The sequence below is a fragment of the Erithacus rubecula genome (assembly GCF_903797595.1).
Source record: "Erithacus rubecula genome assembly, chromosome: 8".
In the NCBI taxonomy this organism is placed as follows: Eukaryota; Metazoa; Chordata; class Aves; order Passeriformes; family Muscicapidae; genus Erithacus; species Erithacus rubecula.
The window spans coordinates 5,564,307-5,636,395 of record NC_136659.1 but is presented as its reverse complement, the minus strand read 5'-3'; the positions used below and the strand labels follow the sequence as shown (position 1 = coordinate 5,636,395).

Here is a 72,089-nt window from a genome sequence, read left to right as displayed (position 1 = left end):
GAGACAAATTCAGAGTTAAGGATGATGGGGAAACACAAAATTACAGCTCCACTGCATGCAAGTGCATCCCTAAGTGCCCAGGAGAGACCCAGGTACCAAACACTGCTGAGCTCACTGGAAAAAAATTCCTAATTTTCTCTCACACTTACTCTGGCTACTTGCCAAGAGTTTGGAAGCAATTTCTGCATGGATTTCCAGACTTTACAGACTTTTAATGTTCATATATATGCACATAAAATCCCAGAGCACTCAGTAAGGTGTTTGGAGTGTGATCAGCAGAGACTGGGAGGGAAGCCAGCTCCCAGAGGCCACCATACATGCAAAGCAGACCCATTTAAACACAGATTTCATTCTTCGTGTGCTTGAGATAGGGCTGCATTCATCTGTATTTCTCTATTGGACTTAAATATATACATAATATACACGAGTATGTATGATACATGTATTAAACAGATAAGGTTTGAAACACAGAACTGGTATTGTCAGCAGAAGAAAAAATACTGCTCTTCCACAGAATTCTTCCAAAGGAAAAGGAATTTTACTCAAAGGCATGCAAAGGCCATTGAAATAATGACAGAAATCTCAGTGGTGTCAGAAGGGGGTTGCTGGGTCCCTGTGAGTGAACACAGGTTTGGACCCTGTTTCCTCACCAGGGCATGTCTGCAGTACCACACTCTTGGCAGGCTGAGCTGCCTGGAGTGGCACAGATTAAATTCTCCAGTTTCACCTCCTCTGCTTTCCTATCATACTTCAGAGTATGTTACAGTGACACTAGAACGTTATACTATTCTCTTTAACACGGATAAAATTGTTTTTCACAAAGTTATTTTGATCCTCTTGTACCAAAGCAGAAAATGAACTGCTCTAAGAAGCTGCAGTGCTCTCCAACTTTTTCAAGCCTACAGTATCTAGAAGCTTAGGAACTCTCAACCAGTTCATGAATGTTATTGCCAGAAGGAAGAGGGACCCAAACTCCACCCTGAGGGAATAGTTCTGCAAGGACATCCCCGTCAAACACATTCCAAAACAGAACAGAAATATCTTGGACTGGGAGACAGAATCATGCATTTACTCATCTCAGAAGCTACTTCCCTCTCACACTCTGCCAAAGGTAGCAATATCTCAAACTGCTATGGCTGCTCACTGTGCCCTAAATTTAGGACTCATGTGAGCATGAAAATCTTTCTAAATATTTCCACTGGACCTCGAGGATTAGTCCAGCTTTACCACCACACTCTCCAAGGACAGGTTCATTCAACCATTTACATCTTTCCCCTCTACCCCCATCCCGTCTGTACCTCTCATGCATTCTGATAACTAAAAATTTAGAGTTTGATATATTCTTAGCCATTGTTCTATTACCCAACATGAATCATATCTACTGGTTGTACTTGCAGGGGGGAAATTTGGTCAAAGAATAATTACCTGTGTATGAATTGCTGTGCTCTTTGATGTGCAGCTGAGTCCCTGGGTGCAACACAGAAACAGCTAAAAGAGATAATCAACCACAAAGCCATTATTTCATGGAGTTCTGTACACCCAATTCCTATGCAGTTACAAAAAATTGTATTTTATTTTAAGTGGAAGGGCAATAAAATTCAGAGCAGCATCCTTAAAATACCACCATGGAGATTTGTTCTTGGAATCAGGAAGGAGAGGGGTACCAGAGTGAGCTCCTCCTTTTGATCCAGGCAACAGACTGTGCTTCTTTTTCCTTAAACACACAGAAAGAAAAATAAACTGCCCCACTGGCCAGTAATTTTCCTCTTTTCCAAGGAACTCAGAGACTAATAAGTCACTTTCAGACAAAACAGACTTTGGCTGCAGGCTTATTCAACACACACAAAAGTACTCTTAATTCTCAAGCATCTGAATTTGTGTTTGCATGCATGAAATGGGAAAATAACTTAGGAAAGAATGGCTGTGGAATTGCATCTACAACCACTCCACATGAATTCCAAGTTTGCAGCAGGTGGGATTTGTTTTCCACCAGATAAACTGGACAGAAACTGCACAGCCTGAATTGCATCTTGGTTATGAAAAACTTCTATACAGCTCTTGTTATCCCTTGATGTTCCCTGACAGAACACAGAGTAAACTGGCTATTTATACTAAAATTAAATGTTTATATTTATATGTACTTTATTCTCTGTTTGTTATTAATGACCAATAGAAAATTAAAAGGAACACTGAGCACCTCAGTATTGTGGCTCTCATATGGTAATAAAATGAGAATTTCACTCCATAAGCAATAGTCACACCAGTACAACTTTTTGCTCCTCTCTTTTTAGCACCTCATCACCATCACCACATTTCTGAAGTTCAAGTGTCCTGTCTTTGGCAAACACAGCAGCTAATCAGCAATCACAGTGCAGTGCAATAACCAGCAGCATCCATAAGAACCCAGCTAAATCTTTAATTCTTTCTCAAACAAAAGGAGGAAGGAACCTGATGGGCTTAGGATTCCTAACACAAGCTGCAGAGCTCTTTGAAAGCTGTCAAAAGGTGATACAGACAAACTCCATGCAGGGGTTGAGTTTTATCAGCACTTCTAATGTTGCTCTGGATTTTACAAAATCAGATCCTAACTCAAAAAAAAACTGGAAGCAAAAGTAAGAGACCTGTTCCCTCCTTTGGGCATAAATCCATTTATTCACTGGGCCCCTGCAGAGAGGCTGAAAGCAGCTGCCTTCAGTGGATATTTCTGGTTTTCACATTTCTCCCTTACAACTTTGCTTTTTCTGACAAGTTTGTCACATTTTCACTAAGTACCTCAAAAGGATATTTATTTAATATTACCATAATTTCATTCATACAGATCTGCCTCAAGTGGCACAGATTAAATCCTCCAGTTTCATCCACTCTGCTTTCCTATCATACTTTAGACTATGCCATATTAGGCTATACTATTATAATATTTATACTATAATAATAATATATCCTATAATATTTATAATATAATATTAATATAATACTATAATATATTATAATCTATCATATAAATGTTATATATTTATACTATAATACTATAATATAAATATTATATATATATAATACAACTCAGTGCAGCTGTTCTTACAGCTGCTGTATCACTCTCTAACCTGTGTGTTCTTAAATATTATTTTTCCCTTTATTTTTTCTTTCTATTATATATTTTCTATTTTGTTTGCAATCAAGCCACTTTGACCCAAGCTGGCAAAAGAAGTGGAATGGGAAATAAATTAGTTTTCAAAGCCATCAGGACACTCAAAAAATAGCAAGGAAAAAAGGTGGCAAAGTGAAACACTGTAAGGTTTTGCTTCACTAGAAAGAAAGAAAAACAGTGGCTGCTCATAAAAATGCCAAGTGAATTGATGTTTCATTAAAGAAAAAAATTCCAGTGGCACAAAAGACTAATTTAGGTCTTAACATGCCACACAGCCACTGTTTACTATTCCCATAGATAGAGGGTAAAATACATTCATGGTTTGGTTGGCTGTGCATGTATTTATTACACCTAAGGGATTTATTACACCTGGGATACTCAGTGCCCTTTAGACAGCAGCTACAGCAAAAACAATTACCTTCTTTTAAAACAAAGTTACTTGAACACCAAGAAGCATAATAAATACTGTCCTTACCTAAAGACAAGCAATACTGGAAATTAAAAACATTCATCCCCTGATTTTCCTAACTCAGAGACTTTGATCATGACTTACGGATTGTCAGTTTACCTGAAAATACATTTTTGTGTTGTTTGAAATACCCTGGGAAGGGATATTCTGTATCACAAAAATGAAAAAAAAAACCTAAGCAAGAACAAAAGGCATGGGATGGGATGAGAGTTTATTATTTATCTTATTCTGGGCTGCAGATGAGCACCAAAAGTGCTGAAGGGCAGTATTTTAATATGTTACAAGACAACAGAAATAGCATTCCTTGACCTGTTTCAAGGTCAGCACACTCCAGTCCTGATTTATCAAGTAGGTCACCCTTTCCTCCACTTTAATAAAGGTTTACAGTGCAATTTATGGATTATATATGAGAGCTTTATATCAGTAGTGGTTCCAGTTGTGTCTAGAAACTTCCAGGACAGCAACATAGAGGCATGGTAAGATCTTTTGAACTCATGAATTTATGGATTTAGTCTGCAAACTGTTAGAACTAAATTACTGTTAAAGCAGTCAGCAATTACATCACCAAGTTTTGGGAAATAAATAAATATAAAGAAAACCAAGTAAACCATTGTGGTACTAGGAAGCCATAGAGTATGAGAGGATGAACACACAGAACATTTCAAACCCTTTCTCTGCACAGGTCACACTTCCACTGGAATTTTCAGGCTTTTTCTCCAAAGAGGTCTGGGTCAGGACTAACTTTTCCACAGAAGCAGACTCATAAAATAGGAACAATGAATATGAAAAGGGAAAGCATGAAACTGAGATTTGCAGCCATCTCTCACATCAGTAGCTCACCTCTCAGTTTTCTCAGCCTTACTTCCCCATTAAAGGAAATTTTCCCCCTGTCTACACATAAATTGCACCTATATTATGCACATAATTATATACATGAATTATAATGATTTTAATTGCTCTATCTTCTTCAGAAAGACAGATACTCTATTTATGCATGCTCTCGCTCTCCATGTAAGCAAAGTATTTATCTGCTCTGGAATTCATCACAAACAATCTGAAGTTGTACTGAGGGAATGGCACATGTGAGAGAACTTGAATAGTTTTGGGGCTGACTTCACCTGCATTTAGCAAACAGGTTTACATTAAAGTAGATGGAAAAATCTTTGATCAAGGATCCTCTATGATGCTTCAATTTTTACCAAAGTTACCAAACTTTTTCAATTCACTTCCCCCCCCCCCCCCCCCACTGTTTCAGCCAATGCTTTGCAATCTCACATCCATCCTGGATTTCAAGTTATTCACAAAGCTATTTTGGCCAAAACATGGTGAATTTTCACTTTCAGAGTTTGCAGATCTGATTTCCCTACAGACCACAGCCAGCAGGTCAAACCCCACAGGAGTCAGTGTTTTACCCATTATTAGCTTCAGTGGAGGTCAAATTTCTTGCTCTATTTGAAAAACATTGTGTTTGAGAAAAGACAGTATTTCAGGAAATAAATATTGCTGGAGCTGTTGGAAATTAAACTCTTTTTTTTTTCTCCTCTGCTTCATTTTACATTTGATACATACTAAATAATTCTGTGCTCCAGAAGGTCAAGTTCTCCAGCATTTGGAAGGTTCAAGATCTTCAGATTTTGAATATTCCTACTGAAGACAAATCTCCAGCAAATAAGAGAGGAGATACCTGGATTTTAGAGATTCCTACAAGAGCAAGAGTGGAACTCTGAAAACACAGGTTTTAATGGGGACCTAAATCTCCTCAGCCTCTTACAACATTTGCTGTCCCCACACTTTTCCTCCCTGTATGACCTTTTTCCTGTCTAGAATCTTGGCAATTAAAAATGCATAAAAAGTATTCAATGCTTTATCAGCTGAATTCCCAGGTATTTGGATCTCTTCCTATGAAAGGAGGCTTTTACTCCTGTGCCAAGGGGTGCAGTGGTAGCAGATTTGAGCAGTGAATCTCTAAACTAAGTGTAAAAACTCAGCACTAAGTGTCCTTAAAAACAGGACAAAGACCTGCAGAGGTAGGCTCTGTTTCTCTCTGTAGAACATATATTTGTATTTCAAGAAATAAAAACTATTTCTTTGCTCCTGAACATGCAACAAATTGGGAAGAGAACTGTTGGATGAAAGCAACAGATGGGATTGAAAAGGGCAACCAAGAGGGAATCATGGTCAGCCATCCACAATGACAGCATGCAGGTGGATCACAGAACCTATTTCCAGGTAGCTAAGGAAAAAGACATTGCATGTGAAATTCTAGATCCTGTCAGGACAAGCAATCCAACCTCACATGCCAGATCAGGTTGAGCTTTCTTTAATCTCCTGCAGCAAGCCACAATAATTTCTAAGTTTTATATTCCCCTTGTATTACTGTACACAGATAAAGTCTACACCTGGGATGCTAAAAAAACAAAAAAATAACACCACCACCAAAAAATACAAATACCAACCCAAAAAAACCAACAAAACCCACACCCCCCAAAAAAATTTAATGTGAATATAAAGTTTGAGCTGCATAAAACTTCACCCTGCTCTTACTGAAATTTCTTTGATGTGATTAGTACATATATCCACTATTCATTTAACACACTGTCAAACCCACCAGCTATTTTAGTCCTGTCATTGCATAGCTGAAGATTTCAATTTCAAGATTTTCACTGACTTTAGGAGACAAAAGTTTGAGAAAATTAAACCCACAGAATATGAAATACAAGACTGTAAGGCTTCAGAAAAGAAGAATTAGACCTATGGTTGAAGTATAATGATTTCTTGGCTCTTAGTGACATCAAAGAACAAAACCAATCTATTTCTCATATGCAGTTCATATAAAATGATCTGGTCAATCATTGTCCCTACCCAAAATTTGAAGTTTATATAAGCAAAAAAATAAGTTTTGTGATCAAGGTTTGCCTATTTTTTTTAAGAATAACAGTTTCCTACTGGTTAAATTTTATGGTAGTGTTCCTTGGGATTTTAATAAAAATGTTTTAAGAGGAAACATGAAAAAGTCCATCCTACTGGGTCTCAAACCTCAGCAACTCCAGATGGTCAGAGCACAACAGCCACAAAAGCACTTCTAGGTGTTAAAAAGAACTCCTTCAAGCAGGAAATAAACACCTGGCTCAGAATGCCAAGCAGAACCAGGCTGGCTGGAGAAAACACAGGCATTTACAGCAGTGCCAGAAACAGAGAGGGCAATTTTTATCCTGCTATTTGAAAAAAAAAAAAAAAAAAAAAAAAAAAAAAAAAAGGCACTGGAAGAATACTGAGAAAATGTTCTTAAGCCATTTCTTCCTCTTTCATATACAGTGATAATGCTGAAAGTGAATAAATTTATCCAACCTCATTTTTTCCCTGTGAGGTGTCAAGGTTCAGAGAGAAGTGCCTTTTCTGTTGTTGTGTGTCAAAGCTAAATTTAAGTCAGAATTTTGAACTGTTGTGGGATAGGTCTCCCAATGAATTTCTTCATCTGAAAAGACATTGTGCTTAGAAGGTGGGACACTTCTGTAATTGTGTTGTTTGTTCAATAAAGAACTGTTATTCCTTTTCCTTCATTTTTGCCTGGAAGGCCCATAGTTTTCAGATTATAATAATTTAGAGGGACAGTCTTATTTTCCATTCTGGGGAGGTTCCTACCTTCCTCAGCAGACATTTTGTATTTTAAACCAAGGCACAAACTTCCCAAACACATCTCAGACAGCAGAAGATACATCAGAACAGCAGCTTCCAATATTTGTCTACATTTTACAGTAGTTTGGTGACATTTGTACACTAGAGGTTTCCCAATCACTTTTTCAGATTATTCCTGCTGCCTTACAGATTCTACCTTTCATTTTGGATTAATTGTACTTGACCTGGTCTCTGTCATATTGTGGATATCAACAATAACTCCCTGATTCTCTCATCCCATTCCTCAAGGTTCATTAAATGCACAGCCAGATGCCACAAAAGCCTTCTAGAAATAAAGCAGCTATGCAGCTGCTCCTGGCATCACAATTTGATATGTAACCACAGCTTTAACTCACCTGAATCAACTTGGTTTGATCTCCTAGGGGTCAGAATGGCAGCTGCCACCACTGCAGGACAACCAGGAGCAAGTAAAAACAGGTACCAGTGCCACAGCTGTAGTGACAGGATGCTGTGATCCTTGTGAGTCCCTTCCATCTTGGGATAATTTATAGATTCTCCACCTCTCAGATTTTTCCCAGACTTAGATCTGGGAAAAAAACCCAAATATCTCAAGGCTCAGCTAGGAAATTGTCCAGCAACATCTAAATTTGGCCATCTACAGCTGAAGGGACAGTGATAAGTGTCACCCACTGCACTAAAACACCCCTATTGCAGTTAATCACTGTGTGCCTATTAGGCTAGCTGTCTCCATAACAACATAATTAAAAGTACATTTTAAATTCTTCATTATGCTCGTGTGCATGGACAAGATTAATTTTTAGAACGATGCTCTTGCAAGAGCTGACTTCTATTACAGTCTGGATTGATGAGCATTTTTGAGCAGGAGACAAAAGTGACTCTAGCTGAATTAATCATATATGTTATTAATATATTAAAAGATCTAAACTGATTTTACAGTGCTTTTTTTGTCATCACAGACAACTTTGTAATTCTAATTCTTTCAAGCCAACTATATGTTTAATTGCCAGAAAAAAACGGGAGTTTTGGCAAAAGAACAATACCATTTGACTTACCAGCACCAAAAGTTAGGAGGCTGAGATGCACAATAGAAAAGAAAAAATATTGAAAAGTTCTCAGTTTTTCATAGTAGAAATTCATTTCATCCTTACAATGAATAATGTGTTCATAAACAGATTTCTGCAGTAAACTATACCAAAACCTGATGTAATAAACACAGGCTGCTCAGAACAATTTCTCACTTTCCTGCTGTTCCTAAGCAGAAGGGAGACTCCAGCTCCAGGCCAAGAACTGTAATGAACAAAACCAATAATTCATCTGCAGAGACCACAGGGATTTTTGGGTCACTTTAACTACATCTGAATACATCAGCAATAAATTTTTTATTGAAGCTGAAAATCCACTTACAAAGCTAACAAACTTAAAAAAACCAAGATATCTGTTGACTTAGAGGACACCAGTATTTACAGTTTCTCAGCCTGATTCCAACACGAGTTTTACTTGAGGAAAAGTGGAAAACATCACTTTGTTGGTAGAAGCACAGCTCATGCACATTGCTCAACAAGATACTTGAATCAGAGCATTCCTTGATAAAGGCAAAAAGCATTTTGCAAAGTTTTTATTTAAGATGTTTATCCTTCTCACCTGCAGTCTGAAATTCAATAAATCAGCTCCCAAATGCAAATTGCTTGTGGACCAGCTGATTTTGTTTTTCTTCATTTAATAGCTGAGCAGCCTAGTGCTGCTAAATACAGTTAAGCAGCACATTTTTGAGGGCTCAGCTGTGAATTAAAGGAAAATGATGCAAGTTTTTTATTTTTACATGTACACAGACTATAGAAAATAGATAATTATGTTTATACCAAAAAAATTATATTATGGTATATTCTGCTGAAATAACATTTGGTCAATGTACCCATCTCAAAATGGAGATGAGTGAACACTGGTGAGATTTTAAATGAAGTTTAAGAACTACCTCATTGAAGCAATATTAGAAATCTGAATTACTGCTGAATTAACCTATTTAATAGACTCATCTTGGTCCTTTTTTCCTACTACTATGCAAAAGCATTTCAAGTCAGTTCTAAACAACTGCCACAAGGTGGAGGTAAAAGCCTAAAAATTGAAATTAGAGGCACACACAGGTCACTGTTAATTCTGTCCCTGTTTTATGCTGGTGCAAGCAAATACCAAAATAAATATCACTCCCTTTGGAAGTTACTAGAAAGCTGAACTGAGGAAGTGTGGAAAGGGAAAAGAAGGAAAAAAGTAAATAAATACTAAGATTTGATCCCAAAAATAGCTTAAATAGTAGGAAAATTATAATTGAAAAATAGAACAAACCCTTTTTCAAATTAAAACCTGTGCAGATCTATATATTGAGAGAATTAGATCCCTGAGGAGCACACTTGTGAAACAGCAGAAAATAAATATTCATAAGTGTTATTTTAAACTGAAGCCATAACACTCCAAAAAGTGCAGTCTGCCTAGGTAAGTAAAATCAGAACTCCTTTTCATGAGTATGTTCCCATCACCAGCTGAAGTCCATTACTTTTGATTTTCATGTAAATCACACCCAGCTACAGGCAGAAGAGAATCCTTCCTCCCTGCAAAGCAGGAGCTGCAAATCTGGGTTTGTAAATGCAATTCTACCTGACACCAGTAGCTATCCTGGAAAAGGTGGCTCAGAGACCTTCCAGGCACTCCTGGATTTTTCACAGGTGTACTTGCCAACATCTGGACCCTGTACATTCATGTAATTAATAATCTGCAGGAAATTTAAAAAAGAAATTGTGGGGAATGAAGGGCCCAATCTGGTGACCAAACTCTGCTTTTTAGGAAATTTTTCTGGTCGATTCTGTTTTATCCTTCCAGCTGTAGAGGATGGCATCAAAAGAAACAGGTGGGAGCAGTTTATCCACATCTGGCTCTGAGAATGGTGTCACTGACAGGATTTTGTGGGGTTGGACCATGGCATGGTTTGTACCACACCAGGCCTGTTTGTGTCCAATAGGATTCACCTTCATCAATGAAAAATAGATATAAAATTAAACCATTCATATATATGAACCAATGGAAATAATTTCTTCCTCATAAGTTGACACGATCAGACAGTACCACTGTATTATTCCATAGGTTATTAAGGAAAATTTATATCTGGATCCTTACCTTTATAGATAACTTCAGACTCCCAGCTGTTAACTGGGACTATCATAAACAGACTCAGAACAGCTCCAGGAAATTCAGGTAACATCCAGCTGGCAGCCAGTCCCCAGCTCTGCTACCCAGGCTCAGTGTTAGGGGCCATTGGCCAATTATAATAAATTAGAGGGAACCATTAATTAATTAATGCCTCTTGGGGTAGAGAGACCATTACAGAGAGCTCTTGATGGATTAGTGCACTTGAGAAATCACCAACCAAATGAAATCTAACAATCCAATGTTGGATTCTGCTCTTAAAATGCTGCAATTCTGGATGTATGCCCAAATTGGGGAACAAGTCCCTCACCAAGAGCTGGAACATGCTTGGGTGTGCTAGAAGAATTGTCTTGGGTTTTTGTTTTTTTTTTCCAGTGCTGCTTTGCAGACTTGAGACCAAAACAGTGTTTTGAGAATAATGTTTTACTGTTGCTGAGCAGCACTTGCACAGGATCAAGGGCTTCTGTTCCTCATTCTACACCTGCAAATAAGGTGGAAGTGGGTGGCTTTGTTTAGATTTTGTTAGAAGGAACAGAGGCTGATAAGATCATGATTATCTTTTCATCAGGTGTCCTGTCTGCTGTAAGAGGAACTAGGGAAGATTCTTTTTTATCTTTCTCAGGTATAAATAAAGTTCAAATGCAGCAATACTATATGTGAGAACTGTTTATTGATAAATGTCTGTGCTGTAGAGGGGATAGAAGAGAGAAAGGGGAATTGTGGAAGATTTCTCTGCCCTGGCCAGCTGTCAGCCCTGGGACAGGGCTCCCCTCTATTTTCTGCCTCTTTAACACATGGCATGTGCTGGGGGGCTTTGTGCACAACCCCTATAATTTAATTTTTCACCCCATGTCAGAAAATGACTTCATAACATATGTTGAGGCATAAATAAAAACCAAATTGGTCTCTCTCATCAGGGCCCGGTTTGTAATACAGAAAACAATAGTCCTGGCCAAGTGATCCAAGCCCCCCCTCTCCCTGGGTGATGAAAGCCAGTTCCTACACCCACACAGGCTGAACCCCACCTTTTTGGATTGTGAATCTTTTGTTGTGCAGTACAGACATCCAGAAGTGACCCCCACCAGAAGATTCCCATTATTGCTATTGCAGTGTTTGATAGAGCCATGGAAAAAGCACATTTACCTTAAAAAGCTGACTGCACAGCCATCCAAGGAAGAGAAAATCTCTTGAAGTTCATCACTCTGTAGCTCATGGGAGATTTAACTATCTCCAGCCATTGAAGAGAGGGGGATGAATATCCTTTTTTTTTTCTGCAAAAAGGGGAGTACAACCCTGCTGGTTTCTAGGAAGGCTCAGTGGTGTGGGGCCATGTGAGTGGAGACCTCAGTGAATTAATTGAGAGGTGCCTGTGCAGCAACAGATCTTACCCTCTGCTCAAAGAGTGTCATGGGTCATCACTGCAGTTTGATTTCTGTAGGCATAGCCCCCCTCAAACTATTTACCTCTTATTGACATCCCTTGGATCCCTTTTAGAGTCAGCTCATAGGTTCCCATCTTCAAAAAAACTGCTCCAAATGCTGTTTGCCCCCATGGCAGGAGTCCCAGTGGCTGCAGCAGTGATGCTGCCAAATTGTCTTCTTCAAATGCTGGCACGCTCGCCAAGCTTGGGATGATGCCTCTCATGCCTGGGACCACATTGGTTTGTTTTCCAAAAGCATGCAACCATTGCTGTGTGGCATCTGAAACAGCTGCCTGCTCACTGCTCTTACAGAGCACTGTCTTTATTATCTTTTTTTTCAACAACTCTGTAAGCATGAGCTGGGCCATCATTTCAGGCAAAGTGCCATGTCCTCATAAATACTGGATTTGGCCTGACAATGCAAATTTCCTGGTTTATAGACCCCACTTCAGTGCAGGCTCTGGGAGGGAAATAATTGACATTTTCAGCAGCTGAAGTACTCATGTGTGGGCTGATTTCTCAGTGGGAAAGAGCCAAATCAGCAGCAGCACCAGCAGGTCACACATCTGTGTTATTGCTGTGGCAGGGGCAGTGATTCTGCAGTTTGCATTGAAATTCAGAGCCCAACTTTTCCAAGAAGTTGTGATGAACATGAAAGACTGGAAAAAAAAAAATCCATTTAAACTTACCAATGTACCCAAAGGTCACAGAATCACAAAATATTCCAAGTTGGAAGGGACCCACAAGGATCATTGGAGCTTACAAGAGCTTTTTCCAAACCAGGTGCATCACCCATGCCAGCATCTCCCCTCTCACTCCTGCTCCCAATCAGAAACTGATCTGCTGAGCCAGATGATGGGGACAATTACCAGCCTGAAGGCTGCTATCCACAATAGTCCCATAACAAGCAGGCTGTGGAGCAGAACTCTCTTGGATCTGACTCTTTTTTAAGAAGTATTTCTTCTATGCAAGGTAAGTTGATACTCCCAGGGGGCCAGGTGTGGGTGGTTCCCTGCCCTGCTGCTGCAGCCCTGGATCTGAGCTGGCTTTTCTGACTGATAACTGAGAACAGGATTGGCCAGAGGATCCTTTGAGTAAGGATGCAGGAGGAGCCCACTTGGACCAGACCCTCCTGCTTTGTCACAGACCTGTCACTTTCCCTCCCCTTTCCCAGGCTCTTACCAGCTCTTCAGGATGTAACCAAAGCCACCACCTTAAGGACATGCACAGCATTTTGTGACTTTTTGTTCTGCTGTCACTAGCAACACTGATGTGAAAAAAAATAATAATGAAACTTAGCAATTATATAGCTCTTTATATTTTGAAATCTCTGTACAAACATTACTTAAACAAAGCAAGGTAGTATGCAAAACAGTCATTGCTTAAAATAATTGACCAAAGGGTTGTGCTTCAGCAGTGACACTGGGAGAAGGACAAGGATGCTGGAAGGAAAGCAACAAACCAGAGGTATAATGAGGTCTCCTCTTCAAATTTGGGATTATGAATGGAGAAAGTGTCAAGGACAGTATCTGAAAGTGTTCTTTAATAACCCTACACCAGGCAGGTAAAACTGATGTATTTGCACTACCACACAGGAGACTGGGGAGGAATAACTGCTTAATGCAAATAATATACAGCAGTATTGTACATATGGATGTATAAATGCATATTCTCACACACACACATTGGATCTTAAACTTTTTGAGGACATCTCAGCCAAACTGCAACAAAAATTATATTGGTATGATAGTGATGAAGGTATTCAAAACATAAAAACACAGCAGTGACACCAACTGTGGATCTTTCCCTCCAGAGAACAGGTATTATTTAAACTGCTCTACCTGCTGAGGCTGGCTGCAAACATGGCTTTCAATTCCTCTCTCCTGGAATGACTGAAGAAAACAAAACACAGCTACCCACAAAACAGAGACACAAATTCTGTTGGTGCAATTAACTGCTCATCCTTAAATGGGCAGTGGAACAGGCCTTTGGCTGAAAGGTTCTGGAGAACATTGACATGATCAACAAATAAATGTGTGCCCTCCCAGGTCCAAGGATTCCAGCCCCAGCCCAGTTCCTGCAGCTCCTCTGATGATTGGTTTGCATCATTCCCAGCTAGACAGAAACAAAACCTCTGTGCCTCTTCTAGCACTAACCCCAGAATAAACATTACCTCCTCTCCCAACAGGAGCACACAAAGTGAAGGTGGAAACATTTAAGCTCAACTGAAAACACTTGGTATTAAAAAATAAATAAATTAATGGATACAGAAACCCAGCAAAAACCACACAGTGATTCTGAGACAGAACAGTTACATTTTATACATTTTATTTCTGTGGGGTTTTAGGTTTTAAATAACATGAGACATCTTTGTTCTGACTCTATACCTGAATTGCAACTCTCCTTCCTTTTCAGTAAACTTTGGGATAATTTTCACAGTGGACAGTTAATGATGATGAAATTAGAAAGAATTCAAAGTGCAGCTTCTCTGCAAGCATGAGCCTTCCAAACATTAATTTAAGGAATGGAAATTAAACTAATTTGAAAACTGCTGATATTTTAAAAACCTAAAATTTTCATTATGTGGTGACCATGACTAAGCAGTTCTTAGAACACATTCTCAATTCCTGGCTGGCAATTTTTTTAAAACCACAGCTTGCTTTCCAGAGGCAGCACTACTCCATGATACTGGCTCTGCCTCATGCTCCCAAACACTCTGAACCAACAGCTCCAACTTGAGCACATTTGCACTGAGAGCACAATGAGTTTTGGGGTTTCTCTTGGCTATATGCACTCTTGGACATCACAAAATCATGGAATGGTTTGGGTTGGAAGGACCTTAAAGCTCATCCAGCCCCATCCTTCTGCCATAGATAGGAACATCTTCCACTATCCCTGGTTGTTCCAAGCCCCATCCAATCTGGCCTGGAACACTTCCAGGGATGGAGCAGCCACACCTTACCTGGGCATCTTGTCCAGGGTCTCACCATCCCCACAGGGAAAAATTCTTCCCAACACCCAGACAAAATCTCACCTCCCTTAGTTTGTAGCCATGCCTCTTGTCCTGACTCTCCAGCTTTCTTGGAGCCTCTCTAGGCACTGGAGGGGCTCTAAGGTCTGCTCAGAGCTTTCTGTTTTGGTGAGCAGCACAGCTCTCCCAGCCTGTCTCCAGAACTGATGAAATTCAGCACCAGTTCCATGATTCTGAGCCCTTCAGCTGCCAGTTTTTAGATTTAGAAGAAGCACACACAAAAACCTTCTACTCCAGCTTCCTGTGCAGTAACCAGCCATGAAAAGATTTCTCCAAGACAAGGAGAAAATGAGAATTGCCAGCTGTATAGAGACTCCACTGAATCCCTAAGACAGCAGAATCACTGCTCTCATCACCAGTTATTGCAGGGGGAGAGCCAGCTGGACATCCCCACTGCCAACTAGCTCCTACACAATAACACTCACACAATCAGTAAGAATAATCTACACTTATTACCAGGTCCTGAGTACAGTCAAAAGCAAGATTTCAAGTGTTAATCTTTAGGCCCACATTTTCTTAAAATGATCCTGCAGAACATACAGATATATATATATATTTAAAACATCTATATTTAAAATTATCTATTTATCTAACCTATAAAACTTTACTACAAGCCAGACCACCAGCTGGAGAAAAAAAACACCTTAAATTCAATTTCAAGTATTCATCAACATTAAAGTTGTTACTCTAAGTCCTTTGAAGATCCTGAGACAATACTCAATTATAATTATGTAAATATTCAATCAGATTAATTATATAAATATGCAATCAAATATAAGGGAAAAAAAAAAAAAAAAGAATGGAAGCAGCTCCCAGAGCAGCAGTAGAACTTTGCTGTGTAGGCCAGCTCTTACCTAGCCAGGCCAGGCTTTCCAGAGCCCTCAGCCTCCAAAAGCTGGTCTCCAACAAAATTTGGCAGCTCCAGAGACTGAGATGTCTTATCTTTTGCAGTCAGTTGAGATTATATACATCACTATCCCTCCTTGCTCAGTGACAGTCATTTCCAGGGAACTCTCCCTACTTCCTTCCATGTGAGAGCTGCACAAAAAGGAACAAGGGATTGAAGTACTTTTTTGACTCCTGGAAGACAGATATGGATTGCACACAACCCTGGAAAACTTCTTTTTAAAATCCCAGAATTACTAACAGGAGAACTCTTCCTCATAAATAACCTGACACCACTCCTCCATCACAAGATTTTGGCATGGAACATATTTCTGCTGAAGCTTAAAGTTAATAGCTCATCCCAACAGCTAAAAAACTATGTCTATAATACTATTTATTTTTTTTAAATATTTTCAACTTCATAAAAAAAAAAAACAGTTTGAGCTACTACTTTCCTAGTCCTCAAAAAATAAGAAAACAATTTAGAGAGACACCAGCTTTTGAATCAGTCCCTTAAAAATGACTCCAAGGAAAGACACTTTTTCCTGAACCCTGCAAAAACATGTCCACACACTCAACTATAGCCCCAAACAGAACTTGTGCAATGTGGCCAAGACAAAGTCAGTCCCAAAGGCTGGTGTCCCAGTGCTTGCAAAGTCTGACCACATGCAAATGAATTCCTTTTTGTTTTGGAAGATGTCAGTCTCCACCTCGGTTGGATGATGACTCCAAGAGCCCTGCTTGGCCTGCAGAGGCCACAGGAGTGCTCTCAGCTTCACTGAGAAGCCACCACAAAGGTGAGTGAACCCAGCCCTTCTGCTGCAGCTCCTCCCCCAGCATCTGGAAAAGGCAGTAACCTCCAGAAGCATCAATTCCCTGAGGGGACCCCTGGCTCACAGACTCTCTTGCCTTCCCAGAGGAATGCTTGCTATTTTCCATAGTATCACCCAAATATACTCTTTGCACCTCAGTGTCTTGCTGCCCAAGACATGAACCCAGAGACTTCAACTCATGCACAAGTGATTTCCAGGTTTGATCAGGTTTTGAAGCTGAGAACAGGTTCCTACTGGAGCAGAAATGCCTTAGCCTTCATGACTTCAAAACTTCAACTCCCCAAGGACTTCCTGACCCCGAGGTGCTCCTACACAGCACTTAATCAAACCACAATATCTTTCTTCCATCTTACATTTTTACATAAAGCAGAAGTGTCCACACCTTCAGGATAAACACTTTTTAGAGGAACAGTCAAAATGGATGGACACACATTTGAGAGCAACTTACCTAATTAGTTTCATGATGCCCATCACACATGTAAAGCCCAAAGGCAAGGGAATCTCAGATACAACAATTTGGCTGAAAGCAGATATAACTCACAGGAAATAAGTTTTAAGAACTGGTTTCTCTGTTACAAGAGCTTCTAGAGGAGAGCAATTAATACTCAACAAATGACTGGTTTTGGCAACTCAGAATTGGTGCCCTTAAAATGAGCAGATTTTTTTAAAGCTGTTACATTGCTGTTACAGTTCAGATGGTGTTCAGATGAGTTCCTGGGATACACAAATCATCTACTTCTAAACAGGCTTCTGCATGTTATAGACTAAACTTCTTAACTTACAAATAATTATTTTGCTGTTTCCAGTTTACAATGGTAAAAAAACGAAGACTTCACAATGGGTATAAATGGGAGGTAAATGTATTTTTAAAAACAGAATAAAAAGCTGCACGTTAAAAACTGGCTCACAGACTAATAAATACATACATCAAAGACATGAAATTTTCAGCAGCTGGTTTTAAAGAGCAAGGAATTGGGAAAAAACTTGCTGTCCAGACTCCATTCTGGCTCTGTGGTCTATGTACTAAAAATATCTGCAGTTGAAAAACAAGTTAGCAGAAGAGTAGAATCAGCTTTGTCACCTATTTTCTTTTTTAAAAATTAAGCTACTTCCTAAAAGTGTGGTGAAAAACCTAGAGAAACTATTAATTTCTTCATGCACTTGATGACATTGAATTAAAAAAGAAATTATTTTAACCCAGAAAAAATGAGTCATTGTATACAGTAAGGACAGCCTTACTGCAAGTTTTCTACAGTAAAAGTATTTCTAGAAATACACCAGAAATTACTTTCCTATAACAAAATATACAATTATGTGTTGGATCATCATTGAGTTTCAATACTTAGGCAAAACAGAAACAGCTACTGTGAAGTTTCAAAACAAAAAACCCAAAGAAACCCAACTCCAAAGAGCAGAAGGATGTTGTGACAGCCGTGGAGATGCCAGAAAGCAATGCTGGACACCAGGAATCTCCAGAACAACTCCCTTTCCAAAGTGATGTGCAGTTTGTGAATTAGACTGTGAGAGAAAACTGATCCTGTTCTATGGGCTTCTCCACCCAGGCTCCAAGTCCTGCCTTGAGGAATGCTTTAAACAAACACTCTTTAGCAGTTTGATACTCCGTGGCTCCTTGCTTGGTGTCGTGGTACAGGTTGGGCTTGAGGATCTTGGAGCGCAAGCTGGAGGAAAGCTGGGGGGTTGAGAGACAAGAGAAAGAGAGAGAGGACCCTATTAAAACCAGCACCAGAGTGACTGAGTTATTTAAACAGCTAATACTAAAACATGGTAAGGATCTATCAAACAAAACACTGAGGCCAAAAAGCCACAGACATACTTCCTGGAAGCTTTCTGAGAGTAAAAAGTGAAACTTCAGCAGTGAAAATGGGATTATTCTTCCAAATAAATTAAAATGAAAAGGTAAGCTCAAAGGAGACAGCATCCTTTGCTTACTCAGCTCTACACCATGGAATATGCATTTTGGACCAGACATCATCACATTAAAGAATAAGTTAACAAACACATTGTTCTTCTCCATTACTGCATGGAGCAGCAGCCACTTGGCCTCAAGTTGCAGCAGGGGAGGTTTAGATCAGATATTAGTAAAAAAAAATGCAAACATTGACGGCTGGACCTGACAATCTTAAGGGTCTTTTCCAGCCTTAATGCCTCTGTGGCTCTACCATGAAGCTTGCAAGAGGCTGAGGAAGTGGCTCTGAGGCCAGCCAGCCCCTGCAGGTGTTTCAGAGAGGCTGAGGAAGGGCAGGCTGTGCAGGGGAGCTGTAGGGCAGCCCCTGCAGGTGTTTCAGAGAGGCTGAGGAAGGGCAGGCTGTGCAGGGGAGCTGTAAGACAGCCCCTGCAGGTGTTTCAGAGAGGCTGAGGAAGGGCAGGCTGTGCAGGGGAGCGGTACCTTGGCGTGGATGCGCATCCAGCGGCTGTAGAAGGCGTGCTTGCAGAGGCGGGAGGCGCGGCCCATCTCGTCCTTGCCAGTTGTGGCATTAATGACTTCCAGCCCGGAGTCTCCTACTGTCCAGTTCACACTGAAGTTTGGGGCTTTGCCTGGCTGACGGGCTTCTGCGTTGCTGATACCTGAAAGAAAGGTCATGTTTAATGATGATGATAAACACAAGTGCTTGGCTTTTGTTTTTTTGTTGGGGGGTAAACAGTCTTAGAAGCAGATCTTTTATTTGGGGGCATTCCCCTGCAGATTTCTCACCAGCTGGCAGAGGTAACACTGTGGACATGTCACTCTCATTCTGGCTAAGTGCTCTCTAGATCTGTCCTTCCCAGCAGGGCAAGAGTGCACTGCTGGAGACAGCAGCCTCCTTGGCAGAGGGATCATGCAGAGTTCTGTGGCAGGAGTTCATGGGACTCATCTCACTTCCACATGGATGTGAAACTGTGAACTCTGGAAGTGCTCTTGACCAGGCAGGACAGGGTTTGGAACAACCTGGGACAGTGGAAGGTGCAGGGGGTGGAATGAGATGGGCTCTACAGTCCCTTCCAACACAAACCATCCCACAGTTCTACTGAAAGTGAGCCCCATCCTCAACACCCTGCACAAAGCCAGAACTGGCAGATATTTGGGTCTCCCAGCATAAATCACTTTGTCCTAGCTGACTCCCCACCTCACACACCCAGTGTAGCACACTGGATCCACAGACAGGGACAACCACAGGACTCAAATCACTTTGCTCAGGTGTTCACCTTCCAACTCTGGCTCTGTCTCCAGGGATGGAGAAACAAAGCCACCACAGTCTAACTGAAGTGGAAATCCAGCCCTGCTGCCTGCCCAGGGCAGGATTTATTCCCCACTGGAATAAACAAGCCCTAGTGTTCAAAGATTGACAATAATAATGAAGGTCACAGCAGCTGCTGCCACACATGTGACTCCTTAGATATTCCAGGGGTACCAAAACTCTATTGAAGATGTCTCAGTCACCTCACCAGGAGAGAGCAAAGCATCAGGGCAATTTGCTCTTTCTAGCAAATAAAAATTCCACTTTTACTTTAAGGCAGCTCTCACTGAGAAGCTATTTCAAGTTACTTCACTGTAGAGTGCAGGTCAGGTCCTACACTCAATAAAATCTGAAGAATTTGTGGAAATTGAACATAAGCAACACAGCAGGATACATTTCTGGCTGATATCTGGAACACAATCTAATAAAGCTGGGCACCTGGGAGCAGGACTGGCTCACCTGGCTCAGTCTCATGGCACCTCTGGGCCCAGCACTGAGAGTGTGCAAGACCTACAAGGTCAGAATGACTTTGCAAAATTCAGTTTGCTTCCTATCATCAATTCCTCATTCAATGAACAAAGAAACCCTTTGAAATACAAACCACTGAAGCTCTTGTATTTTTACCCTTGGTTTGGATCAATCTTGTCACTATGATAAGAAATAATTAACTGAATAATAACAGAAAATAACCTCCTATTCCAAATTTTCTTAAAATATAAGCTGAAAAAATTGAGACTTGGAACAAAAGTTGGTTTTACCAAAAGAACTGAGGCAAAAGTGCTAAGAAATTGATGCCACGTGACAATTTTTCTCTTTTAATTTAATGACATCTATACTATTACCTTTTCTTTCATTCCATACACTATTAAACAAGTATAGGGATCAGAGGTCATCAAGTATTCCAAAATACTTGTGATATCACAACCAGTCCCACAAGCAAATCAAATAAAGATGAGAAAGCTGGACATCCAGTATGCACTACATTTCCATTGCAATTATGCAATTCCATTCCTTGGTTTCTGATGAATTAACTAAAGTTAAAAAAAAAATAACCCAGATATAGGATTTCAAATAGGTTTAATTAATAACAACACATTCAGCTGCTTATTTGTACTCAAGATCCCTGGAGAAATGTCAAAGGAGTCCCTGATGGTGGATAACCAGTAGCATGGATAGAAAATAAAGGTCATCTCAAAATCAAAGCATTTGATAAAACTTTAGGTGGGTCATATCTTCCCCCTCAAAATCTACACATGAACATAGCACAATATGCTGAGATTAGAAACAGAAAAGAAATTTAGGATAGAAAGTAAAATATTTTACTCCTCTTTGAAAACTAATAAAACTAAACAATTTAGAGAACATTGCTCAGAACTTACTGTTGAATATTATTACAAGGGGATATAATAAACAAAAGCAAAGGTCACTGCTCTTTGTGCCAGTGCTTATATAAATAATAAAGTTTGACAGTACTTTGAGGAGAGAGCTAAAACAAGCTTCATTATAAAGGACATAGAAAGCTGAAAAACACCAATGTGAACAAGAAGAGAAGGTACCAAGGGAACAGCCAAATAAAAAATTAAAAAAAAAAAAAATCACTAGAAGTTCTGCTGAAGGATTTGTCTACCTTAAAAACAAATTCATTAACACCTGGATAAAGATGGTCTCTTTGGGAAGAGTGAACACAGCTGAGACAGACCTGGCATGTGGGGTGAGGAAAAACTGAGGTAGGATCATTGATGACACTAAATTATTTTTAAACAGCAACAAGAGCAGCAATAGCAAAAAGTAAAAGGAAATACCTCACATATTGGGTGTCTGGGCAATAAAAGGGCAGATGAAATTCCTCATAGATGAATATAAAGCAACACATCTTAGAAAAAAAAAACAAAGCAATCTTGCACAAGGACTGCTGGACTTGGAGCTTGATATAAACATTAAGGAATGAGATTTTAGTTTCTAATATTCAGTTCTATCAAAAGGTCAGGTCAATCACCAACAGCAGCCAAAGTGAATGTCAGGAATTATTAGAGAAGGATCAAGGAAGGGAACAGAATATATGCCACTACATAGACTAGCATTGCTGCTTTACCCTGAATATCAGGTACTGCCCTGGTCTCACTAGCACAAAAAAGGGTCTGCATAATGATCCTCATGTGAAAGGGTCTCTGTGCAAGGAACAACAAAGTAGACTAAGACAGTTCAGCTTGCAAAAAATAGGACTTGTGTAGGAAGGAATATCTAGGATATAGAAAACTGAGTATCATGACCTCTGTTTATGGTCTGCATCTCACAGAGCACTGGGGAACATTTAATTGAGTAAATTAGCAGAAAAGAAGCTCCTTTGCACAAACCTTTGCACATTCTACAGCTCTCCTTGCTCATTGAGGCAGTGGATGACAAAATGTTGAAACCATTAAAAGAATGGTTGTCTATTACAACCTCAATGATTCTATGATTCAACCTGCTGGCAAAAAGTGTAAGTAAAAACTCTCTTATAAAGAAAAAGCAGCTGAAAAAACAATTTTTAGCAGTACAAACAGTACCTCAAAATAAAACATCTAATGCAGATGCCCTAGCAGACAAAAAAATCTGCTTTATTAGAGGACAAAAAGCTATTTTTTCAGTACTTTCTCAGCTAAACAGGCAGGACAGTGGGGCAAGACAAGTATTTCTGATCCAGTTCATCCCCTTGATGGAAATAAATCACAGAAGGGTGCGTGTGGTAAAAGAAAGAACACAGAACTGGAGACAGGTATTTATTTCTGCTGAACTTGTTCTAGGTGAGAATACACTAAGAATATGTGAATCCAAGAGCACATGGGCAGCTACACAAATGCCCCAGCTGAATCTACCAGCAGAGGTCAGAAAATCAGCTTTCAATACTGAACCAGTGAAAGAAAATACATCAACATAGTTCTCTGCCCAACCTCCCAAAGAGCTTTTCTGTACATTTTTAAGAAGTGCATTTTTGTGAAAACTCAACAGCTGACAACATTTCCAAACTCTCTCTGCTGCAGAGCAAGTGCTAGCTCAACTGTTTAAACAGATGGTTCTATTTCATGGGAAATAGATGATAGCACCATTGCAGAAAGATGATTTTCAAGAAGACAACTTACAGTTACATGCTGTGAAAAGGATAACAAAAACATTTCTCACCCTAATGCAAACCTGCTGTCTTGAAGTACAATAAAAATTCCCCAAAATCAGGCAGAAACAGTCCATACATCAGCTACTATGCCCATAAAACTCTGAGATACTTGGTATAGGATTCTGGAACTGTTACTTACTTGCTAATATAAGGACAAATATGTTATTTAGCATTTTTATACATCCTAGTTCAAGGAATCCTTATTACCCGTCTTACCTAAAGAAATACTCATTGTTCACAATACCCTTTTCCCTACTCCCTCCCTAAGTGTTTTTTAAAAATTCATGTCAAGCTTTAAACATGCTTTAAAATTAGGAGCTGCTCTTTTTTTTCAAAAGAAACACATGCCAAAAGCTAACCTCTACAGAACAAATACACACAGTGAGAGGGAGGATATTTCAGTTTTAAAGCTTTCAGGCAATTACTGCAACAAGCTATTTTAGAATTTAAGACAGGTGAGGTGTTATGTCCATCCATTTTGAGTTATTGACCTAGAAATTGTGAATCAAGTGAATCTTGGCATACTGCTAGATGAACTCAACAAAAACCTGCAATGCAAGAGAAGTGACAGTGAGTGCTAACACACTATTCCACAGGTGGGAGGAGGTTCCCCTAAGCCTTCAACTCTGATCACATCTCCCTGGGGCATGCTCCAGACAGAAATGGTGTAAAAACTCATCCAAGGATTCATCCCCCAGTTCTTCCCAACTTTTAAAGGTCCTTGCTATGGTATTTCTGACTGGCTATCTGTATTATATTTCGACCACAACTTCTCTATGGTAAGCAGCAAGCAGTTTACTCACAGCACACAGTTTGCAAGGTTTTGAGAACTACAAAAATCACAATGCTACTGGAACAGACTTAGTTACCGGCACGGCCTTCTCCATTAGATACTTGCCACTAAGTAAAGGTCTGTTGAGTGTATAAAGAGGTGGTAGATCTTCTATCTCTGCTATCCTCTGGTATACGGCTCTGGATAGATGATCCCCATGATATAAACTCCCCAAGATGATGCTAGAGAAGTAAATTGGCTCCACAAAGAGGCTAAGTAAGGCTCCTTGAATACCCAATACGTTCCACCTAAGAGGGAGGGAAAAACAAAACAAAACAAAAAACAAAAAAACACTTTCTTTTTAATGGAACAAGTAACATCTGCCAGACATAACAGCAGTTAATCACAATGGACCAGACTTTAAACCCTTCCTCCTGACCAGCACATGACCACAATAGCATAAGCTGTGACACTGCCAGCATTCAGAGATCAGCTTAGGGGATGTTTACTCAGTGTAATCCTGAGTAAAATGACCTAAATCAGGTGCTGACTCTGCAACGTGTACCCCTGCTAACATGCCATGTTAGATTCCAGCACTCCAATGCCAGAGATGGACAGGATCATTCATTGGGAGAAAACCAAACTGAGATTCTCCACCAGAACAACAGCTGATGCCTCCAGAAGACATGAGGCAGGGAGAAGAGCATCCTTCCCAGAGCACAAGAAGGATTGTCTGCAAGACCTCCAAACCTCACCACCACAAGGAAAGGCCTGTCCTTCACATCCTAGCCCAGCTGCCCACACCCTGCTAACAAAGGGAATGTGCACTGCCTTGCAATATCCATGGGCAGGGACAAAACTGAATATGAAAACTGAAAACATACAAAGAATGCATACAGTCTTCGCTCCCATTAGCTGCTTCACAGATTCCAAACATAAATCCCTATCTGAGCAATGTGATTTATACTGGATCAGGTCTGGTGGCAGGGATACAGAATGCCTAAGGAGCAAAATCCTGATTTTCTTTTTTTTTTTAATATTGTGTTCATTTCATCAAATTTTGCCTCTCGATGTCTCTGTAACTCTCACACAAAATACTTGAGAAAACCTCAACATATCCTGCAGAGTATTTTCACTGCTTTGGTTCTGAAGAATACTGAGGCACTATGAAAATAGCATATTTGAGTCTTGGAATCCCAGAATGGTTTGGCTTGGAAGGGACCTTAAACAATCTAGTTTCAAACCCTGCCATGCACAGGGACACCTTCCACTATCCCAGATTGCTTTGAGCCCTGTCCAACCTGGAGCTGGAGTCCAACTGGAACAGCCAGACACAAGCAGCAGGAAAAGTTTCCTCTGGTGCTTGGATAAAACAGAGAAGCACATCAGAAATTCTCATGCTCCCATAGAATGGTTGTCCTTATTAAAACCCCATGCTATACCAGGCTGCAAGGTCTTCCTAGGAAAACAGGGAATTCAGATGCTGCCTACAATGTTTCTTGCAGCTTGTGCTGGGCAAACTGCACATCAGCATCCTCTCAGGCTAGGAAATCCACACCACAATTGTTTCACTTCTGCAATAACTGAACTACACAGGCTGGCTTCAGGACTTGCAACTTGTTTCTTTTTTTTAAATATAAAAATGGTAAAACAAAGATTATAATCCAAAGAAATTATTTCTTTGCATATCTTCACTGGTTATGAAAATGGAGGCAATATGCATTAATTAACTCACCTGCCATTAAAAAAGCTGGCCCTAATAAGTGAGTAAAAACACTGTGCTAATAATATATGAGGTGGAATATTACATGGAATAAAGGCATGTTTTTAATAAGATTGAAAACACAATCAGCAACCAAGTGTCAGAGTAAAGGTAACAAGTGAAAATTGTTGCTTTCCATGACCAATATGCCTTTCTGACTGCTACAGACACAGGTGGAAAAGTTTCTATGGAAGAAACAACTGGAAAGAGTGAGCATTGCAAAGTGAGGTTTGCAGACAAAGCACATCACATTTTTCATTACATGATCAGTGCTTAAGTGATGATAGGCATTTAAAAATAGGCCAAAGCACTCCTCTGGCAAGTGCTTACTTCCTAAATAAACCCTCTGCCAGACCCTTTTCCTTACTTCTGACTTCAGTATTTCCAGTGCTTGTGTTTAGCTGCTTCCTCCCACACCTGGTGCAGAAAATGAAAGCTGACATTTGCCTTGTCAACAATTAGAAGAGGAGGAGTGAGGACAGCTGAGCAAGCCTCTGCAGAAAGGATTGTATGAACTGGTACTATTATGCTGAATCCCCTTTGCAACTGCAGCAGACACTCATGCTGGGCTAAGAGCAATAGGCCTGTAGAAACCACTCATACAACCAAAACTCTTAATTAATACTCATTAGGCAAGGATGAGTTATAAAACTAGCTTTAAATTTCATTTTTCATATAAAATAACAGATACTTCCCTACAGAAATGTATTCTTCTATCAGAAACTGGTTATAGTGCAGAGATAAACATGAAACCCAAAAGAATCATATCATCACTAAGGCTGGAAAAGCTCTCTAGAATCAAGTCCAAGCACTAACCCTGTTCAGCATGATCCTGCTCACCACTGTTCCCAGGTACCACATCCACACAACTTTATTGACACTTCCAGGGACACTCCACCACTTCTCTGAGCACCCTGTCCCAGTGCCTGGCCAAATTTTTCATTACAAACCATGCAGTGCAGAGCAGGAAAAGCAAAATGCACTACAGAAAACTTCAAGTCAGTGTTGTCTTTACAGTGAAGCAATTAAACAATGGAGTTTTTTTTCTTCTTTTGAAATAGTATCAGAAAAGAGTTAAGTAAGTGAAGTGACTCAAATCTAGCTCACAAACCCAAACCTGAGTGCTAAAGAGCAAACATGAGCAGAGCACAGGAATGCTGCAGCACATCAACAGAGACTGAAATGCCTTAAGTAAGGCATGTAAAGCAGAGAGTTGCAAATGGGAAAGAACACCCAGGAACACCCAGGGAATCAGGCAGGGAAACTCTTCCTATGTAAACCTCCTCAGTAGAAACATCTGAAATGCTTGCCTAAGGTAAGCAAAAAGTCTTATGACAGTATTCAACATATTTTGAGCATTCTGGTTTAAGTTACTACCAGAATTTTCTCTGACTACCTTCAAAAACTTTACCTTAAAGTAAAACTGACATTTAAAGGGCAAGCTCTTACATTGATACGAACAGCCACAAAATTTATGTTCTACTAATTAAACTGCTAATGCTTAACCACAGGTGCCCTGATTTGAGCTGATTTCCTTCACTGTTGGAATAGAAGGACAGTGTTGGGAAATGCTCCTTCAAACCAGTACATACCAACATTCTGCAGCTCAACCCCAACCTTGGCCTTTGCACATCAATGCACAAGAGTTGTGTTCAACTCCTGCCAATTTACACTGAGGTCACTCTTTGTGTACTGTGCTCATCTGATGTCTTAGAAATGAGCACCTCAGTGGGAAATCTGAATTTAATAAATTTATCACACTCACTGATTTTCTTATTCTATATGCTCTACTCCAGATCTTGCTCCTAACACTCTGGAGGATGGGTAAAAAAAATAGGGTGGAGAAACTAGAGACTGACACCAAATCAAGAGGAGTCCTCTCCTCCTTGCTATGTTGTCACATTTCTGCTTTGGACCATCATCTGCTCAGGGGTATCTACAGTGGATTCCTAAAAGGTCTGTGGATTTCTTCATGAAATGCAGCTAATTTTTCACAACTCTTGACACATGATAATGTAAGCAAAATTTAACTCTCAGCAACACTTTCACAACGTGCTGGTAGCACCTCTAGCCAAAAATAAAACTGGTTCAAAATGCCAGGTAAAAACTCTCCTCTGAAACTTTCCAAATTCGAAAGGTACAGAAATTCTGGTATTCACATTTTAGAGAAAATACAGAACTAAGGGGGGGCCTAACAGGTGTAAGTCATAAAACTTGCTGTTAATATCAAATATCCTTATTTATTTATAAGGATCTGCATCATCCCTATGCAGAGACCAGTATGGGGCAGGGGAGTCACTATGAGTGCCCCACAATGGTTTCCACATAGAACTGGTGTCAAAATTCATCTCAGGAAAACAAGAGTCTCCTGCAACTCAAACAAGGCAAAATCTGACAAGTGTTTACAGTTCAAAGACCTTCTTGTATCAATATGATTTATAAACAACAATTACTATGAAGAAATGAAAATTATTTAGTTGGCACTTCATTCATCACAAGTTTTTACTTGCAACTGATGGCAAGTGAGAGAAGGTATCATTGTAGAAGATGCAGGACTACCCCAGAAAGCACTTTTCTTTCTGGCATGCTGAAAGCACAACTTTAAATCCAATTTCTCTTTGTTTCCTGAAGAGATTAATTCTCTATGACTAGTGCTCCTCAAGAGCCACTGTTGTAAACAGGCAGCAGTGTCCTTACAAGGAGTGAGAGCTTCTTTTAAATCAAGTGGCTGGGTCAGCAGCCCACACTATAAATCATAGTGCAGGAAGTCTCTGGTTTTGCACAGCAGCTCTTCTCACAAACACCATTTTAGATTTGCAGTTACAGGCATGCCAAAGTTTTCCCCTTGTAGCTGCACTGAGGAAGGCAACCACACATCTCTAACTTGTCCCAGCTTTGTTTGGCATTGCCTGGATTTGCTGCCTAGATGTTGCTGGAGACTGAAATTGTTGTAGTTGATGACTTAAACACCTTAATGAAGGATCTTTGCCTATTATAGCAGAATTGTATTACAAAAGCTGCAGAAAAGTGCACTACACCCTGAAGAGGCCTGACTGGGGCACTACTGATCCAGGTAAGATAAAGTAATAACTCAGGGCTGGAGAAGAAGAATACATCACAGAGGGATCAGGCTGCCATAGCCCCTCACACCAAAGGGTGGGAGAGAGAGAAGTTTTGGGTGTGTGGTGAAAAAGCCTCTGGTCAGAGGCAGTGAATGCCCATCCTGTGCTGTGCACAGCTCAGCTGTGGGGCTCCTTCACCCCAGGAGCAGCTGCATCCACGTCAAGGATGGCAGAGGGGTGTCATGGCCCATCAAAGGCCCTCCAAGGGGTACCCAGACCCTGCACCAGAGCACTGTACATGCTGCAACAAGATGCAGAGTCTTGTGTCAAACTGGTCCCCTGCAAGGGAAGCACATGGGCATTTCCACTTGCCCAAAATGTATATTAATCCACTGAATTGTATACTTTTTTGGAGTGGCATAGAATGCCTGTGGCATGGGATCCTCACCACCAAGACCAGATAGAGCAACAGGACATCCTTGGGACCCTTGGGAGGGTGATGTGCTCCACCTAACCCCTGTCTCCCCACCCTGTATTTCTTTCTCTTTGCCTCCTTTACTATTAAAATAAAACATACCAATTTTTTGGCACCAAGATCTGACCTCGTTTGGTTTTAATCATGTTTCTTGGGTATTTTTTGAGCATTCAAAGTTCTGTCCATTTTATTCACATTATTTTCTTTGCTCTTCTGGGTTTAAACCAGCAGATTGTAACATATGTGAGCTTCCTTAATGGTGAACCTTGGGTAGTCATTTCTCACTACAGCCACCATGCATCAAAGTGGCCACTGCAATTCACATCAGCTACAGTCACTGGGTTAAGAACTGGTAAAGAGAAATGCTAACTTTTTGGGGGAAAAAAAAGAGCAAGACTGAGTTCCAGATGTCCATTTGGATTGCCCACTCTGAATAAGCACAAAACTAAGCCAGTAAATGGGTGTGTGATGTTCTTTCCCACAAAAGTTTATTAGAAAAATATTTTCTCTTGTTTAAAGTAGAAGAGCACCAATGACTTCCCTTTTAACAACTCCACCTAGCAAGTTTTTCTCAGTTCCTAGAGCTTTTCTAAGAAACTGTGTGAGAAGGAATTTTGTGTTTCTCAGCAGGACATTAGCCATTAACTGGAATGTTTAATGAGAAGGTAAGTAATTATTTGGAACTGAAAAGAAAAATGACCAAAAAAAAAAAAAAAATCAACACTGTGTAGTACCACAGCACCAGGCCAGGATACATTTAAAACAAATGCATGGATATTAATGTTAACTCTGGTCAGAAACCACCCTAACACCTTTCTGCAGAGCCACTGAGCTTTAACACACCAGGACAACCCTGTTTTAATGCTTCCAGTCCAAGTGGGATTACACTCCCACATTTCTCACAACTTTTCTTGGATGTTCCTACCAGGTCTAGGAGGGTGCTGGGCAGCACACTGCAGCAAAGCACTCAAAGGCTAGAAACAGCAACTTGGATTATACAGATAATCCACACAGATGAGGCAGCTCAGATATAACTGCAATTCCACACCCTAAATTTATAACATCTTTCCCAGGCTGTGAACCTTTGGCAAAGCTCAAGGGAATTCCTGGGTCTGAGGCATACTGGAGGATTGAGTGCTGGACACTATGGAGCAAGGCATTCTTTCAAATGTAAATGACAAAACATGTCAGGGCAATGTAAAAAATAAATAAAATAAATGAAATAAAAGAAGATGAAAATTTGGGCCTCCTTACCCGTCATACAGTCTTTGCTCTGTGTCAAGGGGTTCTATTTGCTTCCTTCACTGGCACAAACAAAATTATTCCCATTAGCCCCAAGGAGAGGTGACAGCTAGCTATGGAAGCGAGAGATGGATTCTGTTCTGCATCACACAAAATCAACAAAAGAGTCAAATGTGTTCTAGCTCAACAACTGGCTTTTTCTTATATATTTGCAATGACAATGTGATAAAAGAATGTGGCATGAATCCCAAGTCAGGTGGTTGGGAGAAGCCCCTGGCATGAAACTGGGGAATTTATTTGGTGAATTTTACTGAAAATATTATAAAAGAAGCTGAAATGACATTTTTGTAGAATTACTTTTCCCCAGCTGCCTGTCCTAGCTTCTGAAAGGCTCTGTTCATTTATATTAGGGGTATTTAAAATAAAATAAAATGTTTTCCTTCAGCAGAGATGCTGATTACTTGAGACATGACTAAAGGAACAAAGCCATTATATAACCTTCCTCCTCTATTTTTCATTTGGCATATGCAGTTCACAAGAATAGTTCCAACTTAATAGCTTGAATAACCTTTGAATCAGGCTAATGGTGACTTGAGAAAACAGCAGAGCTATTTTAATTAAAACATATATAACATACATTTCATTAAAAATAACTGATGTATCCTTAGCTGAAAAACTTGGCATTTCTCATCTACTTTGCAAGAGCACAAAGGCTGCAAACACGCAGACTCATTTTAAAAAATTATTATGTTGCAACTCTCCCATACTTCCAATGCTTGTTAAAAAATACTATTGCTGAATTGTTTTTGTCCACTTATGATTTTGAAAATACAACAAAAATCTTTCAATCTTTGTCAAAAAGAACAACAAAAAAGGAATTTGATGAAATATTAATTAAAATACTCTTCTGGAAACAAAGTATTTAATTTCAATAAAATATTTAAACTATAATTAAAATTTTAGAGTAAAAACCAGAAGTGCCCATCAATTAGGATTTTTTTTTTTTTTAACAGGGACACTTTTCACCATAAAAAGTAATAAAAATCTAAACTATGCATGAAAAATGTAGGGATCTTTGATACCATGGAATGGTTTAAGTTGGAAGGGACTTTAAGTTTGTCCTGTTCCAACCCTGTGCCATGGGCAGGAACACTTTCAACTAGACCAGGTTGCCCAAGGCCCATTCAACCTGACTTCAAACATTTCCAATGATGGAGCAAGAACATAGTTTCACCAGAGGAAGTTATTCAAATGTAAGTAATGCAACAGATTTATTGTATTGTTTTCCTAATTCAATACTACTTTGAGAGGAAAAAATGTAAAACATTCCTCTGCTATTCCCCAGTGACAGAAATACAAAACAAAGCTGAAATGACTTGATGAGGTTAGAGTGACAGAGAATAACTACATCTTGCCTCTGAAGCCAGCATAAGGTCTGACACCAATAGCAGGTGAAGAATCAGAGCTTTATCACAGGGGTGACAGCCCCCTCACACTATGTCTAAGCAGTGAGATAAGCCCATCAATTCCCTGCACATTCATCATGGGTACCGTGCACCTCTCCTCTCTTGTAGGAATCACGGGATGGTTTTGGATTGGAAGGACATTAAAGATTTTCTTATTCCACCCCCTGCCATGGGCAGGACACCTGCCACTAGTCCAGACTGCTCCAAGGCTCATCCAGCCTTGGCCTTGAACACTTCCAGGGACGGGGCAGCCACAGCTTCTCTGGGCAATCTGTGCCAGGAAGAATTTCCAATATCCCGTCTAACCCCGCCTTGCTTCAGCTTAAGGCCATTCCACCTTTTCCTATGCCCTCCTTCAGCAGCAACATCAACAGCAGCCAAACCAATCACTCAGTGTGTGTCTCACCTGGCTATCTTGTCACTGCAGGACATGGTCAGCAGCCTCTCTCCTTGCAAGACCCCATCCCAGGTCTGGATGGTGGTGGTGGAGCGCACAGGGATGGTCCCTTCCCCAGACTCGATCTTTGTCCGTAGCTGTCCCCTGGCTTTGCGGTTTGGATGTCTGTCCCCTTGGTCTGAAGGACAAAAAACACTGAGAATCAGCTAAGGGACATTCTCAAAGGGTTTCACGTTAGAATCACAGTGAGGAAGACTGATTTGAGGTATTTGCCTGCAGTTACTGCTGGCTTGCATCACAGTTCCTACTGCTCTTGGCAATTTAGCTAAAGCATCAGACACTTCTCACAAATAACTGCCTTCCAAAACACACCTGCAGTTAAACCAAGCTTTCACCAAAGGAGCAGTAGGAAGCAGGCAGCTTTTGAGCTCTGTTCTGTGTGTTACAGAGTTAAAATGAAGTTAATGGGCAGACTTTGGAAGAAGCAGACAGAGAACTGCTGTTAAAGGATGGAAACAGGGAAAGGGGATGGTTAGTTCTGTAGGAATACTTGCTGACTCACTGGCTTATCTCAGTTAGCATCAGCCTCTTCAAGACCACAGGGCTCATCACTCTATACTGAACTTCTACCACAGAGGAAGAACAGCTCAGATTTTTTTGGAAGAGATCTTTTTCTAACACACTTCTATGCTAAAAGGAAAGAAGACACCTAAATTTTAACCGTGCTGCTTGTACATGCCCAAAGAATAATTTAAACTCCCTGGGATGGAAGAGTTCTGCTGCCATACCCTCTTGTGCTGCTTCATGGGGTGAGAAAATCCGAGCATCACCACAAGGAGATGTGCTGATATACAGATGGAACTGCACATTCTCCTTCAGCTTAAACCCGCCTTGCTCTGACCTGATGAAAATGGATTTTTGCTGATCTTCTTTATTGCTGAAACAGAGAAAAAAGTTGGAGTCAAAACTGACATTAACATGGAAATAGGCATAAGCTGGGCAGACTTAACAGGCATAAAAAACACAGGATGGCTGAAAATTCTCTAATATAAATCCAAGAGTTATGATAATTAACAAAATTAAAGGACCATCGAGATATGAAATAAAGAGGCTGTGACAATCAATCCCAGATGTCAAGAGCTTTCAAGCACTTAAATAAAACATCAGCAACCTTTAGCCCACTTCATGTTATTTTGATTTCTACATCTACAGTTTACAAAATGATTGCCAATTCTTTTCCCCATCTTCCCCTCTCATGATTGACACCTCACTGAATAAACATTTTATTCAACTCAAACTTGAGGGCAAAGGCCACGAGTTTCAAATTCAACAACCTAATGCAATAGGACATGTGCTTTACACTGAAATAATGGAGGCAGATGTTTTCCACAGACACATTTTCAGCTCTGTGGGATCAGCTCATCATCGTTTTCCCCCTTTACCTTAGGTAAAGCTCAAGTTGTGTGTACAGAAATTTCAGCAGACACCGCCGAGCTATAATTTCTGCATGGCAATCGTTTAATGCAAGACCACGATCACTCATGTATTCACCATTGATGCATTTTGTTCCTGTAGAAACACTTATTACCAAGGCATCTTTCACATCTGTACCTGCAAAATAAAATTTCAGGAAGGAAATGCAATTAACATCCCCAGTAATGTACTGAGTGATCTTCTTGCAGAACCCAAACAAGACTCTTTTTATTGGTTGTTACTTCTTTTAAAAAAAATTAATGCTTTTTCTTCTCATAACTTATTTAAAACAAAAACTTCACTCAGCCATACCTCCCTTCACCAGCCCTGTCAGTGGCTCTTACAAGAACTTCACTCTTCATGTTGGAGGTCAAACAAGTTAAAAACTGAAAACCTGCAGGTGAAAAGTGCTGCTTCAAGAAGAATTATTAAAGCCTGTGACCCAAAGTGCTTTTTGTCCTGAGATGCAGGCAGGCAGCAACTTTGAGATGTACCTTCTGGCCACCTATGGCAGATATTCACAGCCACTCTAGAAATCTGAAAGGCACTGATTTATCAAAAGTAGCAACATGCTATGGAAGGGTATGAGCCAACAACAGGAAAGGTAAGACTAGGGAAGAAAGAAATGTAAATGCTTAAATCACTGTAAAGATTACCAGTATAATGTGCAGTTCTTGGTATTAAACCATCCCATGTAATAGAACTTAAAAAGTACATTGAGTGGGTGTTCTCTGTACAGAGAACTACCTTTAAACACTCAGAAAACCCAGCTGAATGAAGGACTAAGAAAGACAGGACAAAATGCCACTTAGCAAAACACTCAGGGGTAAAAAAAATCCCAACAAGTAAAAATGAACCTGAGCCCAGGTGGGCCCTCCCTCCAGCCACAGGGCTAGAGGAGATGCACCAAACTCTAACACAATGGGGTCATTTAATTCCAAGCATTCCCCAGACATGTATTCATGGTAAGATATTTTCTTATTCTGTGTAAAGCTATTTCTTCAGTTAATCAAAACGTATTCACATGTTAAGTCTTAATTCTTTGGCACATGATTCTTCTGCTACATACAAAGCTGTAAGAAGCATAAAAACATGTTAAATATCACAAAACACAGTAAATATCAAAAACAAACAAAAATTCAGCTCATGTACTTGGGGCTAAAACAGTGTTATTATCAGATGGATGTCTAGTGTTGCTCAACAGAGCCTGAGCAGCACCAAGGCTACCCACAGCTATCAACAGCCTGTGTGAGTGAGAGGGCAAGAGATCAGGAGGGGACACAGCTGGGACAGCCTCAAAATGAACATTCCACCAAGGGCTCACATAGATTGAAGACCAAGATAAATCTTAATGTGAGGAAAACTCAGTAGCAGCATGGTCATAGATTAGTTTAGGGCAGAATTTCACTGTTTGGGTGATTTGGATAAGCAGAGATCTCATGTCAGCACCCAGGGAGCCATGACACCACTAAGAATAAAATGTACACACATTTGCACATAGACCACTAAGAATAAAATGGAGCAAGAATAACAAAGTGCAAAATCTTAAAACCTTGGAAAAAAGTTTAATTCTTACATAACAGCCCAAACCAGGAATACCGATGGGGGGGTTTATTTATTTTCCCAAAGTTTCACAATTTATTTTAATTTAAAACCTACATTTTGTGAGCTACTCAGATGTCTCAGGCAGAGGACAGGAACTCTGTGGAAAAAGAAGTATTTGCAGGTCTAATTTTCCTGTAAGTACCTGAGATTTAATTACTGTATTTAGTTCCTTTTCAATATTAAACAGTAAAAACACATTTCAATACTGGTTGACTGAAAAAAGTTAGTTTACCAAATGCAAACAGAGCTCTCATATTTAAGCATTCAAAATACTACTTTTTTTTTTAATTTACCTGTTGTCATGACAATTCCAGCAAGGACTTTTCGACGTGCATGTGGAGATGAGAAATTTTCTGTCAAATCACTGAATTTATCTACAACCAAGCGTGCAACAGCATCAGCTAACACCTGCAGGACCATACACAGAAATGCACATTAAAAAAATAAAAAAAAAAAATTTAAATTACAGGAGTGTTAAGTTATAAAGATTAACACTTTTAAATGATTGGGCAAAGCAAATGAAGTTATTTTTTTACTGCTTACTTTAAAAATTGACATTGAGGCATCCCTTGCAAGTGGAAGTATGAGTGCTCCATGTCTACCAAAACAAGGTTAGACAATGCTAACTCAAGCACTGAAGTACCTAATGCTCATGATCCTGATGAACATTTGAAGCTTGGGAGAACAACTGGAAAGACAGATAAGTCTATACTCTCATGCTCAAACCTCAAAACACATCATTTCAGTATCCTCAGCATTGAACCTGACAATAAGATTGAAAAAAAAATCCATGCCCCTCAAATGAACCTTCTATAAAAAGCTAATTCCTTATCTAACTATTATATAAATTTTGTTTTCAACTCTGGTTTAATACTTCCTATGTCCTATTTTTACAAGACCTATACAAAGTTAGGAATAGAAAACATCAGTGTAAAACCCAAATAAGCTATCTCGAAATTAGGAAGGATTTCTGTCTTTCAGGAAAACTTGAACAGTCAGTTTAAGTCAGGCTGTAAGTGGGGCTAACTTCTAAAATGAAGACTTCAAAACAGCAGTCCTGCTCCTGTTGATCCAGTTCAGCACTGCAGCTAATCTCACCTGCAGTTTTCAAGGCAGCTGCTACTGTAACTGCTAGAAAAAATGAGTCAAAACCAAATGCTTGAATTTTCACCTGAAAAGAAACTGAAGCCAAGGCAACCATGTGTTGATAACCAGCAGTATGTGAGATGTTCTAGGTGTGCACACACCACAAAGACACAGGGATTGTGTCACACCCACCAGCATCATTCATATGTTGAGTGAGGCACTGGAACAGAAGCTGTAGCTGCCCCACTCCTGCAAGTGCTCCAGGCCAGGCTGGGCAGGGTTTGGAACTACATGGTCTAATGGAAAGTGTCCCTCCCCATGGCAGGGGGAGGGATTGGATGAGCTTTAAGGTCCCTTCCAACTCAAACCATTCTATGATACAGCTGTTTTAGATGCCCAAGGAAAAAAGAGGAAAGAAAAAAACAAAACAGAAAAAAAAAAGAAAAGAAAAAGGTTTGAAGACCACCAGCCCCATTCACCCCCATTTTCCACAACTTGTGGAATCAGAAGACTCTTGACATTGCAAGTTTTGTTGAAACATTTGAATGGACTGCAACTTAGAAACTCCATATATTTTTCAGGAACACAATTTGGCTCAGAAGTCACGAACATGTCTGGTCAGGCAGTGATTTTCAAACACAGTCTTTTTGTTGCTGGTCCCAAAACTGGGTTACAGTCCATGTTCTGCCAGCAGCACAACCACACAGCACTAAATCTGCATTTAATTATCCTAGTACTTACCTAATGCAGAAAGCTGAGCTTTAAGGTAAATACAAAAAAGAAAAGGCAAATAATTGAGCGATTTTTTTAATCACCCTGGTCTTAGAAATGGAAAATTAATACACAAAAGGCTTAAATTATTAACCTCCCTGGAGCAATGAAGGCAGATCACTGTATGCCAAGGCACAGAGTCATTCCAGTGTTTTATCCCCAGCCTCACTGCACAGTTATGGATACTTGCTTCCCAGGTGCAAGTTTTATGCTCTCATTTCTGTAATCCATGTATTTTCTGCTCTATCCTACACTGTGATGTGCTGGACAGCATATCATACAATCATGCTGAATGACATTGTGATGGAATATAGATATTATAGAAACAAATTATTCCAGACAGGAAATTATTACGGTCAGTTCCAACCCAAACTGTAGTATGATTCTATGCTTAGTAGACACTTCAAACCTGCTAGAAAAGGCTTGGCATCCAGGGAATAAACAATGTGATTCACCTTTTCTTTAAAAATAAAAATAAAAAAAAGTGGTGGTGGGTGGTGACTGGTACCTGGAGGAGTCTTCCCCAATACTGGGAACTGAAACTGCCATTTGAACATGTAAGGAATCCATGGCCACCTTGCCTGCTAATACCACAGACAAAAGGCTCCCTGAACAGCAGCTGGGTAGTAAGCATGCACACAGGCTGGATCCATCAGCTTTTTTCAGAAGGATCCTTTTCTTCACATAAGAAAAGCAGAGGAAACTGTGGTGTTGGTGTACAAAGGAGCACTCAGTGCACTCCTCCAGGAAGATGGAAGTTGGCACAGCAGAATGGGATGGAGCTGCATCTCACAGAGCCTGGAACTAAGCTGCTGGCAAGGAAACCTAAAAATGCTTGGATGAGTTTGCATCCAAGCCAGACACTGGGGAGGACTCATGAGAAGGACTAAGCAGAACTCAAGTGAGGCAAAACAAACCTTGGAGATGCAAACAATCCAGAATGAACTGGAGAGGAGGGGAAAAAACTTACTGCCAGAAAACAGGCAGATGTAATTAAGATTTGTTATTTTTATTTGATATACAAATTATTGCATGACAAAAGCTGGGGAGTGAGGAATAAACACTGTTGAATGCCCATAGATGAAGTCACGAAGATTTTGGTCTTTGATAAGAATTATCCCCCATGGAATTAGAATAATTATCATCCCAAACCATGGACTTGAAGCTGTTTCCATAGCAAGCCCAGGCCACTGACTGGCCTGAGTAGGGATCTTTCACATCACATTTTAACTCTACTACCTTTCATTTAAATAAATATTAACTGGAACAGAAAGTGAACTCATGTCTCACCTTCCCTGTGAATGCTCTAACATCTCACACACAGTTTCACTACCCCCGCTCCTGCACTAAATAATTATTCCAAGTTGAGTAATTCAAAAAAGGAAAGACCTAAAATAGCTGACAGTTGGTTCAGTAAGGCATGTGAGCTCCAAGTTATTTTGGGTGTGCTGCTCCTTTCTCTAATGAAGTCACAATGAATCCACTCCTTTTCTACACAGACTGGCTTTGGTTAAATACAGATGTTGCAGCCATGTCGTAGCAGGGACCTTTCTCAAGCAGAAATGTTCTCCCTTGGTTTATTTTGTTGGTTTTTTTCCTTACCCTCACAGTTTATATTATGTGAACTTCCCACTGCAGGTAAAACCAAAGTCAACTAGATCCTCCCCTTTAACAGTGACCAGCACACACAATCCAGAAAAGTTTCTTGTAATTATTTAAACTTCTGCCTGATTGTAGAGTCTTTCACTGCTTCTGCTGATGTATCTTGCCTATTTCTTCCAATTCCACAGCAATTATTCCAACACATAATTAATAATATTCCCATAAACATATTGAATATTATCTTTTTCCCAGGTTTGAATCCATCACATTCTTATTCTCCTGTATACACTAAGCAATCCATTGCAATGAACTGTCTAGAATTCCTTGGTACCTCTCCAGAAGCAGCCTTCCCAGATCTCCAATCATGTCCATAATTATTTGTATATCTTTCATATATTTTAGTAACTTTTTAAACTTCCCCTCACTCCAGGCTGGACCAGGACTAAAAAAATCACATGCAGTCATTCAGTACGGGCTCTCACCCCATTTCTCCTGCTTAATGTTTTGTTTCAATGTCTGTCCACAACAACAGAAAGGATAAATTGAATTAGGTGAATGATTATAAATACTCTTAAGTGAAGATTTTCAAACTGATCTCATTTGCAGCTACACAACCCATTTGTGTAGCTCAACTTGCTTTCTCTCACAACAGTCAAGCTTTCTAATTTAAATGACTGTATTTAAGCCTCAATGTGGACAATTTCAAATTCAGTTCTCTGCACACCTTGACTACTCAGTTATGTTTTTAAGTAAACAGTTGACAAAATAACATTAGGAAAACCTCTATATCAGCTTTCTAACATAAGCCACTAGTGGACTGAAGAGGTGGTACCTCCAAGCAGCAGGATACCCCTGTCTGATGGAAAACTTGTCCTGGAGTGACACCAGCAGCCTGGACTGCTGCAGGTTTGAAGCATACACTGATGAATTACTGCTACCAGTATATTCTTTTCTCAGTTTTACTCCAGAGGATTTGGTACTGGCCTGAGAACTTTTAGGGACAGCACCATGCCATCTTTGACAGAGGTGTGAGAGCCCTTCAGAGAAGGCCACAAGATGCTCTGAGGGCTGGAGCCCCTCTGCTCTGGAAACAGGCTGGGAAAGCTTGGGGGAAAAAAGCATTCAGGAAGACCTTAGAGACCCTTCCAGTGCCTGAAGGTACTCCAGGAGAGCTGGAGAGAGACTTCAGGCAAGGACTTCAGTGAAGGACAAGGAGGAATGGCTTCCTACTGACAAAGGGCAGCATTAGATGGGATATGGGGAAGAAATTCTTCCCTGTGAGGGTGGTGAGACCATCACACTGAGAGCTGTGGCTGCCCCATCCTTGGAAGTGTTCAAGGGCAGGCTGGGCAGGGCTTGGAGCACCCTGGAAGAGTGGAAGGTGTCTGTGCCCATGGCAAGGGGTGGGAATAAGATAAATGTTAGGGTTTCCTCCAACCCAAACTATTTTGTGATTCTGTGATTTTTCTGATCAGCTCTCAAAGCAGAGGTAACCATAAAAATAATTTCTGTGTTTTGGAGAGGCAAGTACCTCTGATGCAAGTGTGACAATCTGTTCAATACCAACACAGCCACTGCCAAGGTGCTAAATGCACAACTGCTGAGTTTTTCAGTGGGACATTTTTACTCTGAGGCACATGTTGAGTGTGTTCCTGAGTTTAACTCACTTTCCCAGCACACAGATGTTCATCACTGCATGGAACCTTCCTTCATCCCTGTGAGCAAGTAGATAGGCTTGAATTGAACCAGAGCATCAGCACCTCAATAACTCCCTGTACAGACCATAAGATTATTCTCACACCCATTTCACAACACTCAATTTCTGATTGCAGCAGCCCTCCTGATAGTTTGATACTTTGCATGTGTGTTTCTGCATTTAATTCTCTTTGGGGCACCTGCAGCTCTCTGGAAATCTGCTGGGGTCACAGACAGACATCCAGCCATACTCACAACCACCACCACTACAGGAACATCTCTCCCCTCAACTCCATTCTTCTCACTACAAATGAGCTACAGGCAGGTTTGGATGTGCCACCCAGGCAGTCAATTCCAACATCTTCACTGGCACAACCATGCTCTAATTCTTTGATTTCCCCTAAGCATTTGGTATTTGAATTTTTCATCCCCTCACATATTTCTAGCTTTCATTATTTTCAACCCAATCAACATTTTATTTTGTCCACTGGTTATATCAAATCCTATCCTCATTTACATCATCCCTGCACTCTCCAGTTTTTGTGATTTCACCCACTTTAGGATTATCTCTAAATTTAACACTTTTTTACACAGTAAACAAAGTCTAAAATAATTAAACAACTCACAGACTTCTAAAAAAGAGATAAATCAAGCAGGACCCGAAAACACCACAAATACTTAAATCATTAAATACATACCAGATCAAAATCACTAATTTTAATAAAAGACCAAATGTAATTCCAATAACAGCTCATTATAATTCAAAGCAAAGCAACACAGTGAAGTGCTTGATGACATCTTGATGACAAGCTGATCAAAAGGCCTTGAATAAAAAAATTACTTGAAATTGGATCTAAATGAGGCAGCACCCATGTAACATCTTTCCCAGCTCAGCTTGGGTTTTTCACACTTCCCTCTTCCAGTTCCAGTTTTCACCATGTTACTGATGCAAGATCTATTAATACATGAATTACTAGCAGTGCATTTTTTTTTTGGTGTCTGGGGTCAAATCTACTTTTAAAAGCAGAGAATGCAGACCCTGAGTCTACTGAAGAAATTGTAACTACCCAATCATGATCCTGGATTTAAAAATGAAGGAAACTTTTATCAGTAACAATAATTGTGCAACATTAAAATGAAACCATACAGAAAGCTCTAAAATACGCATAATGTCCATATAATTTGCAGGAAGAATGCACTTAAAATACCTAGATTAACTTATACTCTTTGACCCCCACATTATCAACAGCATGTTAGCATTTTAATGAAATCTAGAACAATGGTTTTGAGATAGAAAAAGTCAAAGCTTTGAAATTCTTATAATAAACAGAAAGTTGCAAAAGAATTCAAAGACAAATATTTTAATTTAGATGGGCATATAATACCATTATAAAGACCCAAGAGATGCAATAGAAAGACAGTAGTCAAACAATTATTAGTGTAGATTGAGTGGGAAGAAACATAAGAATAGAGGGGAGAGTGTTTCTGCATTAAAAAAAAAAAAATCATCAAAATTACTTCATTCTAGTGACTTTTCTGATCTGTGTCTGGTATGTTGGATACTTTCCCTACTTCTGATTTAAATTATTACTCAGCCAGATTTGCTTGCCTAAGTAACTCCTATATGCACATTAATTCATTTGTCTAAAGCACAGCCCTTCAGATGATGGCCATTTAACCACACATCTTGGATTCATGATCATGGAATGTGCTCACACACCCTGGAAACCAGTGGCAGCTGCAACAGCCTCCTTTAATCTGACCTTGACTTGCAACAATTTCTTATGGCAGGAGAGAAAAGTCTTCTGCTCTGCTAAAAACTATTGAATCAAATAATAGCTTCACTTAAAGCAGTAATTCTCACTTGAACTCCATCAAGTCTTGCTGCCTGAGATAAGCAAAATGTGATTCAACCCTTCCCCAGCACAAGCCATAATTCAAGCTGGTGCTCTCTTACACAACATGAGGAGGCCGAAAACATCAGAAACAAAACCTCTTTTCTGTGCAAGAGAATACAAATTATCAGAAGCTGTAACTATATAAATCACCTAATAAAAATATATATATATACAGAGAGATATAGATTGTGTTGGGTTGATGTGTCCAGCAATGTGTGTTCTGTCACCATCTGTTGAGCTGGGTGGGACAGTGACCCTGATCTCCTGGCACATATTATCTGCTAATGGGCCAGCTTTAAACCAGCTGGGGCAATCATCTTTATCTTTCCACAGCCCATCCTCCCTCCAGGAAGAGATCATCTGCTACTGGCCCATTCAGTGCCACTGTGTGACTGATAAAATTACATCATCCCACTGGGAGATGCTCCAGCCAGGGGAGCAGCCAAGCCTTTCCTACCCAGATAAAAACTGAGATTTTGGACACCAAGGTACCTTCTTTCCATTGGATTCCAGAGGAAAGCCAGACCTTTCCACATCATCCCTGGACCTTCAGAGGAAAACTGCACCTTCTCCAGGAGCACTGCTCCAGCTGAACCACATCTGCCACTGCAGGAGGATGCAGCCACCATTGAATGGGGCTGCTGCCAACACCCTGACTGACTGACAGGTGTCAGCTTGGATTCTGACTCTGGCAGTGTTTGAGGATTGTTCTTTGTAATACTGCATTTCTATTTTAATTCTCCTAGTAAAGAATTGTTACTCCTAATTCCTCTATCTTTGCCTGAGAACTGCTTAATTTCAAAATTATAATAATGATTTGGAGGGAGGGGATTTACACTCTCCATTTCAAAGAGAAGCTTCTGACTTTATTGGCAGACACCTGTCCTTCAAACCAGGACATAGATATATACAGATATCTATAAAAGCAGAAATGCAGTTCAAACCCATTCAGTACATGCCTCAACTCCTCTTGGCCATTACCCAAAGCCACCAACACCCCCCCAAGGGTTTCTCACCTGTGGCAAGTGTAACTGGAGCCCCTCGCTGGGAATGGGCTGCCGAGATGGAGTCTGGTCCAGCTGCATGTTGAACAGGGATGCCAGGGCTGACTGAGCAGCCCGAGCTTTTGCCAGCTTTTTATTCCTGCCCGAGCCTTCGAAAGTCTGCCCGTCCACAGCCACGGCCATGACGAAGTTCTTGGCGTGGCTCTCCCCACTCTCCGAGAGGAACTCGTACTTGAGGCCGGGGCGCAGCTCGTTGAGGATCATGACGGGGTTCTTCCCGCTGGCCGTGGGGTAGGGGGAGGCAGGGGGCAGGGGCGACTGGGAGAGGCTGCTGGCCACGGCGGATGACGGCAGCCCGTAGTCCCCGGCCGAGCCAAAGGAGCCGTCCCCGTTGGAGCCCAGGTAGAAGGAGGCGTCGGAAGGGACCGGCGTCTCAAAGCCGTTGAACAGCGTGTCAGGGAAATCGGCCTGGTCGGATGTGAAGTCTGTGTTGACCGACAGAGTCCTGCCCATGGCCAGGTGGGCTTCCGAGGCGTTTGGGAACTGCACGAAGGAGCGCAGAGCCTTCTCGGCGGCGTGAAGCTTGGCTTTCTTCTTCGTTGGGCCAGAGCCCTCAAACACCTGCCCGTTGACTTCCACCGCCATCACAAACATGGGGGCGTGCACCGGCCCCGTTTGCGAGAGCAGCTTGTACTGCAAACCGGGCTTGATCTCGTTGAGCTGCATCAGGGCGTTCTTGGGCAGCACGGGGCCGGGCGTTTTCTTCCTCTTCTTGGGGCGGAATTTGGCATGGCCATTGTTGCCCTCCTCCAGAGGTCTCTTCCTGCTGCTGCCGCCGCCGTTGGAGAGCGGGGTGCCCTCCCCGGGCCCCGGCCCGGCGCTGTCCTTGGGCGGAACGTTGTCCACATTGCGGTTCTCTTTAATGTCGGTGCTGCTCGAACCTGCGGTGCCCAGAAAGAGTAACTTACAATGCCTTCGGTGCAGGATCTTGTAAATGCAAAATTTATAGATTCCTTTATCTCTCTTTGTAACTGGTTAAGTGATGTGTGCTCACAATCACAATACAACTGGGGATAGTGGCAATGCAACACAGCCCCTCAACAATTCAAGAAATAACACACTCCATCTTCAAACCACACACTTGATACAACTGCACAGCAAAAAATCACTACAACTTTTTTTTTTTTTCATTTTAATTATGCTGGAACAAAGCTTTTAAGTTATATTTAGCCTCAAAAATGCTTTAAATCAACAATATGCCCACAAAACAAACTACCATTAGTAAAGTGAACATGGATGCCTAAGAGCACAACTCTGAGCCAGATATTTAATTCTATTTTATTATCAGTTTAGTCATGCAACTTTTTTCCTACAGTGATTTTAGCTGCTTAAACTGAAAAACTACATTAAAAAAAACTTCATTCAGAGCAATGAATAATTAGGCAGCTCTTTGGTAGGTACCATGACTGAAGTGTCTGAATGCCTTTGTTTCTCTTTAGCTATTTCATATTTTTCAAATTCAGTATTTTTTCATGCCTTTTCTAAACATTCACCTCATCCCAATTTTCTCAAGAACTGCCCACTGTGCCAGCAGGACCACAAGACTATGCATTTCCACAGAGCCTTCTATTCATCATTTACAAGTGTACTTCCTTGTCAAGAAAACTGCTGTCAGGCAGTTACAAACCCAAAAATCACTAGAGATCCTCTCTAAGGATACGTAGAATAGAAGTGTGACAAAAGCTGCACACTTCACAGCGATAATATTTTAATGGGAGGGTAGGGAAGACAATATAATATTAATATAATGTTTTGTTTGCAAAAATACAAGTTGGGGTGATGATACGTCAGAATTATATATAAGGAATTAAATTTGCTGTAAGTTCAAAGACCTCATTTTCACCCTGATAAAGAAACTAAGGAAATTATCTATTTGTGCTTTTTACTGGCATTTATGAGTGAAAAGGCAAATGCAATAGGTCAAGTATTTTTAACTCTCCTGTTCCAAAATTTAATATATTTCAATATATCTGTTTTATATCTACACTGATCCAAGGTGGCAAATGGTTGTTGAAATTAGAGCAAACCAGGTGGAAGCTGTTTCACAGTGACAAATTCCAGTCAAGCTTCCAGTCTTCCCTAAGAATTCCCTACCAAGCACACATCACTTGGCCCAGGTTACAAAGCTGATGGAATGGTTACTAAATTTTCATTTATAACATCCTCCAGCAAAAGCTCGATAGGTTACTCCTTTCGGTGCTCGAAGAGAAAAAAAAGGGAAGGAGAAAAAAAAAAAGATCAAAAGAAAGACAAAGCAGGAACACATTTCATTAAATCATAGCAGCACAACAAAGAATTGTACAGTACTGATCATGTAAATAAATCAATTAAATTCGGTCAAGAATTGAAATCCTGAAGCATTGCTAGAAATGTGCTAGATTTAATCAAGTCTCTCTTGTTCAGCAACAAACACTGTGTTATTAAACAGTGTTCATGCATATCTTTACAAAAATATATGTTTATGGTGGAGGAATCTAAGGACAATGGAGGAAATTTTTACATCTTTCCTTACAGTGAGTTACTTACATATTATCTAAAACATAATTTCTGGAACACTGCCCTTACTGGTGGCACCAGTATTTGTTATCACCCACCAAGACTTTCAGGCTAAACAGAAATCATTGAATTAACACTAATTATTGGTTTCTGGTTTCATTTCTTCTTATATGAAAACCCTACTAGTGCCTGTGGAAACCACAGAAGGAAAATAGAGTTGAATAGACTCCAGCCAAACATCAAAAAGAAAAACTTCTGCATATAAGCAGGGCAGCTGGAAGAACTCCTTTATCAGGCAGGGGAAACAATGTCCTGACAGAGAGAAGAGACTTGTAAGGAGCAGGAAATAAAACTTGCAGGCTTACCTTGTCTCATAAAGAGAGAAAGGAAGAAAACTACTCCTTGCCTGAGACTACTAGGCTTTGTTAGCTTTGGAGAATCTGCAGGGTGGAAGAAACTTGGAGAGAAAGAATGCAGGGAGCTGATCCTGAGTCAAACCAAGAGCCCAGGAGAGGAGGTAAATGTGAAGATGATCCAAATCCAAGCTTGTGATGGAAAGTGAAAGACTTTCTGTGCAAAAAAAAGGACCTGTTCTTGTTTTACCCACAGAGTTGCTGGACTGCAAGGAAAAGTCCCTTTCTCTCAGGCCAAGGGTGAAGGTGTGCTTGAGGTCTTTTTCATCAGCCTGTCCAGCCCAGCAGTGCTGAGGCTCTCTACTACCTGAGGGCTTGGGAAGATTAGTAAAAACATAACCTGTTCAAGTCAGAGATGCCACCTCTAATCTTGTCCATGTTCAGACATGGAGCAACTCCTCCAGCCCAGCCTCTGCCTTTTCCAGGCATGCCATCCCTTCCAGGGAAGTTAGGAATGGCCCTCCTGGTTCTTCCTCACCATGACCATTTCCCCACATGTGACAGGGCCACCACCAGCACCCAGGAGAGGGTGTCCCAGCAGCACAAGGACACAGTGACCCTCCCCAGGGCAGCCTTGCAGCCCTGGGCTCTCCCAGAGATCATGGCAGGGAGCCACAGGCACACATTTTTCCCCCCAAATGGCTTTTAAAGACCCCATAAACCCATGGCATCCAAAATGTCTTGAGCAAGGTGCTTCATCACTCCATTACCAATGGCATGGAAACATCTCCCACTGCTTTCTTTGATCCTCCACCTGCTAGTCCTACTCCATCTACTGGGGTTTATTTGCTATTTTTTAAATTTGATGATTCTAATATTAAACATCCCATGTTGTGCATGTTCCTACAGAAATCTCTAATATTTCCAATCCTTAAAATCAATTTTTCAAGAGAACCCTTTGCAGTCCATCACATCTGTGTATCCAAGGCTTTAAAGCAGCATTAACACATACAGAAACACTTGATGACTGAAATCCCATTTTCTTAAACATTTATACAACCCATGATTTAGAAAGTGGATATTTTTTATAAGATTGGTGTCTTTTCCAGTCATTAAAAATAGCTAGCAGTCTCAACTAGATAGCTGACTTATGTCTGTGGAGGCAATCTTAGTAAAAATCATAGCTGACACCAAAAACTTCAGCAGAAGGACAGTCCTGCCCCCCAGATTTTGTTTGAGCACTTACAAACCCAAGAGCATTCAAAGCAGGAAAAAGACATGGAGAATTTTTCATGCCAGTAAAAAATTAATCTTTGTCTGGAAATGCTGGTTCATTTTTGGGTTTATTCCCTGTAATTAAAAAGTGTCTGCTATTAAGATGCTTTATCCATTGGGGCCCTTCCATTACCTGCTTGCTGACAGACAACACTCCCCCTGCTCTGTCTGATCTGGAACACAATTAATTTAATTTAGATGACTCTTAGCCGAACCAAAACATGGTTCTAGCGACCCCTTACACTGCTGCTCTCATTTAGCAGCCTGGGAAATTCTAAATAAGCCTTTTTTTTTCATTTAAAAGCAAGCAGAACAAAAAAATCACACGCTCTCTTCAGAGCATCTTGTAGAAAAAGGAGCAAACAGACCAAAGAGAAAGGTCAGGAGAGTCATATGTTTGTGTTCCAAGTGTGCAGAGTGCTGCAGAAACACCAGCCTTGCAAAGCAAGAGAAAACAAATAGAAACATTCTAAATAACCACTTCTTTCCCCAAATATCTTGTAGCATCTCTCTGACCAAAGGATAAAGAAGGAAAACACTAAAAATTGAAGTCTGAAACACTGTTTTCTCAGGGATATTAATTTATTAATGTAAGACACCATCACTGTCTTATATTTTCACTGAACCAAAAAAAAAAAAAAATCATCTTAAATCTGGCTTCTGCAGAGAAATTCTTGTTATGCAACCACAGGCTACAAAGACTGCATAGCACATCTTCCCTTCCTTTAAGAACCTTTCCCCAAAAGTAGTTACATAAAATAATAAAATATTTAATAGGCAATTTCTAATATGCCACTTCACAATTATAAGAGATACAGAAGTAAAGAGATAAAAGGTTATAAAGCATACCTCAGCACAAATCTAAGTGAGGAACTTAAGAATTTCAACTTTGATTTTTGATCCCCCAAATCAGATGATTTCACATTTCAAATTCATGATGTTTGTGTGGGCACACAAAGGAAGGTCATCCTGCACTTTATATGAACTGGGCTCAGCCAAGGTTCTGACATCTCAAGTTATACAAATGCATTCCCTAAACAGTTCCATTGAGCCAAGCTCCTGACAAAATAACAAACTTCCTGAATGGTTTCCCATATTAATGCACTAATACATAAAACCCAGCAGCAGACAAAAATTCAGTGTTTTTCTTAATTACACAGTTAAAGAATGCCCCTATAAAGAGACTGTATTTCTCCAGCTCAGGAAGGCACCTTCTATTCATGCTCAGCTATACCATTACTGAGAAAAGGGATGTTTTATCAAAAATATTATGAAAATTATCCAACTGCACTTTTTGAAGCTTCCATAGAGAAGCCACCTTTAGAAACAGTTAAAATACCAATCTGAAGTAACTTCTTAAATAACAAGGAAAAGAAAATTATACCAAGCATATTGCAGTTGAGTTCACTGTTTCACTAAAGAAAAAAAGATTCATTCTATTTCAGGTAATATTTTTCATTTTGCTGTTGAGGAGGGGGGAAGAATGTTTATTTTGGGTTTGATTGGTTTATTTTAACACTGTGATCTAACTTCCTCATTTCCCTCTAAAACTGTTCTGTAACTCCTCCAGACTGAACTGTTCCAAAGCCATTGCTGGGCTTTGTCACCTTTGCCAGATGCACTCTTTAGACACTGTCACTTGAGGGAAAAAGAAGCACATTTGTTATAACATAATGTACAATTATTTACAGTCAGGCACAGCACAGCAGCAACAGAACAATTCTCTGAGTCACAAAAACAAAAAAAAAAAAGATAGCTGAAAGGCAAATAACAGTAAAAATATTTTAGAATGGCTCAGTGAGAATACTTTTCTCATAAGTTATTGGATCTTAATTATACCCCAGATTTAACAGACCCACACACTTGGCTGCATCAAGTATTTATCAAGATCATCACTTTATTTGATTTTTTTTTTTGTGCTTTAAAATCACTTTAATAATTCAGTAGCTCAGGGTTGGGACAATCAGCATCTAAAGAGAATAATAATCCCATGTGAAACCTGCACAGAGCTCCTCCTTGGCTTTTACCTTTCTTCTTTTCTCCCTCCTTTACACTATACTCTTCAACTCCCCTTACATCTCACCCCTCATTCCTTACTGGCACTTAACCTCTGGCAGGGGCATTACTGATATTATCCCTCCCTTCTTCACTGCTGGTTCAAGACAGGGAAATATTTTGATTAGTCAGCTGCTGTAAGAAAAATATAAGGTATAAATACAGAAAGTATAACTAGATTAGCATATTTAAAACACTGTTAATGCAAAAGCTACAATTCACTCCTCTTTACTGCATTTTAAAGTATTTTCATTTCTACATCTTAAGCTCCTTTGCAGTCCCCTGTGCTTGGGAGAAAAAAAATTAATTTCAGAAACCATTACAGAGTTTATTACTATGCAAATAAACACATCTTACTCATGTTTTCTTCATCGTCTACATCCATTGTGAAATATCTTTGCTGGTTTCTTGGCAGGCGGAGATGGCTTCTGCCTGGAAAACAGGGAGGGGGATAGTTAAGCTTTAAGGCATCAATTTATTAGGTAAAATTTGAAATGTCCTTAAAAAGCAGCAGCCTGGGCCCTGGCTTGACATTGGGCTGTTGGGGTAAATCCTGACCCAAGATCCTTCCATGTCTGTTTAATACTGTAGTGCTCAAACCTCACCCCAGGTTTTGGACATGACTAATTTGGAAAGAAGGGGTTCACATTTTCCATTTCAAGAGAGGCTCCTGCCTTCCTTAGCAGACACCTGTCTTTCAATCCAAGACACTAATTAAAGTGTGAGCCAAGAAAAAGTACACTTTTAATCCTCTCCTGGTTTTAAAGTCTTTAATTACTTATAGTATTTTCAAAGATAGGAAGAAAATCAGAAGTTCTTAAAAAGCCAGAGGCCAACAGAACAGAATTTGCCTTTATTTTCACAGGAGACTGAGAAATTTTCAGGTAAATGTTAGCTATGGCAAGTACACAGCACATGAGGACTTAGAGATAACCTGCATTTCTTTTTTGAATATCGACTGCATGCAAAAAGGAGTTGTGAAAGACCTCTAGAGTTATCTTGGTTTATTCTCATTACTGAGAGAAAACCTAAACATGTCTTATAAGGGAAATTTAGTAGCTAAAAACACTTTACATTCAGCAAATGGCATATAAGCAAAAAATCCCATTAACCTGATATATGACACAGAACTATTAGGAAACAGTGTAAGTCAGAAAGCTGCAGTTTTGGAGAAGCTCTGTATTAGTTAAAAAGTCCTCTTCTTCCAAGTGAAAGCCAAGTGAAATAAAACACTGGGAAATGAATCTTGCTCAAAGTATTTCCAACAAACTGGATTTCTTACTAATCCAAAGTGCAAACACTGAAGTTGCACTTAGCAAAGAGACTCAAACCTCACCTGAAAACATTGACACCACCATCAGCACCCCTCCATCAGCTGCTTTGTTCCAGCATTTAAATGCAGTGAGTAAAGCCCTACCTCTCCTCTCAGATCTCTCCATCCTGCTGCCTTTCCAGTGCAGTCCAGCCATGCTGCAGAGGTTCCCCGTGCCCAGAGCCATGGCCTGATGTGATGCCATGCACCCTGTGCCACTTGTGCCACCCCCTCAGCCTCTCCCAAAGCAGCACCAATGTATCCCCAAAAGGAGGGTTATCCCTGAGCTTCCTCTACCCAGCCCCTGGAACTCTGGAGTGCACTGATGCAGTCCAGTGAACACAGATGAGTGAAGGATGCAGCTCACCCACTGCCAGAGGCACATGTGACAATTAACCCTTTGTCACACAAAAGGGGTAAGGAAGGACAGCTCTCTTAGAAGGACTGAATCAAAGACATTCTCACTGTGGAAAAGCACAATTTTATTTTGTTATGAATAAAGGATAATCAAACTCTTCAGTCTTGTAGCTCAGTAACAAGGAAATAAGCAAGGAAATATACAGCCTAGTGCATGAAACAGAACACTTTACCATCCTTTACCACTGTTTCTCATGTTCCCATTTCATACACTGCCTCAAAAGGCACAGAATGTATTTGAAAATAGCAGGAATACATAAATATGCCAATCTCAAATATACTTTAGTCACAGATTTTCCCCTACAAGGGTTTCTATCAGGCCTAACCAAGAGGCCTCCCATTGTCAACATTACCTATGTTATTTTCCAGCCTTTTCATAAACTAAAAAGTAACATGTGACATTATGGGATAATGTGGCATCATCCTGTTTCCCCATCTGAGTGACCAACAAACATCTGTTGATCCTGTAGATCCTAAAGATCATCAGCACAGGCTGAGGGTTGCAGCTGTCCTTTAATCCTGCCCTCAGATTAAATCCCACAGGACAAAAAAAGCACTTTCCAGCAGGGAATGCCTGCAGGGGCAAGTCTTCTTCAGTCTGTTACTACAGTGATGAGACTTCTCTGACCAGTCACCTCCAGCTGCTCTCAGACCTTTATTTCTCAGTACATCAGGAGCACAGCACTAGATGATGTCTGGTAGATGACTTACATGCACCATCATATTTTGACAAATATCCAGGCTGGCATTTTTTGAAAAAGATTGCCACTGGCATCTTGACTTCCAAGTATTTCACTAACTGCACCCAACATGCTTGAGCTGACCACTGGAACTGGGTTGATGTACTAACAAGGAGCTCTACCTGCTAGCACTCATTCCCCAGATTCCAGATAACAGCTTTTGTACCTCCAGATTGTGATGGAAAGCAGATACTGAGTGACTGTAATTATTTTTGTCTGAAGCCTAAGCACTAAAAGCTTCAAACTTCTCCACTTCAAAGGAGCTGAAGTTAACTTCAGCATCCATGTTATTAGACACTACTTCTCTGAGAAAGAAGGAGCAACAGGATCATTTTGAGTTGGCACAATTTAGAAAGAAGAACTAACCATGGAGGAACAAGCCATCAATGCAATAGTCATGCCACAGTCACATGCTCACCACCAAGAAGCTCAGGAGGAAATGAGTCCCACCTAAGAGCAACTTTCCAAACTAGTGCTGTGCCTACACAGCTTTGAAGAGACAGCAACACTGACAAAGAGAGAAAGAGAAAAAACACCCCTTAAGGGGATGAGAATTCATTTAGCATCTTTGAGAAAACAACACAGTTTGTAAAATGCAAAGAGCAGACTGTGCAGCTGCTGAGCTCTTTACCATAATTCCTTCAGCTGCTCAAATTTTACCACCTTTTTCTCAGCATGGCCAAGAAAGAGTTACATAACAATGTGTATTTCTCCTTTCTTCTGGGGGAAGAGTTAGCTATGTAAAGACAAAAGTGATTTTGCTTTTAATAATTACTTTAACTGCCCTAACCCATCAGAGATTTGATTCACAAAACATGGTGTAAAGACTGAAAAGAGACTTCAGATCACCTTTGTGGCTCTCCTCCCCAAAGCAGCTCCTAACTCCACCAACCTCTGCTCCCCAAGGCAGAGACTCTGGGGTATGACACTCAGGAAGGAGGTCTAAGACAAAGCCTTTGAAGGGTGACACTTCAAAGACAGAAAAAGGTGCCTAAAATCTGACTGTTGTCTAAAGAACGTATGCTTAGGAGAGAAACTTGGTGACCTCGTGTTGGTGTAATATTAGTTTTAGGAAATAAAAAATATCATATAACCAAATCATAGACCAATGGTTTGAGTCAGAAAGGACCTTAAAGCTCATCACTTTCCAGCCCTTGCCAGGGCAGGGTCACCTTCCATTAGACCAGCTTTCTCCAAGCTCTATTCAATCTGCTCTTGAACAATTCCAGTGATGGGGCAGCCACAGCTACTCTGGGCTCACCACCCTCCCAGAGAACAATTTCATTTTAACTAACTTAAATCTTTCCTCTTATAATTTAAAACTATTTACTCTTCTTTTATCACTATCTGTGCACATGAAAAGTCACTCCCCCTCTTTTTTGAAAGCCCCCTTTAGGTATTGGAAGGAAACCATGAGGTCTCCAAGAGCCTTGTCTTCTCTACTCCAGGCTGAACAACCCTATAATAACCAATCTGTAATATGCATGAAGTTAAATACTCAATATCCTTCAACATATTATAATGGCCACATAATTAGACAAAACCAGGTTGAAAACCAAGTGCAAGGAAGTAAATGCTGCACACAGAACAAAACTATGATATTCAGTGTTAATGTGTGTGCTGGAAGCAGTAAATCCCATCACATTTTGTATTTCACAGGTTTGACACCCACTGAGGCATCTAGGAGAAAAAGGGCTGCCTTCTCTCCAAAGAAAAAGCAGTTTCCAGGTGGAATTTGGGGCCTACCCATCTCCAATACTCCTATTTCACCTGCACCACTGAACCAGGAACAGAGAGACACTAAAAAACTGAAACATATCCCACCCAAATCCCAGAGGTAAACTAACCCAGGTGAGATCAGAAGCAAGACTGATGGAAAACTTCAGCATCTCCTCAGCTCTCCTCTCTGCCACCTTTGTTCAGTTGAAACAAAGCCACTCTATTTTTCCACAGATTTATGATAGATGGAGTTTTGTGATGAAGGATTTGTGAGCCCAAGTTAGAAACCCTGCAGCTGTGGCATTTCTAATCCCTTCCCATCAAAAGGGACATTCCCTGGCAGCAGGAGGCTCAAAGCCATGATGCAGCCCCTATTCTGCATATATATAACACATATATATATCTCACGTATCATATGATAAACTTTTAAATATATATCACATGAAAATCCCCATGCACCAAAACATCCTTGAAAACCTCATTTATTTATAGATTTGGTCCCTATTATCCACTTACTTTACATAATCTTTGAATAAATACTCATACACTGCATTTTGTAAGCACATTTAAATTTTTTTTTTTAATTTTTTGCTCCCACAAGCAAGTTGGGTATTTTTCAAGCACAAGGATAATATTACAGGCCAACAATAGTCTTCCTGTTAGTTTTGTGTACTCCAGCAAGAATGAATATAACTTAGCATCTGATATATACCTCATACTGGAGTTTACTGGTCAGCTTGGAGGTTATTCCTCAGGTGATTAAATCCATTCCAACAGCACCATCTGCTGTTACATGAATAATTGAAATTGCATCTATTGCTCCCTCCACCAAGATCCCAATTAAAGATCACTTAAGATGTTTGCAGGTTTATTCCTTTGTCTCTAACCTTCTCACCAGATTACTGTTAGGACTGAACATTTCATTTATAATGTTTTTTTTCTGAAGGACTCCTCAATTAACTATAACTGTCAGAAAAGTATTTGTGATGTTATTCAGAGAGAAAAACTAAGCAGCTTACACCTCCCAGTAACTAAAATTAATATTTTCAACATGATTTAAAAACATAACATACAGCTATCCAATGCTAAGGAAAATAATAGGTAATTCAAAGAAAAATCTAAAATAGTTTCAAAGGAGATTAAGAGACTCATATCTCAGATATGAAGTTATTTCATAAAAAGAAAAAAAAAAGTCGTAGAAGTAAACTGATGGCTGGGACTATGAGACAGACTTATTAATTTGGGCTTATTTCTCTTTTCCCACCAAAACCAGTTACTAAGCTTTGCTTACTGCAAACTCCCAAGTCCTACATGCCAGCTCTGACTATTTACTTTATTAAAATGTCTTGGATACAAATTTGCACCCAGAAGGGTAACTAAGCTTTTGTAGTATCAACTTGATAACCAATATCCTCTATTTTCAAATTGCTGATCTGATAATTGTGAAAGGATTTAGAACCCAAACATAAAAGTTGTAGATAAAACAAAGTACTAAATAAAGGTTCACATACATTACGATGAAGTCTCTCCTCCTCCCAGTTATGAGCCAAATGCATCAATCAGAAAACAGAATCCTGCTCCATGTTTGCAAATATTTTGTGCTTACCTTTTTAACTATGGGAGACACATGCTGATTCTGCAACCTGCAAGAAAAGAGGAAATCCAGTCAATTGCTTGTTTTTTAAAAAATTTGTGCATTACAAATAGCAACTCCTGACCTTAAAAGGGATAAATTTCTGATTCTCTAAAAATAAACAGTACATACTATAGATACACAGTGCCACAGCCAAGTCTTTTGTAACCCTAACAAAGATTGTTCTGGATACTGCTGATTGAAAAAAAAAAAAAAAAAAAAAGAAATCAAGACTCAAGGTGCTTAGTACTGGGGGTCAGAAGAAACATCCCCAAGGGACAAGCAGTCATGCAGTAGATCCCAATCTGCAATCTCTGCACCTTCTAGGAGAGAGGGTCAACAAAAATATGGTAAATAATAGTTTAAAACCAAAATAAACATCTAAGCTATCACAGCCAGTTTATACTGAAAGCAAATCCAGAGTTCTCATCTTGTTAGATGCTTTTTTTAAATTTAGATTTTCAGTTTGTAATTTTAGGGATTGGTTTTAATCCATATAACAGGCCCCTCATACAATAACCCCCTTTCCAAACACCACTTTGTTGATCCACTGACACCAGACTGCAAAAGAGGAAAATCCCTCCACCACCAGCAGTGGGGTGGAAAACAACAGGGTAAAAAACACATTCCCATTTTCAAGATCTCTTCTACTTCATACAATTTTATGATTCTGATTCTAAGGAGGATACAGGATAACAAGGATGCTGTGAGCAATTTTATTTCCACAAATAGGCACAGCTGTTGAATTAGGAACAGGCAGCTTTAACGTAACATAAAACCTCCCAGCTCTAAAAAAAATATTGATAGGGCCTTACCAGTGTGAAGATAAGACTATTCTAAAACAGTTCCAAAATCACAATCATACAGCCCACGAGAGGGTGCTGGTACCCTGCAGAAACCTTCACTGAATTCAAGTTACACAGAGCACAGCTACACAACATAACCCCTGCGGCTCATCTCTGGTCTTAAATTAGTTTGGTCAAAAAGGGATCTGACACAATATTTAAAGTCCATAAATTACCATACTGCATCCATTTGATGCCAGCTTTTTTTAAGACATTTCATTTTCCCAACACTTCATGGTGGCATTTTCCAACAAAAATTAAAAGATTAGTGTACATACTACATTCATCTTAGCATAAAGCAGGAAAAATTTCCAGGATACTGAGTTCAAAGCCCCAACCTAGTGTTCTCATATCCACAATCAAAACTTCCAAACTCTTGGAATATGTGCTATAAAATAGGTGTGATGTCAAAGTCCCATATTTGTGGCAACAACCACCAAAAACTTGTTTTAAAAACAAGATTTTGATAATTCTCTTCCTATGTGAGCATCTGCCTGTGTAAAAGTCACTTGGGGAATGTGAGAAAGAGATGCCTTCAACCAAGACTTTGCTCCTGATCCCAGAAAACAACAATGTGAGGCTCCAGCAAATGTTTGATGAGTTTAAGAAGTGTTTGGACAATGCTCTCAGCACATGGTGGGACTCTTGAGGTGTCCTGTGCAGGGCCAGGAGTCAGACTCCATGGTCCTCATGGGTCCCTTACAAGCCAGGATATTCTGTGATTGTGACATCTTCTTCCATACACCAAGCCATGAGTCTTTGCCACTAACTATAAATGCAGTTCAACAGCACAGCTACAAACTGAGTTTTCCTCTGAAAACATTTTCCATCTATATACGAAGAAACGATTTGACATCTATGATGTACTTACTTCACTTCATCAGCCTGAATTAACAAAATAGTCTAAATCCAACCAACAGTCCCTAAAGCCCTTTTGTACTGCTCATCTAGAATTCTAAAGTAAATTAAGAAAGACTAGCAACTGAGCACCACAATAGAAAAAAAAGTTTAGGGAAAAAAAGGACACATTGCAATTGGAAAAAGAAGCACAGTTTATACATGATACAAGCTGTCAAATGCTTCTCCTTCCCTTGATATAAAACAAAGTCCTTTTGAACTTACAGTTATTTTTTATATACAAGACACTGAAACAAAGTTCACTGACACTTCAAAAGCTATGAAAATTCAGCAGCTATTAAGCAACAGAAATCCATGGGAAAAAAAAAAAAAGAAAGCTACTTCATCAAGTAATATCCAAGCTTTTACTGCAGGAATTAGACAAAAGCATACTATCATCAAAGCAAACTCCTATGTTTGAAAAATTATATTCATTGGTGTTCTGGTACATTTGGCATCCTAAAACCTCAATACAAAATTTTGATATTGAAACAATATTATTACAAAGCCAAAGTTTTAATGCCACTCCTCTTTTTACAGGACTGTCCCATATGTAAGAGCAGTTAACTTAGAAGAGAACGTAATTAAACCAAAGGAATTATTAACATGAGCAAAATCACCATAAATGTATTCAGGGAGGCTTAGGCTTTAATCTTGTTGTTGATGATTTCACTATTGCTAGTGTTTAAATATTTACATTACTCAATTTAACTGCTTTAAACATTAGTCAAACTGAAAAAGTTCAACAGTGTAGCCTCCAGACTAAGCAGCAGCTTTTAAAAGGCAACAGAATTTAAGAAATCAGTTGCAATTTCTCTGTACAGTATGAGTAGGTTTTAGACAGCAGCTAAAAAAAGAAAAATAAGTTATTTTTTCCTCAGACAAATTGTGGACAAGAATTTAGGCTACAGGAGCAGCAGAGAAAAGACAACCCACCCATCCCACCACAGTGACCAATTCTGACACTGAAGATGCCCCACTTTGGAGCAGATGCTGCAGCACCAACTGATGAAACTGCTAAAAGCTCTTCTCAATGCTACAGTGATCAACCAGGGTTTTCAGCTTAACACATTAAAAAAATACCTGCAAAACCTCCTTCAAGCTTGTTCTACATACGTGCAGCACCTACTAGAGGAATGCAAATCTTTCTTCCTTTGAACAGCAGTGATATTTTCCAGCCTGCACAACAAGGCAGACTTGATTATTTTCAGTCTTACTCCCACCATAGGGCAAAGATTAGATGCATGTGAACACTTAGTACTTGGCATTAGTCTTCAGAAAAAATGCCTCAGAAATCAATGTTTAATAAAAGATGCCAAATAACTATCACTCAGTTTTACTGTGTTCAAACCCATGAGATTATGTCGTGCACTAAAGGACGTATGAGTGTCTTCTCTGGCTGTTACCATGGGAAGTCCCTCTCCACAGTCCTTAAATAAAGTTTATTGTTTCAGGAGTGCCAGAACAAGGCACTTTATTCCCAGACCTTTTAAAGACATGTTGGGATGGCTGTGCCACTGCCTCCAGCCTCCTGGTGTAACAAGAGATTGCTGACAAAGCTGGGAGACAGAGTGGGAATTAGCAAGGCTGGGAGGAAATGTGCATACCAAGCCATGCCTGCTGTGATACACCCTTCACTGGGAGCTCCCAGACCATGTCTACAGCCTCAAGAACCAATGTGATTTACTCCTGGATTTAAAAGCAGAACAGAGAGGCCAAGGGTTACCTCTCAGCATCTCTTCTTCACTCAAGTCCTCAGCTGAAGTCTTTCTCCAGCTCTCCTGGAGCCCCTTCAGGCACTGGAAGGGTCTCTAAGGTGTCCCTGCATGCTTCTCTCCTCCAGGTGAACACCCCCAGCTCACCCAGCCTGTCACCAGAACAGAGAGGCTCCAGCCCTTGGAGCATCTTCAAGGTCTCCCCTGGACCCACTCCAACAGGCCATTGTCCTTCTTGTGCTGAGGACCCCAAACTTGGATACAGTACTCCAGGTGGAGTCCCACAAAGGCAGAGAGGGAATTTTGGGCTTATGCTCTGACTCCCAACACCAACCATCCTCCATCAGCCTGCAGCTCACCAACAGCCTCCCCCATGAGAGATACAGCACAAACTGCATCTGCTGTGCACAAAATGCCAGAAAGAACAAACTACACCAGAGGGGAAAAAAAAAAAAAAATCAGTGATTGCATGAGTGCATCCAAAGCCAGGGCACCCACCAACAGCCTTTTTACCAGGCTTAATATTATTTTCAAAATATATGTTATGCATAACTTGCACTGTACAGGAACTCCACGCACAGAAAAGTTAAAAGACTGTGAGAAAAACCTGAATCATGCTGTTTTCCCAACAAAGGACTGGGTTAGCTGGAAAACACGTTTCCAGGTCAGTTGTTTTCTTGCTGCTTCTCTATGGATACTAATTTTGTGCTCTGGGCAGAGCTGGAGACTGTAGAGGAGCAATGCAGGGATGGGACTAGACCACAGCAAGGACTCTGGGCACATGGTGGCTCTCACCCCACCACATCACACAAGGAAAAGACACCAAGTGCAGCAGGGAGCCAACAAATCACTGGCAGCATCTTAAACTGAGTTTTCTTCTCCACAGAGGCTCACTCTGAGGCTGTCCAAGAGAGGGAGATGGCAGCAGCAGCAAGCTAAACTAGAAACACCTCACATTTGTGACTCAAGTCTCACTGACAGTCTGCATTTCCATAGTGGAGACTTCCAGGATTTTGACATCTGTCTCATCCCAGAAATGTTTTAGGAAGAGAAAGTTACTGGACTTCTAAGAATATGAAAGTGTTACATTTCACTTTTACAGTCACATTTCTGCTTTTCTCTTACTAAAATATGAGCAGATTTGAACAACTTCATGCTAACTTTTGCTAATTTTTGATGCACCTAGATTTGCTGCCAGTCTTCTGAGATCCTGGAAGCCTTCCTCAGGATCTGGCATGCAACTGGCTGTCAGGGATATATTTCTAACAAAAGAGTGACTTTTCCAGAGCAGTTTCTTGAGTTATTAAACATCAAGTTATTCTGTGTTAAAGGGAAAAAGAAATAAAGAAAAACAAACAAAACCCACCACCAGCCACACTTATGGTGTAAAATCTGAGTGCCATCACCACTCGGGTGTGTGGGCAGAGTGTTTGCCATCAGAGAATATTAGACATTTTTCAGCCACGATGTGCAGAAACAGGACTTACCACCTTCATCTTCAAGAAACTGTAATTAAAGAAGAAGAATAAATAAGGGATGAAAGTTCCAGATCATCCCAGACTGGTTTGGGTTGGAAGGGACCTTAAAGCTCATCTTATTCCAAATCCTGCCACGGGCAGGGTCACCTTCAACTATCCCAGGCTGCTCCAAGCCCTGTCCAACTTGCCCTTGGACACATCCAGGGATAAGACAGCCACAGCTGCTTTGTGCAACCTGTGCACACATGACCCTGCCCAACTTTGCTACCTCTTGCAAATCATCATCATGTCAAATCAGAAGGCAAACAGAGAAGGATTACAGGGTGATAGATGGCACAGGGAGCTTGAGAGAAGTACCCCAAAGAGCTGGTCAGTCTAGAAAAACAGAGTCTGACTGTACAAATACAGGGGGAAAGGGAAAAAGGGAAACAATTATCAGTCCTGGAAGGGAGCACTGTACAGAATGAAAAGCAAGAAACTGCCTATGCTTTTCAGGTAGAATTGATACTTGCTGCAAATGCTGGCAGAGCAAGTACACTGGATAAGCCCCAAGCACATCTACTCTTCCACAGCCTTCCAGAAAGCATATCCCAGGAGAAGGGCAGAGCTGCCAGCCTTCCATGTGTGCCACAGGCAGGCAGCAGCCAGGCAGCACCCACCAGCAAGCAGCCACGAGCTGCTGAGGAAAGATGAAAAATCCAAGAGACACCAGCCTTCACCTGGGACATGGGAACCTGCCTGTGATTTGCTGGAGACCAGAGAGTTGTGCCTTTGCTGCTCATTTGTATTTCCACTAAAAGCAAAAGTGGACCCACCCAAGATGCCTGATGCCTCCTCCCCATCTCACACACATAGCTGGGCCACCACCACATCCTTCCTCTGCTTCTGCTGCTCCAACACCTGTAATAACACAGGAAAAGGTGCAAGAATGATGCCACCAGAGGTCCCCAAGATTCTCAAACAGCAGCAGGTTACCAAAGACACCAGCATTGCTACTACACAGACTGTGCTGTACCTGCTCCAGGTGAGGGGATGGAAAACCAACACAGAGGAGCAAATAACTCAAAACATGACATTTCCTTCAGGTTCAGGACAACAAAACCACAGACAGAAAGAGCCATTTAATGCCATCAAGAATACTTAAGAGATCTCAGCCACAGAAGCAGAATCTATCAGTTCACATGCCAAAAAAACTCCCTGTTGAGTGGAATTTGGATTATGAACCTACTTTAGTGACCTTTTACTGTAGTTATTTTTAGACTGAAGATTTTATTCTGGACAAAGTACTGAAGATAAAATATACATATGGATGTATTTTTAATATATGCACATAGAGCATGCATTTTCTGAGAAGTAAAGCAGCAGCTACTGATTCAGAAATATAGGGAGTTGGCTGTTCTTTCAAGGATAACCTATGCACTGTGAACATGCAATGTACAAGAAACCAAGATTTAGCTCTGGGAGGTGAAATCCTCCAAAAGGAATATCAGCAGCCCCCTAAGATAGATCCAAAAGTCATTTATTCAAAATTACCTCACTGTACACACATTAAAGTAGTATTCACTAGCAATCTGCCAGGACAATTGCTGGAACAAGTAGTGTTAGTATGCATTTAAGTACTGCTGGATGTAAAAATACCCATTAATACAATTTTTATATTATATTGTATTTTTCCAACTTATGTCCAGTTTGGACTACAGCAACATACTGAACCAAGGCAAAAAAGCATTAGAAGACAGCAAGGAATGTCTGTGACCCAGGGAGATGCACAAATGGCCAAGCTAATGCCATAAATAATGCTGAGGAGCTCTGCTACACTGAAAGCTACCAGAAGAAAAATTCCTTTCCCCACTTTCTACCACAGCACTCTAAAAGCTATGACCTTCAAAATGTTGGCTATTTTCCTTTAGCTTTAAAAGCAGCCTGCTTCAGCTAAGCTGTCCTACAGATCAGGTGATACTCTGGCAAGAGAGTAACAGTCAATAGCCATATTCCTCAACAGAGCTTTTATTATCATAATCAAATGTTGTACTTCTAGTTCCTTCCATATTCACTGAAAGCCATCAAGAGCAGTTACTCAGACAATGTTCTCACAGCTATTGGGGAACCTCACTTAAGTCTGGAAAGCACACTTTAAAAGAAAACAAATCTACTGAACAAAGGACTTAGGAAAGAACATATTGAAAGGAGAATAAGCCACAGCTCTTCTTGGGGCTGTCCTGTGCAGGGCCAGGAGTTGGACTCAATAATTCTTGTGGGTCCCTTCCAACACTGGCTATTCTATGAACCCTGAAGCTGGAAAAGGTTTCTGCTGAAAGCCAGCAAGGGCATCACAGCTGCTGAGAGAAGCTGTGGCACCTGGGCTGGGCAAACTGGCCCCAAAAGTGTTGTGGCCCACCTTCAGCTGAGCTGCTGAATGAAACCCGACTGAAGCCTGCATGAAGAGCTATCTGAGGAAAAGCACACGAGGAGGCCAAAGGAGATGGAAAATAAGCAGTGGGATTAAGAATACTATCCAGCAGAGCTGGGTATTATCTGGGCTGCAAAAAAAAAAAAAAAAAGGCAGCTAGTCATCATGATCTGAAACAGAGTGATGAGAGAAAGAAAAGTACAGAGTTACAGGAGCACAGGATATATTTATTTAAGTCATTTATGTATATATCTATAATATATACTAATACGCTAAAAGTACAGAGTTACAGGAACAGGAGTTGTATTTAAATTGAAATTGTTTTTATATATATATATATATATATAACATATACTAACATTTAGGAATCTATAAAACATAGTGTCTATAGTGCTTTATGTGACTGGGAAGTGCCAGGACAGGAGGCAGGAGCAGCCTCCCTCCCTCCCTCCCTCCCTGCCGGCAGCAGCAAGCACCCGCAGCCCGGCGGGCCCGGCCCCGCTCGGTACCACGGAGAGCTCCCTCCCTCTCTCCTCAAATGGAAAACCCAAGGGTTGCTACCGAACAATCCTCCTCCCTTCCATCACTGAAAAAAACCAACAAACAGACTGTATCTGAGGAATTTGTACACAGAAAAGGTTCTCTTGACAGCACAGGAGTTACATACATGACAAATGATGCTGCTGTTCAAAAATATGAATAAATTACCATCTTGGCAATAAACACAAGCCAAAGATCAAAAGAAGTATTTCATTTTCAGGCAAGTTCATTCAAAGACCATACTAATAGTGAACCTGATTCCTTTAGGAACTCAGGAGCAGCAGAAGGAAAAGCATTTAAGAAGATTAGGTTAATACTATATTTAAACATATGTAAGGACAGTGAATGAAATAGTGATTATTCACTCACTTAATTCAAGAAAAACAACCACTTACTAAGAATAGTTTTCAGGGGATAAGAGAAGATAAACTAGGCTGCACCAGAGAAAAAACAACCTAACAGAGCTACAGCAGTACTCACTATCCCTCATTGTCCGTATTTGTCAGCACTGAGGTCTGGGGAAATCAACTTTGATATAACAGCATAAAACAAGAACAAACTACTTAAAGGTTTCCAGACTAACACACCCTTTCCACTAGTTGGAAAGCTTTCCCAACTCATTATCATCCTTGTGGAAAACAACAGAGTTGTATTTAACATAACAGATTTTTGCAAGAGTTTCAAAGACGCGAGAATAAACAGATTTTGCTGATGTGATGGAAGGACCTGACAGTCCTTGTGAAATAGAGGGGGGGGGGCTACTGGGCTTGAGCTCCCACCAGTTAAAGTATGTATGCTAGATTATGGAGTGAAGACAGGATTTTCTCCACTTTCACAAAAGCTTTTCCTGGGAGACTCCACCCTTTCAGCAGTACTTTGCCAAAAGCACAGGCACACATTCCTAAACAGACCTTGCTGCTTTCGCTTGCATCAGCTCTGCTTTTCTGTCTCATGTTCTTGAGAGCTGCTAATTCGGTGGAGGGTCCCGATTTAGCTTCTGATTAATCAATCCTTGAGCACTCATTAGCGACAGAAGCACAATCCAATCACAAACTTAGAGGCAGTGGACATGCCCCTAGAGCCCATCTCTGCACTCACCCTCCTCCAAAGGGAGCCTGTGCAAGCTCTCCCTCCCCAAGCACAGAGGTGGAGACATGCAGGATTGTCACAGAATCATGGAATCATCCACTCTGGAAAAGACCCAGAAGACCAGTGAGTCTAACCACTAAACTGTGTCCCTATGTGCCACATCTACACATTTGTGCAGACTCAGAAGCATGTTCCCAACTCCAAATAAAACACTGGCATACACACCATACCCACAACTGCCAGAATCACTGGTTTGAATTAAGCATTAATTTCCAGCTCCTTTTTGTTATCAAAACACAGCATCACATGACAGCATTATCTGCATCAAACTGCACAACACCACTTGGCATTGGGGAGCAGCGGGAGACAAAAAGCATCTGTTAAAAATATCACTACAAGGTGGCCTGTAAAATACACATTAAATCCCAGGAAAGCCTATCTGCCCTCAGCACAGAAAGGATAGCTTTGCTGGCTGTAAAAGTGCTTCTAACCAAGAGAGGGGTTACAGCCCCAGAGAAGATATCAAAGCAACCATGGCTGAGAAAATGCAAGCATCATGCCACACAGCTGCTCTGAAAAGCTTACAGGTAAAAAAAAAAAAACAGGAATATGCTCTAGTTCAGCTGGAAAAGATGACTCTGGTGTAACACAGAATAATGACTCTGAAGTTGCCTGTGGCTCCACACCTGTGAACAACTCCCAGACTTTGTGCAGACTCCACAGGCAATAGGTCCAAGGGGCTGCAAATCTGCAAGGAGTCAGCATCCAAAAGGTGCCGTTCAATCAGCTGACAAGGTTTTGCTACCAAAACTACCCAAATTTAAGGGAGAAAAACACTATTTACCTTCCAAATTCAGAAGCTATCATGAAGGAGATCTCTCCCTACCTAATACACCCTGGTAATTTCCATACTGTGGAAAACACCCGTGCTACAAAGTGCCTTCCAGGTGTAAACTTGACCGAGGGCTATGAGGGTTATAAAAGTGAGCAACCATCCAACAAAAGAGAAGTTATCTCCTCCTCCTTTGATCTCCCAGTGTGAGCTACTTGTGCATGTCAAGAGCAAGCTTTAAAACAGGGGCAGTGTAGGAGGGATATAACCCTGGTTCCCTCACAGAGCCAGCTTTATTACAAGTCTCTCCCAAACAAAGCACAGTTCAGCCATCAGCTTATATTAATTCCTCTCATTTTTCAGATATTTAAATATACCAGCACTAATACTTTACCTTTAGCTGTGAAAAACATGGCAACTCTAAAGCCAAAAGCAACATTAAAATATGTTATCTTAGTCTGGTTTTGATCAGAATGAATTTTTTTCTTCCTATCCTGTGGACTACACTAAGTTTCCATCATCTATTGGGCTGTTCTCTTCCCTTAAACCAAGCCTACACCAAGAGAAGTTTACCTTCAGTATTCCTCCAAGTCCCTGGTAATTTCTGCTGTATAAATTTCATGATCTATGGTCCAAACCTTGGTGTTTATATTAACCTTAACTGGAGTCTTCCACTAGAGTTGGCCACACTTATTTTCCAACTAACCTGTAAATTTTATTAATGAAGACAGAGCTAATCACACTTTTTAATTAAAGATCCTACTATGCTCTTACTGGGACCCATCTAAAGAGTTTTAGAGTTATTTTATTATGTGCTCAGTATTTAAAGTGAAAAATTAAAACACTTTACATACAGAATGGCCTCTGAAAACAGGGTTTTATAAAATCTGCATCTAAAGAAAGGAGTCAAAGGTATTTTTCCCCTCTAATTGTTTTCCAGCAGACCATGCAGAAATATTAGAGCATAAGTAAACAAGGAAAAAGGCAGTGAAAGCTTAAACTTAAAAAGGCTCATGTGCCAATAAAGTTGAAGAGCTGAGTAAACCAATCTAAATCAAAATGAACCTTATTTCAGCAGAAGCCCTTCAGAATGGCAGAGGTAAGTATCAACTATCTCTGCAAATCTCAAAACCTACACAGACTAAACAGAAAAAAAAATACTCCTAGTTGAGGCTGCCTCACAATTCCTATGTAAAAACTTCATATTCACATTACATGTGACAAGTGAAAGAAATTAGTGTTTAGTGTATATGCTTTTTCTCTTTTTGATCAAATTTTAAACTCATCTCTTCGGAGCTAATATGACAAATTAACAGCACAAAGGAGGAACCACTGGTAAACTGAGTCTGGAACAAAACAAACTGACACTGGTATAGTAGTCACACATAATTTTACTCAAGACCCATCATAAAATTGTTTACACGACTTAAAAGTTTCAATATAACAAAAGCACCAGGCAGTAATCACAAAGTACCTTCTGCCATGCAGCACCAAACTCACCCTCAACTGAGGATGATTTCTACTTTAAATTCAAAATGTGGTATATTCCTCACATGTTTTCTCCAAATGAGGATACTCAGGACTCATCTTACCTAGGTCAAAGAACTCCATTCTGTTTAAATCCCTTTAAAATTAAGTAAACCCAAAAACTCCTTTGCAATCTGCTGAGCAGCGCTTCCTTTTGCATCTCTGCCAAAAGCACTCTGGACGGAAAAATTCTGACCCCGGTGCTTTCCTACACCTATAAAAAGACATTATTCCAAACAACTGCAAGAGCCTTAATAGGGAAATTCAAAATCTTCACTCCTCTCCCCGGTGCTTCAGCCCCCAGGGGCAGGGTGAGGGACTGTACCCAAACCCTTTGTTTCCTTTCTTTGCCATCTATGATGATGCAAGATCACTCATCACCACTTTCACAAAGGAAAACAAGGGGTACTTAGGAAAATAAGGACCTACCTTTTACTGGAATGAATTACAAAATTTGATTTCCTGTCTGTCTCACAACCACAGAGCTCTGCTGATGTCCAACAGCATCTACACTCCAGCAACAGCTTTTCTTTCAGCAGAGCACTCACCTGAGATTTCCTCCCTCACAGATTTTTGGGCTCATACAACTTGTCAGTATTTACCTGTGACATCCACTTTCTTGCCAAATCTGATGGAATTCTCAAGTACTGACCAGTTTCGTTCAAGGGCTCTGATTCTGTGATGCCAGGCAAAGGGAAATGGAGCTTAGAAGCACAGGAAGAGGGCCAGAGTTCCCAATAAAGACATTTTTATGAAGTAATCCTGAGTTAGAAGTACAGACAGCTCTCCTCACTTCAAGAAACAGAACCACAAAGAGACCCAACCCTGGAGCATATCAGGGAAGATATTTCTCCAAAAGAAAAACCAAGCACCCTTCCTTTTCAAGCACATAAATCTTACAAAGTAATTTAAAAAATACGTAAGTTAAAATAAAATGTAAAGAAACAACACAACCCACAAAGACAAAACCGTAATACTGTACAAGGGAGAAGCTTCTTGCCTCAGAGCTCCCTGACACTTCCACAGATGCTCAGTATCACACAGAAGAAAAGCTCAGTAACTACCAACTTCCACCAACACACAGAACCAAGGAAAGCAGCCCGGCATTCCCAATCCCCCCCAAGCAGGTGATACTCACAGGAGACAGCTCTGGAATGAGCTACAGGCACACCCTGGCTGTGCATTCAGGGGACAGCACTGAGTCACAGCCCCGGGCAGCCAGCACTGACTCAGCCCTGTGCTCCTGCTGGGAACAAGCTCAAGGTAACCCCGGCAGCGTTTCTGAAGGTGATGAATTCCCTTGGCTTGGGGACAGACACACACCACAGCTGACCCGGAGGCACAGAAGAGAAAAAGATCCCAAATCCCTTTGCAAACAGACATTCTAAAGAGGATGACTGTACTGAGCATCCCTGAGCTCCCACAGTAATAGCAGTTACATGGATTTCTTTGGGGTTTTTTAAATCTTAATTATTACTTAACTGCACACACGTGCTGCTGCTTTGGTCAGCTACAGCCCCAAATACTCACATCTGGCTCCTGCTAGCTCCCAGAGCCTGCTGATGACCTCTTTACGGACTTAAATTGCAAAAACAACTATTTCTCATACCTACCATACGAAAAACATTCACTGAAAGGATTTTAAAAATGTTAAGCAGCAGGAAAGAGGAAAAAAAACAGCCACACTGTCTCCAAACAGGAAAGAAACTTTTGCTTTAAAATGCCATTTCACTTGCTTACATAATCATTTCACCAAGGTTGTTTTTTTTCTCCTTTTTTTTTTTTTTTGGTCAGGCAGCATTTCTACTATAAAGGTATTTCCTTTAAAACCAAGATACATAAATAACAGCATCCATTGATAAATACAGCTCAAATGCACAGTTTCAATCTTCAGTTCTTAAATATAAGCTGAAATCCACACTGCACCAGCTGGATGGCCTGAGTTTCAAACGTGCCAAGCACCTACTGGTTTCAGAAGCTGCAGAAACAGAAAGAGCTCTGGTTTCTCTTCATCAGACCAGATATTCTCATATCCAAGCACAGACCCTCGGGGTCCTGCACTGCCATGGTTTCAAACACAAGAGGCATCAGCCTAACAAGGCACTCACTGCAAACACCTGGAGACAACATTTCAGCCTCACCTGAAACCACCCTGGCACCAACACACAACCCAGCCCTTGCAGCAAGGGAAACATTCCCCACTTGAAGCACAAACACCACTGCCATCCCCAAAAACCTCCTCAAGTCCCAGGTGACACCTCAACAACACTGACTGCTGAGAGGGCACGTTACACTCGTGGTCTGTCTCTCATCATCCCGTTTAGCAGGAACCCCGTGTTTCCATGCAAAATCTCTGACTGGGAACAACTACAGGCAGCAGTCTGGGGTTTGCCAAGTGCAGGCATGACTTTGTTAGGGAGTAGCAGAGCCTCAACTGGTCCCAGTCCCAAACTGTCTGAGCTAGTAAGCCCAGCTATTCAGGTTTTACTCACTTAAACCAAAACATGGGCTGCTTTTAAAAGAGAAAAAAAAAAATCCCATTTAGTTATAATAAAAGCTCTCCAGAAAACCTTAGTGTCCAGAGGCTTGCTGGAACTGCATTTCCATTCCCCAAACACATACAGCCCACAAAAGGGCACTAAACTTCCAACTAAGCAGATAAATCTGGCTAAGTGGGGGCAATACCAAAGTGGGTTGGGGTCTCTGAGCACAGTGTGATCAAAGCTAAGAGACACTCCTGTTTCAAACACTGAGCACAATGACCTCTCTGGTACTCTCCCAGAAAACAAGTGCTCAGAGAGCAAGCACTCCTCCTGCTGAAAAAGTTGGCTATTTTTTCTCCCTCTAGCTGAGGAGCCAGTGCTTTTGAACATCAGCAACAAAAAAAAAGCCTCAGCCAGCAAGCTGGCTGCTGAAAACAAACTCCAAACAGCATGTGCACAATGCTCAAGCGTCATGCTCTGATAAACCACACAGCAAAACATGAGAAAATTCCTTGTGCCATCTTCAGCCCTCACTCCTGAAAGCAAGAACACTCACACAGCTGCACCCTGGGACACAGGGGGAAGGCATCCCAGGAAGGACCAGCACTACCAGGATCACATCCAAGCTGCTCTGTCCCTTTCTCACTGAGAACTGCAGACTTGGAGCACAGATAAACAGGGCTTTGTGCAGAATTCCCAGAGGGCAGTGCCTCAGAGCAGAACCCATTGCTAGCCATCTCCACATGAGCATGGATTTCATGGAAAAACCAGGAGTGCCCAACCTTGGGCACTCAGAGGAGCAGTGGGAAGTTTTCTGTGCAGCCGTGCCAGCCCTGATGAGTGAGGGTTACTGAGCCTTGCCTCTGGTCAGTGCACACAATTACACAGTGTAAGGGCCAAGAAACATAGTTCACTGCAGAAGAAAAAAAAAAAAAAAGAGACTTAAGATTTGGCAAAACCCCCAAAGGCGTCTATCTCGGACATCCCAAAAGTAACAACAGCCCTTCAAGATATGACTTGTTTATACTACGAGGCTCATTACACAAGGCCTGCCTATTTTTAGGGGTAGATTTCGCTACAAGTGAGTGCTAGATAAACCCAAACAATTATTTTAAAAGGGTATTCCATCACTAATTATTCTAAACATCTTGTGTATCCCGAAAGGTTGGCCTGCTGCCACTCTCCAGCATTAAAACAGCTCAGAGAACAACACTACAACTTCACTCTCAGGAGTGACAGTGTATCTCACACCAAGTAGAGTGCCTGGGAGATCCCAACAGCTCCAGGAAGCTCACCACCACTTGGATAAAACAAAAAAACAGTTAAGAAATGAGATCCTAATATTGTTTATGCTAAAAAAAAAAAAAGCAACAACAAACATGAAGTTGGTTTTTCATCTACATACAACCAAAAAAAGTAGATAAAAATTTTAAAAGAATAAAAAGAAAGAAAAGAAAATAAAAAGAAAAATAAGAAAAGAAGCCCAGGCCAAGGACCAGCATGGCCGATGGTGGCTCATCCATCAGTTCTGTGTGCAGAGTCCTGAATGCCCTGCAGACCCTCTGTGCATGACCAGCATTTCCCTCGCCCGGGTCCTGAAAGGTCCAAGGTGCACACGGGCAGAGAGAGAGAGTGGCCCAGGCCAGCGGTGCCCCCCGGTGACCAGACAGGCGCCCTTCGGAAGCCTTTTATTTCTGCTATTTAAAGCAAACCAGACTTTTAAAAGCACAACAGATCTCACGGCCGCAGTTTTGCTCCAGCACAGCACAAACCCAACCAAACCCCAAAGGAACGAGGAAACCCACCGGGGGCCACCGCAACAGATGGCGAAGTGCCCTGGCGGGGTTATCCAGCCGGGAAGGGAAGGCGCTGGGATGTGCGGCCGCGTTTCACGCCCGAGCTGCTCTCCAAGGACGCGCCGCCTCCCCTCTGCAGAGGGCGGGCGGCGGTGCCGGGGGCGGCCGGACCCGGCGACGCCGGAGGAGCGCGGCGGCGGCCCGGGGAAGCGGGACAAGGGCAGAGCCGCCCCCCGCCGCAGCGGTGCCGGGCACAGCGGGCTCTCCGCTCCCCGCGGCCCCGGGCGGGAGCCGTGAGGGGCGGCAGGCGCCGTGCGGGGCGGCCGGTCCCGCCGGGGAGTTGCCCCGGGTCGGGCGGCCGTGGCCAAACGTCCCGTGGTACCCGCGGTACCGCCACCCCGTCAAAGAGCCCTGACGCCGCCGCCGCGGCCCCTGCCCGGGCGAGCCCTCCCGGGCGCCCGCCCCCGCCGGGAACGGCCGGGCCCCGCTCCGCGCCGCACTGCGCCCCCGCACCGGCACCTCCGCCGCGGCCCGGCCCCCGCCGCCCTCAACAGGTGCGGGGCGGCCGGGCCGGGCCGGCCGCCACCGGCAACGGCACCTGCCGCCGCGTCAGGACCTGGACAGGTCCCGCGGGGCGCTGCCGCCGCCGCCGCCGCAGCCCGAGCTCACCTCCGGCCGCGCCGCTGCCCGGGCCCCGCCGCCGCCGCTCGGCCATGCGCGGTCCCGGCCGAGCCCCGCGGCGGCCCCGCTGCGCCGCCGCCGCCGCGGCTCCGTGCGCGCGCCGCCGCCGCCGACGTGCAGGCCGCGCCGGGCCCGCCAGCGGCGCGAGCCCCGCGCGCGCGGGGGCGGGACCGCGGGCGGCTCCGTGCGCTCCCATTGGCGAGGCTGGGAGCGAGCGGGGATGGCAACGGGCAGCGAGGGGCGGGGCCGGGCGCGGGGAGTAGCGGCGCTGATTGGCCGGGCGGGAGGGCGGGGCCGGTCCGGGGGCGGGGCCGCGCTGTGCACGGGCCGCGCTCCTTCTCCCCCCGCGCCCTCAGTCCGGCCCCGGCCAGATCCACACCGCACCCCACACACACCGCACCCCT

At 41.3% G+C, this 72,089-nt stretch overlaps 1 protein-coding gene across 5 annotated transcripts; it reads right to left on the bottom strand.

Annotated features, from left to right (window-relative positions):
- Window positions 1-17,479: 17,479 nt before the first annotated feature.
- Window positions 17,480-71,833, bottom strand: ADARB1 (adenosine deaminase RNA specific B1). Of its 5 annotated transcripts, XM_079310732.1 has the most exons (12): window positions 68,049-68,152; window positions 67,864-67,971; window positions 55,366-55,402; window positions 49,929-50,003; window positions 43,345-44,273; window positions 35,570-35,684; window positions 33,641-33,809; window positions 32,987-33,135; window positions 32,208-32,376; window positions 23,921-24,102; window positions 19,043-19,221; window positions 17,480-18,325 (listed from the first exon to the last, which is right to left on the bottom strand). In XM_079310732.1, the coding sequence occupies exons 4-12, from the start codon at window positions 49,954-49,956 to the stop codon at window positions 18,149-18,151; spliced, it is 2,097 nt and encodes a 698-aa protein (XP_079166858.1). In that variant the 5' UTR covers window positions 49,957-50,003; window positions 55,366-55,402; window positions 67,864-67,971; window positions 68,049-68,152; the 3' UTR covers window positions 17,480-18,148. The 5 variants fall into 5 exon arrangements, with proteins under 5 accessions (XP_079166858.1, XP_079166855.1, XP_079166856.1 ...); XM_079310729.1 differs by lacking the exons at window positions 67,864-67,971; window positions 68,049-68,152 and adding an exon at window positions 71,674-71,833; XM_079310730.1 differs by lacking the exons at window positions 67,864-67,971; window positions 68,049-68,152 and adding an exon at window positions 71,014-71,032.
- Window positions 71,834-72,089: the final 256 nt, after the last annotated feature.

Excerpts from the sequence above, each read along its gene's own strand:
- ADARB1 (XM_079310729.1), bottom strand. The coding sequence starts at position 49,956 with ATGGATGTAGACGATGAAGAAAACATGA. Across the intron at positions 35,685-43,344 it reads TCCAGTTACACTTGCCACAG|GTGTTAGCTGATGCTGTTGC; the intron begins GTGAGAAACCCT and ends ATGGTCCTGCAG. Across the intron at positions 33,136-33,640 it reads CAACTTGAGCTTTACCTAAG|CAATAAAGAAGATCAGCAAA; the intron begins GTAAAGGGGGAA and ends TCTCTGTTTCAG.